Raw genomic sequence first — 72,089 nt, 5'->3', positions numbered from 1 at the left:
TGAAACAATTTGAAATGATATTTATTGAAGGAATAAAGCTTACACACCTACATAAATGAATTACACTGAACATGTATATTTAATCACAATTATCTTGGTTTTTTTGTGATTGATACTGGCTCCCATATTTATTTTCTATACAGAAAATTAAAGTTGAATTAATTATTTTTCACCAGAATTAGTTTTAAATAGATCTATTCATTATACATCATGGCCGATTTCCATACTATCGGGATACTCTAAAGGCATTTTTTAAAAAGTACCCCGGTATATGGGCTTTTGAAAAATCCGATGGCAATTTAGCCAAGTAATATTTTTCAGTATTGATTATTCTTTACTGACATGTTTATTTAAAAATTATTGTTTTATTTGTAAATTGTATTAGTGACCAGTATAGAATCCTAAGATTATGTTCAACATTAATTAATCTTGAAAGAAATTTATACACATTTCATCTATCTTTTTTATGTTTTACATTTTTTACATAGATTGAAATTAGGGTCATTGTTTATTGTGCAGCATGTTCAATGATGTGTAATACTGATACGTGAACCCAAATAACATGCATGATTGATTTTCTGCCCAAAGGCGATTGAAACCACAGGTGTTCATACACATTAATGGCCAGGTAAACAAAACAAAAAAGAAATAAATCACAATTCCAGGTATTACAGGTTTTCAACTGTTTATTAATTTTTTTTTTTAATTTACTCTTTTAATAACTTATTCATAAATTAAAAACTAATTCATCTGTAAATTCCCGTATATTTGTTCAAATTGCTTATGTTACGGAAGAATGGTGGCATAATTTTATTTCATGTCATAAAATAAATTGTTAGATTTTTATTTGAGGGTTGTATCTAATACCCTTTTAGCGTGGTGCTTGTAAAACGTGTAGCCTTTTCAATTAAAATATCTTATATCTAAATGTAATGATTTTTTAAATAGTGCCATATGAAAATTTTGAGTATTTAATTTCAGATTTAATAAGAAAAGAAATCTACATGTAGATATTTTTTCTTATGAGTAGTTTTATATACTTTAGAAATAAAAATCTCCTCCTGACTTCCTTATATATCAACTTTATTTTTTAAAATATTCTTTATTACATTTGTGTAAATATACAGTTCCTAAAACTATAAATTAACTATAAAACATGTAATCTCCAGTTATTAAAAGATTATAAGAAATCCTTGCGTATTAAACAGTTAAAACTCCTCTCTGCTGCAAGTAAACAAAACAATAGGGAGCCTGCAAATTCAGAATACACAAGGGGGCGGAGCTATCATGTCACTCAGAACCTTTGTCACACATCAGTGAACAAAGCAGTCCCAGAAAGCAGTCCCAGGGGCAGCTGGGACTGCTGGGACTGCTTTTCATAGCAGTCCCAGAGCAGTCCCATAGCGGTCCCAGAGCAGTCCCAGAGCAGTCCCAGGGACTGCTTTCTGGGACTGCTTTGGTGTCAGGTTGGGTCTGGTCGGTACTGTAGTAATGCATATAAAATTTCACATTTCGTGGTGGTCATAAATTCTTGGGTGTCCTCATACCTCAAAAACAACGAAAATTAACCCCCCACGAATATTTCACAGCATATCTTTTGTTTGATCTCCAGTTGTGTCAATCTTTTCATAGAATCATAATGGCTTTGTTGATTTTTTGGTTAATTTCTTTTCAGTGATTCAGTATGGCTTTGTGACAATTTTTGTGGCTGCTTTTCCTCTAGCACCTCTGTTTGCACTCATTAACAACATTATAGAGATCCGAGTGGATGCTTACAAGTTCACCACACAGTGGAAGAGACCCTTAGCTGAACGAGCTCAAGATATAGGTAAAGTCAGATTGAACGAGCTCAAGATATAGGTAATGTTGGAATGAATGAGCACAATAAAGATAGAGAAAGACTTGCATTTAGTTCTACATTGAAGTTATTTCTCATTAGGCTGAAGGAAATTGTAAGAAAAAAAATCATAATAATCGGATGTTAGATCCATCTTTGAAGTCAATATATGTTCTTTGATTAAGATTAAATGATACAATCAGTCATGTCATATATTCTCATTTGATAATTAATTGTTCGATAATGTATTTTTAGTTTTTGTGCAATATATTTTTTGTTGAAATACTCATCACTGAATTGTGATTACAATACCGTTCTATTAGAAATTTTAGCGAGGATTTAATTTTGGCATTATTAGCTAGGTTGCCGCGATCGCTAAAATTGAATATCGCTAAAAATTAATTGCATTTTATTTGTTATAGCTTCAGTCTTTAATGTGCATTTTAAAAACACTTAAATCACATCTCGATAAAAATAGATTACCAGTTTTTAAGGACAAATCGCTAAATTTGCGTCTCGCTAAAATTTCCACTTATATGGTATTACTATTAAAAACAAATTTCTTCATAATTCTTATCAATTTTTTTTAATTTTAAAATAAGTAAGTCATGTGATAATTAATTTAATCATGTGATGTAGGTATTATGTGATAATTAATTTAATCATGTGATGTAGGTATTTGGTTTGGAATCTTACGAGGAATCTCAGCTATAGCAGTGGTTTCTAATGTAAGTTACAATCTGTGTACAAATTATGTACGTTATCTATCATTTACTGAACAATGACATGTAAATTAATTTTTAGGATACAAGTATGATAAAGTTTAGAAAAACCCTGCAATTTGTAGATACACAAGTGTAGTTGTATTTTAAGAATAAAAAATATTTTTTTTGAAATTCTAAATTTTGTGTGAGTATGATTATTATTCCAACAAATAGAGAGTGATGAGATTTATTTAATTAAATATTCTCAATAATTCAACTTTATAGGTAATAGTTCTCTTTTTTCATAAAACAAAAATAATCAGAAATTTTGTGTGTGAGAGGGTGTGTGTGTGAGTATGTTGAATTTTTAAATAATAATACTTTTTTCCTTGTTTTTAGGCTGCGATCATTGCGTTTACATCGGAGTTTATCCCTAAGTTGGTCTATTATTATGGCTACAGTAATCAAACACTGTCAGGGTACACCAACTTCAGTCTGTCCGTGTTTAAGGTGCAGTACTTCCAGGACCAAAGTATCCCCGATGACAAGAAAATGGATGTGTTTGGCAACGTTACTGAATGCAGGTGAGTAACAGTGTTTGAATCTCACTGTAAAATTAGCCAGCATTACAGGGCTAATTGCTATAGTTTAAGTTTCTGTGTTCATTATATTTACTTTCATTTTTACTTAAAAGAATAATTACAAGAAATACCCTCAAACCACAAATTGCTCCTAGATAAAATGTTATACATTCCAGGTACCGAGGATTTTTTGCTGAAGACCCCGGCATGCCTGGAGACTATGACTTCACTATGGCGTATTGGCACATCATTGCAGCTAAACTGGCTTTTGTTGTTGTTTTTGAGGTAAGCCCTTGCTCTTTCCTAAAAGAAAAAAAAAACGTTAAGAATTTCCAATAATATTGTTGTACATTTATATATGCTGGTCATTGTGATATTTCTTGAAAATAGAAATGAAAATGAATAAAGCCTGGAATTTTTTTGGCATTCAGCCCCAAAAATATATGTATAACTGAGGAATCCAATGAACCTAAATAATTCCACAGTACATGTAATATTTGTCTTTTAATTCATTAAATCTTGGTCATTTTATATTAATTTTGTGACAGTAAAAATTTATCTGTAATACAAAATTTAGTTGTAATGGCTTCTTTGGTGACCTCTTTATATCTCGAAAATCGCTCTCTAAAAATTTAAAACCCATTTGTAAGCACAGTAAGGACAATTCGCTAAATTTGGGTCTTGCTAAAATTTCCACTTATATGGTATATATATCTTCAGTGATTTTGGCTTTATTATATTTTTTCAGAATTTAATAGTGTTTTGTACATAGCTTGCTATTTTTGTTTTCAGAATTTAGTGGTGTTTTGTACGTGGCTTGTGATGTACCTAATTCCCGACATGCCTTTCAAAGTTAAGTTACAGATGCTCAGAGAAAACTTTTTGGCCAAGGAGGCTTTGTATAATGCTGACACAATCCAGAAACAGAGAGAAGATCGTGCAAAGCAGGAGCATTGAAGTGGTGCAATTATACATTGAATATTTATATTTATGTTCTACTTAAAATCATATACATGTAGTTTATATTTAAGTCTATATTATATACCATGACCAAATTGTTCGAAAAAAAGCTGTATTCTCTGTGTAGGCATTTATAATGTAGCATTCTCATTGGGTTTTGATTTTTTTTAACAGTTTTTTTTTGTTTAATTTTTTTTTGCCTGAGACAAATTATTTTTGTCTATATTGAACAATTTCATGTTTTGAAAGAAACTTTATAACTACTGCTGGTCAATATTTTTGAAGTTGCTGAGCAAATGCAGATGAAACTATTTGATGTGTGATTTGAGGAAATTGAGGCTGAAATGAGAAGTTGATCTTTGAATAGCTAATTACAGTCTATTAACTTGTCTATTTCAAATGCTGTGAATTCCAACATCTTGTCTAATATGATGTAAATATCAAGTCCCTTAAGGTTATTTCATTTGTTTAAAATGTAATCTAATCTGGCCTGTTGCCAAATCCAGCTACATGTAATTTCTTTGGAACTAGGTATTACCGGATTTGGCAAATTTAGTGTTTGGCTTTTAGCATCCAAATCCAGAGATCTTCTATTATTCAAGATCAATCAATTTGTTATCATTCAAGTTTTTTTTAACGAATGAACTCAAGTATTTAATGCAATGTTTGTGTATTTATTCGTGAAACTTACAATTGAAAGAAGAGTTTCCCTGATGTTTATTGAACATTTTTATGAATAACATGTAAATTATGGCTGAGTAGCCTGCCGTTTATATACACTAAAATAAACAATATTGATGTCAAACTCTGCTCTTAAGAAGTGTGACTGAATACGCAATCTCTGGCATATTATGTTGTTGGCAAATTGTTTGTATTATTATTTTTCCTAATTATTTATTTCAACATTGTTAATTTTCAGGTTAGGAAATACAGTTTCTAATTTGATTTTTGTTTATTTTACTGTATTTAAATGTTGTACTTTTTAATGATAATATTGTATGTAATTGTTATTTAATCAGAAATAAGAGCATTATGACATAGAGCTAACTTAATTTCTCTCTTTTCCATTTCTCAAGTGGTAGACAATGCCATTTTTTAAAATAATTAATGAATACCACAAAGTTGCATGTATTGTGTGCAATGGTGTAAAAAAGCACATCTAAAATTAGGGTGAAAAACATTTAAAAAAAAAAAAACATGCAGGTCCTATGTAAAAAGTGTACCCCCAAAATATGCTCAAGTCATTGAAAAAACCCATCTGAAGAACGTTTAGTCCAGATTGAGAAATAACAGATCCATATAAACTTTTAAGATACATTGAGAAAATCTAAAAATGTCCTTTTTTGGGAAAGTAAGACCCAAGGCAGACTTTCACATAAAATATATAATGGTGTCCACAGCAGGGCTATGAATTTGTTTCAACATAGAAGCATCGATATACAGTGAATTGAAATTGTTTTAAAAACGTAGGCTTTATCACCATAGGTGTTTCATTTGTATGCATATAGGTTACATATGTTACATGTAGCAAAGAAGAAAAAGATGATACAAATACTTCTGCTGATATTTTATTGATTTTTTTTTTTCATGGACCATATTTGAAAAGAAAATGAACTTACATTGATATTTTCACTGGTCTTTTGCATTTACTTTGTGTAACATTTTGTGCCTTAATACAAGAATAATGTTAAATGTTACAACTCTTTATACATTTACTTTGAGCAAAATTATTTCTAAACTGATTTCATATTTGGTGCAATATTTTTTCGTAGGTAATTTACACTTACCAGAACTGCATTACCTGTAATAATGTAGCCTTTTCTGATACTTTTTTTTTTATTTCATATGTTCTTGAGCTCTTTCATTAGAAAAAAAAATATGGGAAGTGATACATTATTGCAGCTAGAACTATAAATGTGTGTATCTGTATATGTGGTGTATTTGTAACTTTTGTAATGAAGTACAATCTTTTTTGTATAAGTGTAATTGATATGTGTAATAATATGTAAATATAAATATTAAGATTTATGGTAATGTAATTGATACATTACTTATTCAATGTAGTTGACCATTTGTGTACTTTTGGTAATTCTTTACAATCAATATTATTTATATTTAGCTTGTAGAAGTTCATGATAGAATAATACAAGTTTCAAACAAAAATCATGTATTTGACATTGTTTATAGAATATAAACAATCTTTTTTCAGGGTTCTCCAGCGTTTGAAATTTAACTGTGTTGCAGAGTTTACGTAAAGCACTAAAATTTTTCGGTGTCTTCGCCATAAAAAAATTGCGACTGAATCATTATATATTCTGTATAATAAAAAAAATAACAAGCTAATTCAGAGAATTCCTGTCCCCGCTTAGGGAAAAAGTCAGACCCCCCTCACTGAATTTGTAGAATTATTAAATGTATACATGTATACTGAAGCAACTAAAATACATGTATGTCAATATGCATATAAAGATTTGATTGCTTTTTCTTTATTATGTGTATGGAAGATTCTTTTTATATGGAATATTTATCATACTGTAATAATGATTTTATGAGTTTGTACAAGCCAGACCACATATTTTTTTTTCATTTCACATGCTGAATACTATCATTCAGTTAAAAAAAAGTATTTGGAAAAAAAAGAAAATGGATCTTCCTGGATTCGAACCGGGGAACTCTCGCATGTGAAGTGAGAGACATAGCACTAGACCACGGAACTGTTTTATAGTTGCGAAAATTATATGCAAAGATGAAGTCACATACATGTATTTACATATTTACGTTCGGTATTGTCAAAATTTTACATAATGCATGGTGTCTAATTAAACCTTTATTAAACAATTCTAATGTAATAAGAATATAAAGTCCGCTGAGAACCTGTTTTATAAGTTATAACTCTCCTCATGCCCCTGTGCTAAAAATAGTGACATGTAATACAATAAATACTAATAAAACAAACAGGGCAGGACACTTTGAGAGGGGTGAGAGAGGTCCTAGGTAGTTTTGGTATAAAATTAAATTGCAAAAGCTCAAAATCCTCTTGAAATATCGCCCGGAAAGGATAGTGTTACACACAGATATAATGTATAAGTTTACGACCTTGAACTTTGACCTTTTGACCTCAAAATAAATAGGTTTATTCCTTAGGCCACATGGAGTTGTTATGTAAAATTTCATGGCAAAAGCTCAAAGGTTTTTTGAGGTATCGCGCGGAAACGAAAGTGTTATAAAAGAATTTGCGAATTTACGACCTTGACCTTTGGACCTCAAAATTAATATGGAGTTGATATGCAAACATTGCGAAAGCTCAAAGGGTTCTCGAGATATTGTGTGGAAACGAAAGTGTTACAGACAGTCAGACAGAATGACAGATGGACAGACGGACAGACCCAAATTAATATATCCCCCACTTTTCAAGCGGGGGGACAATTAAATATGCCAATATAGATACTAGTATGAAGATGTGATTGCTTATTCTTTTGAAATTATTATGTGTATAGAAGATTCTTTTTATATGGAATATTTATCACACTGTAATGATGATTTTATGAGTTTGTACAAGTCAGACCTCATATTTTTTTCATTTCACATGCTGAATACAATCATTTAGTAAAAAAAGTATTTCGTAAAAAGAGAACATGAATCGTTCGGGATTCGAACTCGAGACCTCTCACATGTGAAGCGAGAGACATATCACCAGACCACGGAGCTACTTTACATAGGCGAAAATTATATGCAAAGGTGAAGTCAGATACATGTAAATTTTCACGTTTGATATTGTCAGAATTTTACACAATGCATGGTGTCTAATTTAACCTTTATTAAACAGTTCTAAAAGATGTAATAAGAATATACAGTCCACCGAGAACCTGTTTTATACATATTTACTTTCCTCATGCCCCAGTGCTAAAAATAGCGATATGTAATACAATAAATACTAATTAAAGAAACAGGGGGCACTTTGAGAGGGTTGAGAGAAATCCTAGGGACGTTTGGTATAAAATTACATTGCAAAAGCTCAAAATCTTCGTGAGATATCGCCCGGAAAGGATAGTGTTTCATACAGAGAGAATGTATAAGTTTACGACCTTGAACTTTGACCTTTTGACCTCAAAATCTGTAGGGGTCTTCCTTATGCCACAGAAAGTTGTTATGTAAAATTTGATTGCAAAAGCTCAAAGGGTTCACGAGATATCGCGAGGAAACGAAAGCGTTACAGACAGACAGAAAGACGGACGGACGGAAAGACCCAAATTAATATCCCCTACTTTTCAAGCGGGGGACAACAAAAAAAATTATGCAAATACCAGTTTACCTGTGAAAACGAATTATTTGTCTTCGTTCCTTCATGCTTCAAGTCCGGCGAGGATTTAGGAGATAATTGAAAATGCAAAGTGAAGGTCTTATATACACTGATTAAGTGCTCATCCTTATTAGCTCTTCTGAGCCAAAGGCTCAAAGAGCTAATGCTATGGCCATTTGTGCGGTGTGCGTAAACTTTTTAGAATATGGGCCATAACTCAAGAACCCCTTGGCCAATCAGTACCAAATTTGTTACAGGGTATCCTTGGCCCAAGGGCTACCATTTATACAAAAATAAGGGTTGGGACCCTAAAACAAGGGGAGATACTCAGGAAAACAAAACCAAAAGTACTGGTTGCTAAAAAAATCTTCTCCATAACCACCAGGCAGATTTTCACCAAACTTACATACAAGAATCAGGATATGTCGAAGATTAAAATTTGCACGGGGAATTACCCTGGGGCAAAGGGCGTGGTCTCAAGGTCACTTCAAAGTTGACCTAAATTTACAATTAATAAAAATGTGTATATTTTGCTTACTATAAGGACTAGGATCATCAATTCTTGTAAGTTGATGCATCTTATGACTTCACATCATGTTAACTCAAAAGTAGGTCACGGTGACCTATTTTTTAAATTTTGCGGGGATTTCCTTTCAAATTGATTTGAAGGCATATTTTGGACACTTTAAGGCCTATGATCATCAAACTTTGTCAGTTGATGCATCTTGGGTCCTCGAACAACGTCAACTTAAAAGTAGGTCACTGTGACCTACTTTTTGAACTTTATGACTTATCCATTTAAAAACATTAAACCCCTTATTTCAGACACTGGGAGGTTTAGAATCATCAAATCTTGTACTTTGATGCATCTTGGGACCTTAAAACATACTTATGAAAAAGTAGGTCACTGTGACCTACTTTTTGAGTTGGCTCGCGTAGCGAGCTACTCCCTGTCGACATAACCGTTTCAGAGCTGTAAAATTTTTCACACATTCATCAAGGTGATCCATACGCCAAATATAATAGTTCTAGCAAAAAATGCTTTGGTTTGAGTGATTGTATAAACTTAAGAGGTAAAAACTGTATAAAATTTCATACTGTAACATTCTTTTTGCCTCATATGCTTTTAAAGAAATTTTTGATTAAATACCTGTATGATGTAAAATTACTGCGTATGAATATATGTTAAAGCATGTTAGGCGGATCTAATCTTCCCATCTGAAGTTTATTTATAATTGACCTAGAATACTCCCTAACACAAACACCTGCTGCTCTCATTAGCTGCAGCTAGTTGTTGTTGAAAATCTATTTTTAGAATCCAGATTTGCTGTGTGAATCTTTAACCTAATTATCCCATAACACTGACCACTTCAGCTAATGTGCTGAAATTCATTATAGAATCCAGTCAAAATAATACGGAAGCCCATTAGTGCCAACCTGTATAGATAAAGGAAAAGCAATATACACTTTATTTATGAACAGAACATGGATCAGACATATAATACCAGTATTCAATCCCTTAAGATGCAAAATAAACTGAATATATTGAGGTATGGTGCCCATATGTATGAAAAGACTCAATTGACTCGAGCGAGTCAACTCGCAGGCCCTTCAGGCCTTTGATTGAATTTGTTTTCAAATTGTTTAAAACGCATATTTTGATTACCTTCAGACCTACTATCATCAAACCTGGTCAGTATATGCATCTTGGGTCCTTGAAAAATTTCGACCTAAATGTAGGTCACGATGACCTACTTTCGACATTTTATGGCTATATTTAAGTATCTTTGGTATTTATTGGCTTAGAATCAAGAGTGACGACCAAAAAGTAGGTCACGGTGACCTACTTTTGACATTTTATGGCTTTATTTAAGTATCTCCGTTACTTATAGGCTTAGAAACATCAAACTTTGTGAGGTGATGTATCTTGGGTTTTCGGAAAGTGACGACCAAAAAGTAGGTCACAATGACCTACTTTTGAGATTTTATGACTATATTTAAGTATCTCAGGCACTTATTGGCTAAGAATCATCAAACTTTGTCGGTTTAGGCATCTTGGGTTTTCGGAGAATATCGACCAAAAAGTAGGTCACGGTGACCTACTTTTGAATATCTCAGGTACGTATTAGCTTAGAATCATCAAACTTTGTCAGTTTAGACACCTTGGGTTTTCGGAGAACGTTGACCAAAAAGTAGGTCACTGTGACCTACTTTTGACATTTTATGGCTATATTTAATTATATCTGGTACTTATTGGCTTGGAATCATCAAACTTTGTCAGTTGAGGCATCTTAGGGTTTCATTGAATGTCCAACAAGAAGTAGGTCACGGTGACCTACTTTTGAATATCTCAGGTACTTATTGGCTTAAAATCATCAAATTTTGTCAGTTTAGGCATCTTGGGTTATTGGATAACGTCGACCAAAAAGTAGGTCACCATGACCTACTTTTGACATTTGATGGCTATATTTCATTATCTCTGGTTTTAATTGGCTTAGAATAGTCAAACTTTGTCAGATGATGCATCTTGGGTTTTCAGAGAATGTTGATCTAAAAGTAGGTCATGTTGACCTACTTTTGAATATCTCAGGTACTTATTTAATTAGAATCATCAGTCTTTGTCAATTACTGTATCTTGAGTTCTCAGAAAATTTCAATCAAAAGGTAGGTCACTGTGACCTACTTATGGTATTTTTTAAATATATTATAATATCTTCAGTCTTAACGGGCTAAATATTATCAAACTTTGTAAGTTAATGCATTTTGGGTCTTATGATACTAATAGAGTTGGAGGCTTCTAATAGAAGTGATAGATTGTACAATATATCAGAAGAGCGATTCAAGGCCCTTGGGCCTCTTGTTTTCTAATTATAACCGATCTTACTGTGTCGGCAAAATTTTTACTGTGTCGCACGCAGAAAATTTTAATCGTTACTGTGTCGGAGAAAATCTTACTTCGTCGGGACCAACATAGTAAAACAGCTATTGGAGAACCGGTCCTGTTTTTTGTGCACCAAGACCACAAGCTTAGTTTAAAAGAATTGCACAGAGGTACGTCACCCAGAAACCCCGAAATCTACTCTATTGTGTTTTGTCATATGTTGAAATACGGATAGGTATAATATCTCTGTGTTGTATATTTGAGCAAGATTATTGACTTTTTAATCAGAGAGTTGACAAATGAAAACTTAAAGTTGATGTAAATGAACAGGAAGCAATATCATCAATATTAAGCAGAGGACAAGGCAAGAATGGGAATAAGTTGCATAGAAGGATTAAGCATCCCTTGTCGGCTGATGTGTCATATAGCCTTATATATAAATCAGGTGAACGAAATCTAGTATATTACTCTATAACCGCAATGCCAGTTTATTCACCAATCAAGGGCCCTCAGCGGGCATAAAAAAATTACAATATGATTAAACTGTTTACATTTGAATCGTATAGATGTATAATGTAATATGATTTAATATTTATACAAGTATGTCATGGAGAAGTGCAATACGACAAGTTAAATCATCATGAAAATGTAGGATTTGTCACATATATTCACAGTATAGTCTTACACTGGATCAAAGGTATAGAAAACACAGGATGATAAAAAAAAACAATAATAAATAAAAATTTAAACATTTTTGTAATATGGTAGTAATTATAATTTAAGAAAACGTTTTTTTAAAAAGCTCAAGTTAGAAATGCCAAAAATTAAAGTTGGAACTGTATCCAACTTCAGAGTTAAAAAAAATTCAAGTTGGAAAAGAAGTTAAAATAGGAATTACGAACTTTAATGTGGAAATTACCTTTCATAGAGTAGGACCAATATCAAAATGATCTATTCTTTTTTTTATACTGTAACATTGTAATTTTTTCCAACTTAAAAAAATATTAGTGGCACTTTTAAGCTTCCGTTAAAAGATGCTAGTTACATAAATTGATTAAAATCAATTCAGCTTTTAATGGGAAGTAGAAGGAGTTCAAACGTCTACAAACTACAGACAACGCACAACAACGGACAAAAATATAGCATCATGTCACTTAGTGACTCACATGATCTATAACATATACGAGGGGTGTTAGAAAAGTTCGCGGACAAGTTCAATTGTGAGCGCGCAATTTCCACGAAAACGGTCAAACTTTTCAGATAAAATCGTAACCTATTTTCCAATAAATATACAAAAATTTGGAGCTCTCTTGACTTCTTTATAGCCATTTATTAATGATCAACCCGTAAAAACATAACCAAAAATCGAAACGTCATTGAGCGTCATGGTGCACTGCACTACGTAAAAATTATATGTGCAGTGTTACAACGCACTTTGAAAAATTACACACTTTGAAAAAAATTTTCGAAGTGCGTTAAAATTTGGGATTAAGGTAACGCACTTTGAAAAGAATATTTTTTTTTCAAAGTGCGTTAATATCGACCATATTAACGCACTTTGAAAAAAATGTAAAGATTGATCAATATTCCTTCAAGTAATCGGTATGATAACTAGCAGATCCTGGTTTGATAACTTTTTTTATGATAAAGTCACTGTAGGACCTGAGATATTGACGTTTTAAATATTTCAGGTTTTGATAAAATAAAAGGGAAAATTAAAGGGTCTTGAAAAAAAAGAGTGACGATTTTTTAAGTTCATTAATTCGTTTCTTCTTTTTTTAATTCTAGTCTTTGATAAGTAGATGTAAAGGTGTATAGGGGGGAATAACAGAGGACAGCTTCAAGCAACTTAGCATTTATCATAATAACAAGATGTGTTTGTAAAACACTGATGCCCCCGTATGACAATATAGCAAAGATTAAGCTTTTCTTAAATGCTACTTTAATTAATTGGTACCAAACGTAGGGTATTCCCACTGGAAAACAATTGTGAAATTGAAAGTAAGCTAATGTTAAAGTTTTTTAATAAGTACAAAAATCTCCAAGGTCAAGGTCAAAAGGTCAATGTAATTAGTATCAAATGAAAGGCCTTGCCACATAAAATACTTATGTAGAGCATGAAAGCCCTAGCCCTAACCATTCAGAAGTTATGGTCAACATTTTTTTATAAAGTAGGTCAAACTCCAAGGTCAAGGTCAAAGGGTCAAAGTTATTGTTATCAAATGACAGATCTTGTCAAAAGAATCAAATATGAAAAAGTATGAAAGCACTAGCCCTTTAAAATTTATGGTCAAGGTTTGCTTTTTTATAGTAGGTCAATCTCAAAGGTCGAGGTCAAAGGGTCAAAGTTCTTGGTATCCAATGAAAGGTCTTCCCACAAGAATTACATATATGAAGTATGAAAGCCATATCACTTACCGTTCAAAAGTCATGACCAAGGTTAAAGTTTTTTCACAAGTACAAAAATCTACAAGGTCAAGGTCAAAGGGTCAAGAATGTTGGTATCCAATGAAAGGTCTTTTGACAAACATTTCATATGTGAAGTATAAATGTCCTGGTGTCTACTGTTCAAAAGATATGGCCAAAGTAAAATTTAAAAAAAAATCATGTAAAAGTGGGTCAAACTCCAAGGTCAAAGGGTCAAAGTTATTATTATGAAATGAAAGGTCTTATCATAAGAATCAAATATTTAAAGTATGAACGCACTAGCCCTAAGTTTTTAAAAGTTATGGCCAATGTTTGCTTTTTTAAAGTAGGTCAATCTCAACGGTCAAGGTCAATGGGTCAACGTTCTTGGTATTCAATAAAGGGTCCTCTTACAAGGATTAAATATATGAAGTATGAAAGCCCTATCCCTTACCGTTCAAAAGTTATGGCCAAGGTTAAAGTTTTTTTATAAGTATGGAAATCTACAAGGTCAAGGTCAAAGGGTCAAGGTTGTTGGTATCCAATGAAAGGTCTTTTGACAAACATTTCATATGTGAAATATAAATGTCCTGGTGTGTACTGTTCAAAATATATGGCCAAAGTAAAATTAAAATTTTCAAGTAAAAGTGGGTCAAACTCCACGGTCAAGGTCAAAAGGTCAAATTTGGTGGTGCCAAAGAAAGGTCTTGTCAAAAGGAATACACATATGAAATATGAAAGTCATATCTCTACTAAATCAAAAGTTATGGGCAAGGTTAAAGTTTTTGCGGACAAACAGACAAACACAGAGACAGTCAGACAGACAGACAGACAGACGGACACGACAAAAACTATATACCCCCGAAACTTCGTTTACGGGGGCATAAAAAGGGGTCAATTTGATTGTTCAAAACTATGAAAATTCTTTCTCTCTCATACGTTTTACTGTACTTAAAAATTTCTAGTTTACATCTGTTTTAATTAACTCACTATTATTATTGAAAGTTTTCCACGTCATACCAGTTAGGTAAATACATAATTATATGAATGCTTTGAGTATAGAATAGACATCGAGACTGGGCGAAGGGCCAGGGGAGGGGATGGGGGGCTAAGCCCCCCACTTATTTTAGAAAGATATACATCGTATAAGCATTGAAAATGCAGCTTACCCTTTCTAGGTTTATTGCTCCCCTCTCCCGTTTGTTACTGACACCTATGTATTGGAAAGATAAAGATTTGGACTGAGGGATCTTATACCCGTCTTCTCCTCTTTTCGACGGGAATAAATCAATTCATTTTTGAGGTTAGGGTTAGGCGTTGTTTTTTGAAAGATAAATAACAAACAAAATCTTTCCATGACTAAAATATGATTTTTTTCAAAGTGCTTTAAGTGTCTCCATGGTAAAATATATTGATGTAGACTCTTAACGCACTTTGAAAAAATTTTTCAAAGTGTGTTGAGCTGGTCCCAAATTTAACACACTTTGAAAATTTTTTTCAAAGTGCGTTGCCACAGTGCAGACTAAAAATATATTAAGATGTTCAAGATGCTACCGGGAATTTCCTACACATAGAAAGGACAAACGTTTTCAAATGGTTGTAGCTTTATAAGAATGGAAGGATTAACATTTTGAATGATTAACTCCATCGATACTTCACTACCCCCTTATTGCATGGACGTTGCCTGTATGGTTTTGCATAGTTTCCATACCTGATCGATTAACTGCATAGACTTTTTATAATTAAAGATCTCAATAATATCCGAATTATTACAATCCGAATCAATACACAAGACATCATAGTAGAAAAATAACATGTCTTGATATAGGTATTCAATTATAAAGTAGAAAAAAGATCAGAAAAACCTGAAAAATTGAAAGATTTAAGGAACTGAAACAAAGCTTTACGGGTTTAAAACAGGTTGTCACGTCGCCTTACGTCATGTGATTGCTCCGTGAATCCCATGACCTCATAGTAAAAATCGTTGTAAATTTTCAAGATTTTAGTAAATGGACATGATTTTTTACATGCTAATAAACTAAATGTAGGATTTTATTCGGTTTATTCCCACTTAGCCAAAATTCTGAATTTCTTATTCCCATCTAGCCAAAATTGGGATTTTCACACCTGTATAGTCTGTTTTAGGCTTATTACCTGTAATATTTACCTGTGGTGTAATGGTTCATTAATCAAATAAATATCATGAATATTTGTTTTAGATATAAGACTAATTAATAAAGTTCTACTTTGTATCAATTAAATATTTAAAAAGAACATAAAATAATATTTGTATTTTAAAGCACAAGTTATGGCAATAGCTATGAAAAGAGAATGGAGAATGTTAAGTATGATTTATTTAAATGAATTAATTAAAAAATGATTTAATAAATTGTTTTTCAACATTGATTTATTTTTTTAGTGTTTGTGGTACAATGCCATAGAAGTCTTTTTCTGATAAATTTGTTATCCGATAAAAATAAATATTGACAAAAAAAATCAAAACATTATAAAACACAACTCAGATAATCCTCTATAATTGTTGTAATATTGAATTTGTTTCAATGATCATGATACAACAGAAAAAGTGAAAAATGATTCAAATATGACCTTCCAAAACTCTACAATTAGAACTTGACTCGCGATATTTAGTAGTGGACATAGTGGCAAAACACAACCAACATTGTTTAGCCAACGTTGAGCCAATGCCCTCATGCTATCTAGGATGACGGTGCGCTTTTTTGTATTTAATAAAAATAAAACTTTTTAGTACTTTGTTTTTGTAAAAAAAAAAAACTTGCATATTAATAAAATGAAACATGTATAATTTAATAAAAATATTTTCATGTCGTATTTCATCAATGTTTGTCAGTAATTATCATGTTGTCCACGAACTTTACATACAACCCTCGTATTTATTTTGTACTATGTAGAGTTTATATGGCATAAAAAATTGTATTATTAACATTCTGAAAAAAAAATATTTATATTTTTTCTATTATGTTTCTTGAATCCCTTGTTTTTCCAATTAGCGCTCGAGTGCATTCAATTCATTCAAACCGGAATGTCATTTAAACTTCTGTCTTTAGTAACGGAACGGAGGGGTAGTATAATCACCTGAAAATAAATTGTAAAATATTGACCTACATTATGTTATCTATTTATTGTATGAAGCTGAACTGCTATTGATATTGCACATGCTGCATAATGAGGAAATTTGAAAGCACAACTAAATATTTAGTTGTGCTTTCAAATTTCCTCATTATGCAGCATGTGCAATATCAATAGCAGTTCAGTTATAAAAATAGATCAATGACCCAATACCTTTTTTAGTATTGCCTATTTTTATAAACATATCTGTAAATGCGAAGGTCACAAATGATTCCATGGATCACGTTCCTTCGATACGTCTTATATTAACTAGAGTTGAAAATATACTTTTAATGTTGACAAAGGATAATAACAGTGATGTTTTCAGAAAGGAAATGCCAACAATAAGAAATGTACTAGAGTAGTAGGTAAACTAATTTGTGATCAACTTTCGTTTTAAAATAATTCTATGTTTAATAATTTATGTTTCTTTATTGCCATGAAATTTGTGCATTACACATTGATTTTGCAATTAAAACATGGAGGAGGTCTTAAGTTCTAACAGAACAAATTTTATCAGAATTTTTTCAGCAAATATAATGAGGCATGCATGTACATATGTGAAGCCTGAAAAAAGATTGTCTCTACACGTTTCTATAGTACAGGGTGTTTCACAATATATGTCATGCACACATCTAAAGACAGATAAATTCAAACAAAAGCTAAATATACATTTTATATCTCATTTAATTCAGCAAAATATTATTTTTAAGACAGAACTATCCAACATTCTCCATTTTAGTTACTATGGCAACAAATCCTAGAATCTTATTCTCCAAGTGTTTTCCCAACATTGTCCTAAATAACTTAAGAGACTAATGCTTAGAAATTTCTGACCACAGTTTATAAGTTTCACAGGATACTTGAGACTTTACTTATTTTATATCTGACTTTTTAGAACCCTAAAAGTGAATATCTTTTAATTTTAATTTTAAAGTTGCTTTTAAATAAATGTGTCGTTTCAGAACTACTGGTAAGTGTTAATTGATGTCCACTTCTTTCGCTCTTCCTTTTAGTCAATCTTGCAAACTTTAACAGGCTCTGAACGTCAATTGGCTTTAATTGCTATAATCTTGTATGCAGACGTACCTAACTCTATGATTTTAAATACACTTGATACACTTACCAGCATTGTTACAATTCATTTCTATAAAATCAGATCTAAGTTTCATGACGTTTTCTCATTGATTGACTTCACTTGAATTTGTTCTCATTTTTTTTTTTATTTCTTCTCTTTTATTGGGGGGGGGCTTAACTGCCTTTCAACTTTACATTATAATTTAATTCAAACTCTCTAATTACATGTTTTCTTAATATACGAGAACTAGACAGCAATATCTGGTCTGGATATTTTTCATCACCACACCCTGTTTAAAGTATTTAGGAAATCGCCCTTGTAATTAAAGTTTTTGCTGCAGGTTGTACTCCATTTTGAGAAGAGCTGAAATTATGCCATCACTGATTATATCCTCACTTATTTCATGGTATATTATAATTTCTCCAATACATTGCAATATTATAATTTTAAATCAATATGCTTACTTACAGTGATTTCACGGATTTGGTATTTTTGGTATAATGCTCAATATTCAGTTCATGCCCATATAGATGTGTGAAATATATTCTGAAACACCCTGTATAATATATTTATGATATAGAAAAAGAAAGTTGATTTTGATCTTAGAAACTGCATATTATTGAGCCGCGTTATTAGCAGACCTGTTTTTGTATTCATATGAAGCAAAACGTGCTGTGGTCTTGATATCTTGATAAATCGACGACATACTGACAATAAACAATGATACCATATATCCTAGTGAGCTTGAGATGAAGGATACCAAAGAGTCTGACACATCTGTCTCCTATTTGGATATTTTACTTGAAAAGGACGTTATTGACAATCTATCTTACAACCGAACTCTATGAAAAACGTGATCAGACTTTAACTTTACTATCGACAGTTTTCCTTACTTATGCAGCAACATACCTTCATCGCCTGCATACGGATTTTATATATCTCATTTGATTCGATACGCAAGAGCATGCTCGGCATAGAAGAAAATTAATTATTGACAAACAAGTTGATAAAAGGGGAATATTTTGCAAGTTGTACGGTCGATACAATGACCTTGTCAGCAAAACAATTTATCATCAAGTCAAATGCTGACTGACGTTTAATTTTCATATCAATTGTTTGTCCATTATTTATACACTGAATTGACAACGGATTTTTCCGATATTTCCGATCATGTCAAGGAGCACACGGCGAGTGTGACCGGTCGGCAGGGGAAGCTCATTCCTCCATGACATCTGATAGCACCTCAGATGTTTTGGAGGACCGTGTTTGCTGTGCTCTTATTTTGTATTGTTTTTGACTTTTTATCTTGAACACTGTTCGTTATCACCATATGTTTCATTCAATTACCATTAATGATCAAGATGTACATAAACAAAACTCAAAAATCTTAAAACAGAATATTTTATAATCATATTATAATGAAAACATCTTTGTTTATGTATTTATAATAAAAAGTGTTATTAAGATGGAAGTGGGGTATGTTTACTTATTTATAAACAATTATTACATAAGGGAAATCTTCTTGAAGAATCTAAGAACAAATTTTAAAAAAATCAAATGAATCGATTTAATTCCAGAAATGGCTTACCGAGGGTTTGGTTACGTTGTGGACTCCTGTCCTACCAGTCAGACAGAGTTTATCACAGCTGCTATCAGACTGCACTGTGGAACTGACCAGTATGGACGTAATCAGTATACCTGTGTCCCTAACGAAGACTTATCAACTCTTGTAGAATTCTGCTACAGCAAAATTGTGGGGCTATATCAAAAGGGTAAGGAAAAGTGTAATAGGCACTAAAATATGTAGTAGAATGAACATGATTTTTTTTTTGCTTGACCATGTGTGTATAGTTAAAATAATCTGAGGTTTCTTCATTTTTTTCTTTGGAAACAACCAAGGCTGTAATTTTTTTTAAAAGTATTACAGTTAATCTGATTATGGCCTTTGAATAAATTCGAGGATCTACTAATAATTAATATAATTTATTGAGAGAGAGAGAGAGTTCTTAAGGGGGTCGACTGTTGTTTTCATTGCGCAATATTTCGCGCATCATAGTAAAATGTAGCATATTTACTGTTTGAAAGCAACTTTTCTAGCTTAATTAATGAAGTTAAACAAAATTAAGGAATAAGAGGATTCAAATTGTAATTAAAATTTTTATATAACTGTTTTTGTAACCGATTTTGCAATTTATAGATGGGTTGACGTCATTACAGTGTGTCTTTTGACGTTATGATAAAGTAAAGTTCTTCAAGACAGGGGAAATAAAAATTAAGAACAAGTAATAAACATACGCTATTGAAATTTAAAACGTAGAAATTCGAAAAATCTCCATTATTATTATTATATTTATTATGTTTTATATAAAAAATATAATAATAATTTTTCTATAAAAAAAAAAAAACAGAAAAAAATGCTAAGTTTTAATATTTTGAGATGCCCCCTCTGGTAAGAAAAGGGTAGAATTTTGTGTTCCTTGCATATAATGCACAATATAATATTACTCATAAAATATTATAGATTGGATAAAAAGGCTATTGTAGTATTTGTATAATTTGGTATAAATTGCTAAAATCGACATTTTCCTATATAAGATAAGATAAGATAAGATATTCTTTATTTACTCCAAATTAATGGAGAGTTTGTATGAACAGATAATTAACTAATAAACAACAAAAATTGCAAAAAAGAAAACATATATATATATATGTACAACTTTCTGCTAGGACATTACAGGGTTCGACAGTCTATGGCAAACATACTTTTGTTTTTATAAACTGTTGAGGCAACTATTATCATTATGCATTTTCATTTTGTGAATGATATGTTTTCAAAGCATGTGCCTTGAACACACCCCATTAAAGATAAAAACTGTAGTTCAGGATCTTGATCCTCAAACAAAACATACTCATTTACATCAAGTATATCTAAAATGTCCTCAAACATATTTTCTCTGTCGTTTAATAATGTAAAGCAACTTAACATCAAGTGCATATTATAGTTACTTGTTACCTTATTACAAAATTGACAAAATTTACAATTAATTTTCATCGATGAAACCTGAATAAAAAAGTTGATTAATAATCTTTTTGAGGGTTCTTTTCTAGCAATCTGCCACAATTTATTTGGGTTCAACATAGTATGTATTTTACTGAAAAAAGATAAATCAGGATTTACAGACAGAGCAGCACGCCATTGGTTTTCCTCTGCTGTCCATATTGTTTTGATAATCATTCTTGAAAATTCTTTTTTACTGTATATAATGCTACAATTGTTTTCAAACATATCTAAGAGATTGTATTTGCTAGCTGTTTGTAACATGTTTTTGGTTGCAAAAAATTTTTCAGATACATGAATATCAGAAATAAACATAGATCTGATAATGTACAGAGTTTTGTTCTGACCTATGGAGTCTACCAAGGAAAAGTAGGCAACATTTATCAATGTAGCCCTGTATGGTCCACAGTCCAATATTCGATATGCTTGAAAGCGATGGAGAAAACTTTGAGAATCCTTGAATAATCCTGGCGAAGTGTCTTTGAACATATTCAAGTTGTTGCATGTCTGTTAATGGTAATAACGGCCATATCTCGCAAGAGTAGAGGGCAGACGGTAGCACGACCCGTTTCCATATTTTTGCGGATACAACGGGATGAATGTCAGAGTTATTAACACCAACAGAATATAAAGAGTGGATTTTTGATCTCGCAGTTTTACACACTCGTTCTGTAAGTTTGTCACTTTTCATATTTGCCTGGAGAAGACAACCAGCATACACTGTACTTTCAGACGGAGGTATTTCACTGCCAAAAAGCGTAGCGCCACAAGATATGTAACATTTTTTGGTTTTTCTAAATACAATAAAAACACTTTTACTTAGATTATAATGGAGTCTCCAGGTAAATGCATAGTTTTCTACAAGGTTATGTAGACACTGTAATGATGTTGGTGAATTGCTCATTAAAGCAGTGTCATCTGCTAATAGAATACCTGGAATGTGTAAATCACCCAGTAAAAGGCCTTTGCCATTTTTGCATAGCTCATATAATAAATCATTAATATACACAAGAAACATAAAAGCACTAAGTACTCTTCCTTGTCCTACACCTTGTGAGATTTTAAACAAATTGGAGTTTACACCACAAAACGAAACAAAACACTTGCTGTCATTATACCAGTATTTTAAAATTTGCCAAAATCTGGGATCTAATCCAAGATTATACAACTTAAATAACAAACCATTGTGCCAGATTCTGTCAAAGGCTTTTTCATTGTCTAAAAATGCACAGAAAACTGGAGAATCTCTATTTACATAGTAACTAATAGCTTCTTTTAGAACATAACAAGCTGGAATTGCTCCGTAATCATTTCTAAACCCAAACTGTAAATCATGTGGAAATGATTTGCCACTTCTAACTAAATCATCCTCAATTTTTGACAAAAGTATTTTTTCGAATAATTTACTTACTACAGATGTCAATGTAATACCTCTGTAATTGGTAGGAATACCTTTATCTTTGTTTTTACCTTTTTAGATAGATATAATTTTTCCTACTTTAAAAATTTCAGGGACGTATTTTTCTCTAATTATAGCTTTAAAAAGTAAGCACAGTTCTGCTATAAAATGACCACTGAATATGAGGTGTTCGTTGGTGAGAAAATCTGGTCCAGGAGCTTTCCCTTTGGTAAGCTGATCAAATTGGTATTTGACTTCTTCGATGGATATTACGACTCCGTCCGTGAATAAGTTCTCGTTGTTCTGTAGATCATTGTCGATGTTCTGCACAGCTTCATCTATAAAGTGTTTAAAATTTTCATCAAATTTATCTGGGTGGTACTCTTCATTAGCGAGGTCAGAATAATATTCTTGCCATAAATTACACATGTCATTAATGTTCTCAGCGGTTTTTCCTTTATAACTAAGTTTGGATGGAAAAGATGAACCTGATCGTTTTTTATTTTTCCATGCTGTCCTATAGAAGGTTCCTATGTCAATTTCAGCAGCTTTGTCAATTTCGTCAAATATTGAATTGTGCCAATCTTTTTGTGCAAGTCTGTGTAGTTTTCTGAATTTACGTTTTGACTTTTTATAGTTTTCATAATATTCATTTTGTTTATCTCTAGGAGATCCCATAGATTTCCAAGTCCTTCTAGAACATCTCATTTCATTATGGGCGTTGTTTAGCTCGGATTTTTTCCAGTATGGTTTTAAATGCGGGTTAAATTTTCCATGTGGTATATGTTGGTCGGAGGATGCTAACAATGAAGCAGTAATATGGACAAGGAGAGTATCGATATTATCCTTATGTAGGGAACTTGTATTTGTTTGGTTAAAAAGATTAGAAAACGAATTTTTGAACGCTTCTAGTTTGGTGTTGTCAGCCAATTTCCATTTTGGAACGATTCTTGAATAGTCGGGAGGTAACTGATCGAAAACACTAGCTATGTTAATTTCACAAAGCAAGGGAAAATGGTCAGAAACTTTATAGGCAAAGTCTTGTTATACTTCTTTATATTTTACTTCTTGAGAAAGACATTCAGGAACAAAAATGTAATCTAAAAGTGACTTAATTTTCTTATCCTTTGTTTGAAATGTATGTTCAATTTGGTTACCAGTCGAAAATATACTGCAAAGGTTTCTGTCTAGCGTATTTTCCGTGAGCAGCTTTGATTTTGGACTGCCAGTTTTATTTTTAATATCTGTATTAAAATCACCACATAAAATTACAGGGCCAGTTTCACTAAGTTCATCAAACAAGTCGAATACATCCTGCATCACACGTTTATATTCCTCATAATGATGGTTTGTTGAGGGAAGGAGACATCCTATAATATATAATTGATTCGATCCGTAGGTAATTTCAATTCCCATTATTCTTTCATTCGTTGTCTGAACATCCTTTACAGAAAAGTCACTGTTATTTCGAATCAAAAATGCAGTTCCTCCTCTAGTGATGTTAATTTTGGTAGTTCCCGATGTTGCTATGCTTGTAATATTATCTGGCATTGATGTATGTAAACATGATAAACAGATTTTCGGTAGCCAATGTTCCGATATAAAAACGATATCTGCAAATTTTGTTAAATCAGATAGCTCTGATAGGCAGGTGAAAACGCCATGAACATTCCAGCAAGACAGGATCATGAGGATTATTATGAAAAGTGTCACTGTCATTATGGATCGTCTGTGTTTTCAGGGTCAGGTTCAGTGTTTCTCTCATTGCGAATTATCCATTCTCTGGCAAAAATAGTTTTTGGCCAGAAGTCTGGGTCCTGTGTTTTTTCGTAGTCATCTTCATCAATGCTTGCACGAATTACAAATGTGGGAAATCTTCTTTCTGAGTGATGTGCTAGAAGAAATATGCCCGACACTTTAACATCTCTTTCTTCACACCATTCACGAATATCTTTTTTGACCTCCTCGAACGTTGTTCCTCGTGCTTTTATGTTAGCTAACACAATTCGTTTAGTACGCTGTTTTCTGCGAACGAACCTGTAAAAATTGATTTTGGTTCCTTATTTTCATATTCATTTGCAGTTGATACCCACTCATTGTCTTTTTTTACAGATGTGAGGACGCTTGCAAAGGTTTTCGTTTTATTTATATTTTCTTTACTTTTTGCACCATCTACAATGTCCAGATCTTCTGAACAGCTCAAAATAGGCGAGGAATCTCGTACCCCAACTTTTTCGTTTGTTTCGTCTGTTTCATATGTCTGTGACACTGCAGGAATGTGAATCTCAGCATTTGTAATCACTGTATGATCACTCTTACTATCATTCTGGTTGTAAGGGCGGACTTCATCTTCATCACTCCTGCTTGTAGAAAAGATGCCTGTTGTTCTTGCATGGTCATGTTCTGGTTTTTCGAGTCGTGTATTTTTTTTACCAAAAGCTCTTGGTTTGGACTGCCTATTTGTATTTTGCTGCGATTTTTGAATCTTCTTTAGTTCTTTTAAGATTTCTCCATTCGAGTCATTCGCCTCTTCACAAGATTTTAGTTTTTGCCGTAAATGTTTTATTTCAGATTTAAGTTGTGTTGTAAAATCTGCTAGTCTGTTTTTTTCCTCTTCATGTGATGACATTTCCGTTTGAATACGGTTGTTCTCTGCGCGCAGTTGACGAATTTCATTGTTTTTTGATCGGATTTCACAGGCAAACACTGCCTTTAGTTCCGTCAGTGCTTCTCTTATAGGTTGTAGCTCATCCTGCAAGCATCCCTTTATGGTTTGCAGAGTTATCCCATTTAAAGCGTCTTCTTCACACAAGGTCCTGTTTACAATCTGCGACGAGTCTTGTGAAACTGAGTTCTTCATTTTATATTTACTCATAACTTCTCTTTGGAACTCAGCGGACGACACAATGCCTTCTGTAAAAGCACAAATATAGTATACATCAGTTGCATACTTTTCCGTTATTGACTTCCCGGAACCTCTTTGTCGCCGTTCTGTTAGGAAACCTGTGGGGAATTCTTCGTAGACGGATTTTGCATAATCATACACACTTTGTCTTATTTCATTTAAGGTCAGATGACACGTTCCTCAAAAATATATAATTTTCCCCAAGAATTTGTCATTGAAGTAAAGGTAATTAAACAAGTTTCCTCACAAAAAATTAGGGTACCTTACCAGGCATTTTGCCAAGATACCATAGGGTCATATTTCTTATATAACCCTTATGAGTAATCTTCTAAATGGCCTATATCACAATTTTTGGTGTACTTATTTTTAATAACATTTTAAAAACAATGTAGAAATCAATAGAGAATGACAAATATGAATAATTTTTATATAATAGACCAAGAGATACAAAACATTTATTTGAGGAACGTGTCGTCTGACCTTAACTGCTCTGGATTTTCCACGTACATTTCCACCATGTTCTCTATAAAAGTCTCCTTATCGTATTGACCAAACTGATCTTTAATTTCCTCATAAATTTCATTTTCGAGCTCTTCTGGATTTTGAGTGCAGTAGACATTATTTTCAATGTTACTGTCACTCTCGCAATCGTTTTTGTCATCTTTGTTATTACTCATATCCAAGAAAAGCGAAAGACAAACATGCTATCCTGAACTTTTGGGAACACCCTGTACTTGTCAGACAGTCGGTCCTCTTAAATCAAATTCCTCACTTTTAATTATTTTCATATGATGTTAGAAAAACCTCTAATTATATATATATATATATATATATATATATATATATATATATATATATATATATATATATATATATATATATATATATATATATATATATATATATATATATATATATATATCAGAAGTCCATGAATTCACAGTGGTCGGTATAGTAGTATAGTAAAAAATAATTAAAAAGAAAACACGAAGACAACAAAGTAAAGCATTAGCGCTTTCATTTAAAAATCTTCAGATGCTTTACAATCAAGTTTATATATATATATATATATATATATATATATATATATATATATATATATATATATATATATATATATATATATATATATATATATATATATATATATATGTGATAGTATTGATTTTATATTGATTTTAATTTATTGTATTTTTCTTTCAGATGCCATTGAAAGTTATAAAATAACTTTCAATAATAAACTTGATTTAAAATAAATATGTTTTATTTAAACATTAAACATGTAAATAAACTTGTAACAAATTACTCTAATTAAAGTCTAGAAATCTCTAGAGGCCTTAACTTAACTTTTAACCTTGAATAAATACATAAGTAAAAATAGCCATTGGTCAATATTTCCCGCCAAAACCCTTGACCCCCTTTGTCAAGTGTGTCCAGCTAATTACTAGCCAAGGAGCAGTCAATGTGTATAGTTGTGTTTTTGTATTTTTGGAGAAATCTTTAAGACCACTGACAGTAAGTTGACTTTTTGACATTCCTATTTCATATTAATATTTTCCTATTAATTACTGAATGAAAGAGGCATATGAGAGAATTTATTAAATTATTTAAGTTTGTCAAAAGCTGATAAACTAGTTGATTTTAAACTTTGTAATAAATGTATTTTATGACACAAAGAATATAATATATAGTGTATGGATGTTATTTATAAATTGTAGATATTGATAATCCATAAGCCATACACACAATCATGTATTAGAGAGGGATTCATACCCATAGTCTGGTATGTTGCTATATGTACATAAAGCAAGTATGTAATTGTAAATAGTCATTATATCCACTATTATGAAGTGAATAAGAGAAATGTCATTTGTATATTTAAAGTCAAGAGATATAACTCATTGATATGTGTCAATATTCATTATTTTATTACCTAATTAAATATATAGTAATTATCTGATTTTATTATGACAAAAGATTCTGCTGATATATGTGATTTCAAATTAAATAAATGTACTTTATATTGTTTTGTAGAATCTTCTATATGATTTGCTACTGTAATAAACATCATCACAGTGAATAAGCATCTTGTGTTACTTGCTGCTCCCGCTACAAAATTTGGCGCCCAACGTGGGGCCACTGATGTTGATGGCACCACCTACAGGAGCCACCTACAGCCCCTCATAGATATTACAGTCAGTGGTGGATCCAAGCCTTCACTCTGCATTTGAACAGCTGTTGTGTTTTGCCACAGACAATCAGCACTTAAGGTAACACACCTGTGTCGCACCTGACTGAGTTTTGTTCAGCAGAAACTACCTGTGTTACAAGCAATCCGGAAAATTATTTTCCGTGCGTCCAGATTTGTGCTAAAACTTTCCGGAAATTTCCTTTCCGTCCATCCAGACTTTAACGTTACCTGTGTGATTCCATATCCGGTTTGAGTCTGAACTTGTTTCACACGTGGACTTGTGAATTTCAAGACTTCTAGACTGATAAAAGCGTAAATTATTTGATAATTTTCTTATTTCTTATTTGGATATTGCTTGTGTGATGTAAGTCATGTAATTTATTTGTATTTTTGACTTTATTGAGTACTTCAGTGTTTCAAATACTGTTTGTTTACATACACAGTTTGTTGATCAGCTGTTTCACTTTCAGTGTTTGCTGTAGTGTTTACATTTTGAAATTTTTCTTTATTCATAAACCTTGAGGTAAATTTGAGTATATAGGCCTACAACTGCAACTACAATGTTTTGATTTTCCTATTCTGGTACCAACTTGTTGCTGAAGTTTATATTTTGAATTTTCAGAGGTAAATTGACACAATTTCATTTAAATTTTGAGTTGCTTACAAAATGTAATTCATAATTAATTGTAACAGCTTTGACAGTACATATTATTGAAAGAGATCTGGTGTGGATGGAGTGAAACATTTCTTTATTTACAGAATCTGCTTAATACTTATTCCCTTTCCTGTTGTTTACATTCTGACATTTTACAACTGACCCATTCAGTGAATGTGACATTTTGAAATAGAGTTTGTTTGTAGTAAGTTGGTAAGTGGTTGTTAGGATAAATTGTCCATTGTCCTTAGCCCTTCATCCTAAACTTAGATAACCATGTCTTAAATAGGTAAATTTAAAATTTGAAGATATTCAATACTGAGAGTAAATAGGCACCATATAAAGTGTGAGTATTAAACTATAAGGTTTTATTTAATCAAGGGTACAAATTATAAAGTTTAGATAAATAGAATTTTTATTTTCAGGAATTAAATCGCGCGTTTTCTTTGAATTATTTTCGTGCGTTTTCTTTCATATGTAATCGAGCGGTTTCTTCATACATTTCAAACATTTGTTTTATTTTTTTCTTTCTGCATTGATTTGCAGCAGCGTGCGTTAAAGCATTTATGCATTGCATTTATTGCGCAGCGTGCTTGAGCTTGCTTGCTTAAATTATTTTTTGCAGCCAGTGTTGTTTACACAACATTATCATTTGCTTGCATAAAATCATTTGTCTGAAACATATTGAATTCTTACAATGTCTGACAAAAAGACAAGTGATGAAGTTCTTGAACTTCAAGAAAATGTTGAAGAAGATATTCAAGAAAATGTTGAAGAAAATATTCCACAGACAACAGCTGGTGAGTTGTCAACAGCAGAAAAAGAAAAAAATCATTAAGTACCTTCAAGATCATGAGTACAAAGTCTTTACAAATGAAGCTTTTAACACTTTTGTTGAACATCATAAGACTGTGAAGAAAGAGATACCCAGTCCGTCTCCTTTCTATTTACCAACATTTACGGCACCCATTACTCCAACAAGTTATAAGGACCTTAAACTACCATCATTACAATCTTCAATGGCGACTCACATTCCAAAGGTATCGACATTTTCGGGAGATCCAGGCAGATCAAGTGATGTAATCAGAAACCAGATGAAAACACCACAACATGGGGATGTCGTCTTAAGGAATTTTTAAGTAGAGCAGTCGACAAAGGAAAATTTCAATATCAAGAATTTGATGAAATGTTGAAGACCAAATTCTGGTCCGGATTAATGCAGGATTTCAGAGACATATCAGGTTATCTGTATGATAAATATTTCACATTTGATGAACTCAGAAAAGAAATCAGACTTATTGAGAAAGAACACCCTACAGACAAGAAGAAACCAGACATGAATATCACAGCGAAATCACCCGACTCAACATCTTCCAGCGAAATATCAGAATTAAAAGCGATGATTAGGAAATTATCTTCAAAGGTCAACGCATTAGAAAATAAGAAAATTCCACAAGAGGATACCCATCAATTCTATCAAAAAAGAACTGATCAACCACCATCAACCTGGTTCAGCAGAGGAAGATCAAGTGTCAGATCATCTTATCCAAACAGAATAGGTATGAGAGGAATGGGTAGACAATCATCTTATCATGATGAGCCTATATGCAGAAGGTGTGTACAATCAGGACATTTAGCCTTTGGATGCCGAGTGAATCTACAAAGAACTGATTTAAACAACGGCAGGCCGGTGTTAGAGGGCAAACACTAGGCCTAAACCAATTCAGTTGCCCTATAAACAAGACATTAGCACTAATAGGAGAAGCAACAGAAGTGAACATCAATGCAGAGGAAATTGAATGTAAAGCGTTATTAGATACTGGTTCTACTGTATCTACAGTATGTGACTCTTTCTATAGAAACAATTTAAGTCACCTAGAATTACATCCAGTCACAAATATTCTTAATGTGGATTGCGCAGATGGTAAATGTTTACCTTATTCAGGATACATAGAAGTGAACATTACTTCCCTTGGCATACCTTCGCTTGAACAGCTATGCCCATGCCTACTTCTAGTGGTCCCAGAGAATAACTACAATCAAGAAGTTCCTATTCTTCTCGGTACAAATATTTTGCAGCATGTACTTAATGACTTGTAGGAAACATTTGGTAGTAGGTGCTTGCAAGAAACAGACTTATATTTACCATGGTACCTGACTTTAAGATCATTGCTACTCCGAGAAAAGGAATTACAGAGGAACAGTAACAGACTCGGCGTTGTGAAATCGGTACACAAGAACAGTGTTACTATTAAACCAAATTCTTCAGTCACGTTACAAGGTTATGTTGACAAAGTAGTACCTTATCATGCAACTTGTGCACTTTTACAAGCAACACCAAGGTCTAGAATTCCTGTGGACTTAGACATTGTACCATCTGTAGTTAACTACCAATATCCATGTGACAAACTGATTCCCACACAAATCGACAATATAACAACAAGAACAGTCACCATTTCTCCAAAGGCCATATTGTGTGAATTACATCCTGTCAACATAGAAGAAATCACACAATCTAAGGGGGACAACTCTAATGACAACTTGAAGTTACTTCACATAGATGAAAGCTCAACAACATTAGAGAGACAAGTCCTGACTGATCTTCTCCAGAAGTATCAAGATGTATTTTCATCATCAGACACAGACATCGGACATACCACGCTAGTCCAACATAAAATAGAATTAATTGACGAAACACCTTTCAAACAAAAATCCAGAAAAATTCCAGCAAATATGTACATGGAAGTCAAAAACCATCTTCAAGGTCTGATTGATAGGAAATCAAAATCACCTTGGTCGAGTAATGTTGTACTGTGTAGAAAGAAAGATAAGACTCTAAGAATGTGCATTGACTACAGAGAACTAAATAACAGAACTAAAAAGGATTCCTATGCCTTACCAAGGACTGATGAAATCTTAGAAGCTCTCTCTAATAACAAATTCTTCACAATACTAGATATGAAGAGTGGCTATCACCAGATAGAGGTCTTTGAGAAACACAAGGAGTGGACAGCGTTCACTGTTGGTCCCCTTGGCTTTTACGAGTTTAACCGGATGCCATTTGGTCTATGCTATGCTCCGGCAACTTACCAAAGACTCATGGAGGAAGCATTTGATGGACTACACCTCAAAATCTGCTATATCTATCTGGATGACATCATTATTTTTTCCAACACATTTGAAGAGCATCTTGAAAGACTAGAACAGATATTTCAGAGGTTAAGACAGATTAACTTGAAATTATCTCCTAAGAAATGTGAATTCTGCAAGAAAAAAGTCAAGTATGTAGGACATATCGTCTCAGAAAATGGAATTGAACCTGACCCAGAAAAGATCCAGAAAGTTAAAGACTGGCCAACACCTATTGATTCAGATCAAGTTCGACAATTTTTAGGTTTTGTTGGGTATTATAGGAAATTTATTAAAGATTTTTCAAAAATAGCTAAACCTCTCACCAATTTAATTCCAGATACCTCAAAGAAGATCAGGAGAAATTCCAAAGCTGCAAATACATCACCACCAAACTGGCACTGGGAAAAAGAACAAGACATTTCCTTTCAGAAATTAAAAGATTGTTTAATGCACTTTCCAATTTTAGGTTTTCCCATATATGGTCAACCATTTGAGATCCACACAGATGCATCCCAGAAAGGATTAGGCACCGTGTTGTACCAGCTGCAGAACGGACAGAAACGTGTCATTGCTTACGCAAGCAGAGGTCTTTCTGAATCTGAAAAAAATTATCCTATTCACAAACTTGAATTTTTAGCTCTTAAATGGTCAATTTCAGAAAAATTTTCAGATTACTTGTATGGAACAACATTTGATGTAATAACTGACAACAACCCATTGACATATGTCTTATCTACTGCAAAGTTGGATGCTACTTCTCAACGATGGATTGCTTCTTTAGCCACTTATGGCTTTAATATTTTTTACCGCCCTGGTAAAAGCAACGCAGATACCGATGGACTATCACGATTGCCTGAAATTTCAGATGTTCGTGACAGAGAACAAATTTCTGTTGAAACAATTAAAAGTATTTGTAATGTTCATCATGCCAATATTCCATTTATTGAATGTTTGTCTATTTCACCAGATATTACTGACAAATTAATAGTAAGCATTCACGTCATTACACGGTAGGTGGCGCTCGTGTATTATCGGTTATGCGCTGGAGCTAAGTATGGCGTCGCGGTCATATTTGACATGGAGCGTGCGTAAATTGAGGGCTGAACTGGCAACAAAAGGTGCAAGTGTTGGCGGAAGAAAAACAGAACTTATTGAAAGGTATTATATATTTCATAAAAGCAATTTTTCTGACACCGATATCATTGATAATGCCGAAGTTTAAGCATACGCATTATAAAACAAGATAGTTTTACTCGTTACTCACAATGCGTTTAGTATACCGCTGTTAATGAATTAAGGTAGTAAATAATGAGCATTATCTTCTAGAAAAGTAAACTCAAATTCTCTGTGTCATCTCCATAGGTGCTGGCCTCGTTATGCACAAGAAAATCACTAAAAGACTGTTGTTTTCAATAAATTAGGGGGCCCTATTGTACTGTATTTTAAATATGGGTCATGACCGAACTGTACACCTGTTTAATACCAAACTTGGATGAAACTGGTTTTATTCTTGAAATTAATGAAAATAGGAAAGAGTGGTTAAAGTGTCTGATTTATCTAAAATTTTGTAGATTGAAAGCATATGACAGAAACAGAGATTTTCAACCCCCTCCTCTAGAAAGTGTGCCTGCCTCTGTATCTGTGGGCTGGCCAGTGTCTGGCTACCAACAGCTCCAGAAAAGACATAAAGTTTTCCTACCGAAAATAACTACGGAGCAGATAAACCAATATTTTGTTAACAGAATAGCAGGTATGTATAATATATAATAATACTTCTTCAGATTCCAAACTACATGTATAAAGATTTAAAGTTTTAAAGAGTGCATTGTAATCAGTTATTGCAATCTAATTAATGACATATCTTAGCCTATTAATAATAATTGAAAACTTAATTTATAAACTGTTAAACCTTGTAGAAGTAACTGTATATTTTTTAATGTATAAAATACTTCCAGGAGATAAGCAGTTTACTAAAGACATTAAGGCAGTGTCCAAGGGTTCTGCAATGTTCCAAGGGAACAGAGTGCAGGCATGCTCTGTTGTCGTGAAAGAAAATGACATCTACTTTACGGGGATTGTTGGTGCTGCGATGAAAAATAAGGTATAGATCTTTAAATTAGGAAACTAATATTGAAGTCTGGTTGTGACAATAAGCAAGAATATAGTTTATGAATGAACATACAAAGTGAAATAATTAAGCAATTCTGTAATCTTAAGAAACTAGCCTTTTAAATGTTATATTACATTTAGGTTTCTTATAACTATAAACTGAAAAGGGACAAAAGGACAGGAGACGCCATAAATAGTGACTGCGAGTGTCCGGCAGGAAAAGGACCCCATGGGACCTGTAAGCACCTAGCTGCTGTCATGCTTATGCTGCAGCATTTTACAGAGACAGGGAATGTTGCTGTTGATAAAAGTTGTACTGAAAATCTGCAGCTTTTCTACAAACCAAAGGCAACTTACCATGGTAAGAGCAATTGGCAAAAAAAAGATGAACATTTTCAAAATTTCATTAAATGGAATTCAAAAAATTGTGTTTACAAATATAATTAGTTGTAGTAAATTCAACAATTATATCAAATTCAAAAATAATTTTTGACGGGCCCTTAGTACTCTTTTGTGGCGAGTATAGTTAATGAAGTGAAAATACATGTAATTGTTATATTTCCAAATGGTGATTTTTATAATTAGTTGTCCCAGTGGAGGCAGAAAGTATCCCATCAAAGAGAAAACTGTCTAACGAATCTTTGGAGGATCCACGGCCAGCAAAATTCAGAAAAATGCCAGGTTACCAAGATTATGTTCGGAGTCAGCTTATCAATTACTGCTCTATGACGTCACAAGATATTGCACTCAGATATCTCTCTTTAAAAAGACCAATATACAGGTGCCATTTTATATTGCATTAGTTTTATACTGCAGTGTATTTACACACATAAATCTCTAAACATTTATTCATTTCTCAGGTATTCACCTCATAAAATCAGATTTATTCAATAACCCATACACATGTTGGTTTTTTTTTATTTCAGGTTGCTGCTGTTGATCATCATTATACTAGTACACCTATTACAGAGTACTGGGTGGATGAAGCAAACAAGGTTTGGAAACACACTAATTACATGTATATCTTTTATCTTTATCAGTAAGAATATAATGTAAAATGGCTTAAAATTTGATTATCTGTTAAAAAAAACAACTTTCCATTAACTTATAAGAATAATTTTAAGAATAATCCTTGTAATTGTGCAGTATATATTGAAATGGAAATATAATTGGATAAAGGAAATAAATATGCACAGATGGAAAAATAATATTTAAGGTACACAGAAAATCCATTTATTGGTAATGCTTTTTTTTTTAAATCAATAGGCGACTGAAGAAGACATAACAAAGATTGAAAAAGAAACAAGACAACAAGCATCATGCAAACTATGGTTTCATCATAGATCCTGGCGTCTTACAGCTTCTCGATTTGGAGAACTCTGCAAGTTGACTTCAAGAAGAAATATCACCAAACTTTGTCAAAATCTGTTGTCTGTAAACAACTCTTTACAAAACAGTGCTATAGCACATGGTAAAAATTACAAGACAAAGGCATTGAAGTCATTTGAGTTAAAATATGACTGCAAAGCAAGACCCATTGGTTTCTGCATTTGTGAATCTAAACCTTTTCTAGGTGCCTGATGCTTTATTGTATGATGATTGTCTTGTTGAAATTAAATGTCCATATTCAGGAAGAAATGAAAAGATTCTTCCAGGCAAGCATTTTAGATTTTTGGAGTATAATGAAACAAATGAAATCATCTTAAAAAGAACAAGCAATTACTATTATCAAGTGCAAGGGCAACTTCACATATGTCAACAAAAGTTTGTTACTTTGTTGTATACACTTTCAAAGATTTGTTTGTTGAGAAAATCAAGTATGATGAAGAATATTGTATGGGGTCACTCATTCCAAAACTAGAAACATTCTACACCAAGTTTTTTAGACCTCTTATTGCCTCTACTCTTTGAAATATTTTACATTAATAAGAAAAAATATTTGTTTTGAGCATTGCAATTCACTTTAATATAATAGGTAATTTTAAAACTCACATCATTACATGTTCTCATAACATCATGATAAACTTTTCAATATAGAAGTACCTGATAAATTGTAGCATAATCTTTGATTGTAAATTATATTGGCTCACCTGAGCTTAAAGCCCAGTGTAAGCTTTTCTGATATTTTGTCTAGCATCCGTCTGTCTGTCCGTAAGTCTGTAAATTATTCACATTCTCGACCTCTTCTGAAGTACCACCTGGCATTTAAATTAATATTGTTTTAATTAAGATAAAACTTATAAGGATAAAATCTTTTATTATCTTTCATAGCCTTTAATAGTCAAAGAAATATTATTGAAGCATCCTTATTTATTGTAAATTTATGTTAGTCCAACTCATGCCCCCTCCCCCTTAATAGATTGAGACCTCATATCTTAAAACTTTTCAATACTGATTTGATCAAGTGAGCAATGTGGCCCATGGGCCTCTTGTTGATAAACTTACCTGATCCATTCACAGTCTAATTATAGTCATGTTAGTTTCACTACAGATACCAATGATTCTTACATTACACATGTAGTATTTAATTTGCTGTATGATACTCTGAAAGATGAAAGGTTACAAATACATTCATAGGAGTGTTTATAAGTAAAGAAAGTTTTGATAAATTAGTATACAAGTGTATTCTTACATGCCATGTTAAATTAAATTTACGATGCCACATAAACAACTGTTTTGTTATTCTTCAACTCACTTAGACTTGACAGTCAAATAGAAAACTGCACAAAATTAAGCATTTTTATCAACAATTGATTTCCTAAAATTGGACAATGCAAAGCATACATAAACAATTCTAGAACCAAGGTGCAATTTGCTTTGAGGTAGAGGATGCCACAATATTTTGAAACCCTTGCTTAGCCCTATAACACGCTCAATGTGAATTCGCTTTGACGCCACTCGTCTATCGCGGATAACTTCCTCAGGATCCAGTTGTGACTTCCCTTTCAACATTGTCGGGGTGCTGACATACACATCTTGGGAAGCAAACAGGTCTTGCACCATTATGCCACGATCAGCCATAATGCTATCTCCCTTTTCAAACATTTTCAGGTCTGGATTCAGAAGGTAAGAATTTTCAATTATCTGTCGATCGCTTGCTGATCCTCCATATGCTTTGAATATGAAACTTACCGCACCTCTTGGAGTACAACCTATCATGGTTTTCAACGTATTTTTGTGTTTGTATGCAGACCATGTTATACTCTGGGCATTCACATTTGATGGCTTATTAATCGGAAGCTCTGTAGCATCAAGAATGACTCGCGTGTTTGGAAATTTCTTCCCAAAATCAGATGGCATAAACTGTTGAATCACATCTCTTGATGGCCATATACTTAATTCTTTTAATTGAAAAAACATAAAATTTAGCCATGTGTTGAAGATACGGGATACTGAGGACTCAGAAATGCCAAAAAAAGAGCTAACTCGATATCTTCTTTGGCCTGTCGGAGCTTCATAAGAACCATAAAAAGCTGATCTTTAGGATCCATAAGAGCAGTGTTGCGAAAAAGTTCAAAAACACAAGGTCCAAGACAATTGGAAAAAAAAACATGAACTGCATAAAATCACAAAAACCAGTGTAATACTTTATCATTTTGGGATCATTTTCGAAGTTTAGAACAGAAAATTTACCAATCGTTTTCAGCTCACACTGTACTCCTTGATTCACCTGCACAGGTATACCATCATCCATTGCCTCAGTTGTAATTGAGGTTTGAATCTCAGGGGTATCGACCACTTCTATCGTATTTAGAACCTCCGTACAATCGTGTTGCTCATTTGTAGCTTCTTCTCGTTTCCTTTTCCTCTGACACCTTGGACTCTCATCATTTGTTAATGAAAGGGCAAAAGGGAAAATGGAAGGCACTGCTCCCTTCTTCAGTCAGTCTTGGACGTTCACCTGAATAACATTAAGCTGCTCAGAATGCTTTCTGTTTCAACAATATTTACATTCTTTTTAGTTATACATGTAATTTTACAATGAAAGAGATATACGATTCTCTCTTGTTAAGTTGCTTTTTTCTCCATTTACAGAAATAATATGATTTGAATGAGTATGTAATTTTGACCAATTACAAATATACATAATTGAATATCTATTCATTAACTCAAGAAAGAAAGTTTTAAAAAATCTGAACAAATTTTAATTTATCTTGGCTAGCTATGCCCAAGGTACAAAACCACCTATCCTTTTCATATATGCCCTGTTTTGTTGACTTTGGAACCAGCCCATTGTCACCAAAATTCTGTTATAAGAGGTCCTGAAAAATAAATACAAACCACAAAGCAAACAAAGTCAAAGCAACAAAACATAGAAATAAACAAACAAAAAAAAACTTCTGCAATATTACACACTTGGCACAACATTGTTTACAAAAGACAACCTCCAGTTCGAAATAACAATATAATCAATTTTTTTATAGTCCATTTATTATTATCATTACCATGATTTCCGCTTAGTTCTCTCTCTATATATATACCAAATTATGGTTATACTTATGTAAACAGAGTAAAAACTAGCTGGCCAAAGCTGTTCAACAGCTGATCAACAGCTAATAAAGATTTCTCGAACATATTTAAATGGATTTGATAAGTGACAATAAGTTAATGTTTATAAATATTAGAAAAAGGGAATGTGACTTTTCTAACCTAATAGTGTGATCTTGTAATGTGTGTCCATAAAGTGGGAGGAACAAACGACGTCGTGCTTCCCAGGTTGCCATAAACGTTTTATCCTTGTGTCCATTCTTCTTACGGCCACTCGCCATTTCTGTCTTATACTGGGGTCTTCTGGGAATCTATGACCTCCAAAGTTTGTACAATTCGGGACACAACAATATTGTGGCATTGGAATTATCAGTTATGGACAGAAATTAGATAGAGATTACACTGAACTCAAGCAATTTACTTTCGCTTCTTTTAATACGTCGTCCGAGGTATTCCGAAAGTATAACCTCTAGTACATGAGCGCCATCTATGCGCGGGAAATTTGATGGGTGAAAACCATTCATTCAGATCTTTCAAAATTTTCAGATTTCAACATCAAAAGAGAACAGTGTAAAGACCAAGATATTCGTTTTTGTTTTTCTCAGGTCAAAACAGGAATACCTCCAAGAAAAGATAACCTCCCCAGCAGCAACATTCCATTTCATTTAGCTATGCTCAGAAATTTTGATAAATTTTATATTAATGATGGAATTCTTTTCAGGAAAACAAGAAATGGCAAATCCATGAGACATCAACTTGTTTTACCACTCTCTTGTAGGAAACTAGTTTTCAAATTTTTACATACAGATATGGGACATCCTGGTAGAGAGAAAACAACAGCCATTATTCAAGATAGATTCTACTGGCATGGAATGCATGGGACATCGAACGTTACATCAAGTCATGCAACAGATGTGTCTTACGAAAAGCTCAAACAGAGAAAGCTCCATTGATAAATATTACAACTTCCCAACCCCTTGAGCTACTGTGCATAGATTATTTGACATTAGAATCTTCCAAGGGCAATTTTCAAAACATCCTAGTAATGACAGATCACTTCTCCAAGTATGCCAAAGCAATTCCTACCAAGAACCAAACTGCTAAGACCACCGCAGATGTATTATTTAACCAGTTCATCGTTCATAACGGAATTCCGCAGAAAATCCATAGCGATCAAGGAGCCCAGTTTGAAGGAAAAGTGATTGAAGAACTATGTAATATCATGAACATCCAGATGTCTAGAACTACACATTACCACCCGATGGGTAATGGACTCTGTGAAAGGTTCAACAGGACACTTCTTCAGATGTTAGGGACTTTGAACAATCACCAGAAGAAAGATTGGAAATCCCACATTGGACCATTAGTTCATGCCTACAACTGCATGAAGCAAGAATCAACTCAACATTCACCATTTTTCTTAATGTTTGGCAGACAATCAATACTACCAATAGATATTGCTTTCAACATACCAACATTTTCTTCAGAAATGCCAATTCCAAAATATGTTGAATCATTAAAGTCCAGATTAAGAGAAGCTTACCAATTAGCCACAGCAGCAAACCAAAAAGCTCAAGAAAGACAGAAGCTGAACTATGATTTGAAAGTTAGATCAGCTATTCTAGAAAAAGGTGACAGAGTTTTGGTAAAGATTACAAGCTTTGATGGAAAGCATAAACTAGCTGACAAGTGGGAATCAACACCATACAATATCATAGATCAACCAAATTCCACTATTCCAGTTTATGTAGTTAGAGAAGAAGGTTCTGGCAGACAGAGAACAGTACATAGAAACCTTCTCTTGCCTATTCGAAATTTGGGTTTCCAACCAACAGAACCAAGAGTTATAAGACCAACTCCTAGACCCAGAAAGAGATTACCAAGAAAGACGAAGAGAAACACGCCGGATACAGAAGACAAAAGCGACAGTGACAGCAGTGACGAAGAAGTTATATGGACCGGTCCACGTCCACCAAACCATGTTGAAGGAAACAGTACTCCTTTAAGTGTTGGTACAGATCAGACTGACGACGGTCAGATCCCAGCTGGCTGGACAGAACCAACAGATGAAGACACAGATGTGGGAGAGGACGCTCTCACTCTTGAAGAAAAGAGCAACACATCTGATGCTTCCCAGAATTGTGAGCCAGAGACTGAAAGTCTTTCTCTGCAAGATGAGGATTCACATGTTGAAGAAGCAGTCGAAGAAGTTGAAGTTGTTGCAGAACAACAGGCTGATGATGAAAATGTAGAAGCTGCCACTCAAGAAGAAACTGAAACTGAAAATCAAGCTGCAGGTATCCAGACAGCAGATTTGCCCAAAGAACCTGAAAAGCCAACAAGACAAGTAAGAGCGAGGACTAAACCTGCTTGGATGAAGACAGGAGAATACTCCATGTCCGTACAACCTGCTCAAGATCCAGATTGGATATTAAAATGTAATTATTTAAAATATCTTGTTTCAGATAAGCATCTCTCCGGTGTAGACCAGAAGCAGCTGTCCTCTACTTTCCTTGAAATCCTGTTGCAGAAATGATTTTTTTGTGACTGATAATTCACTTTGATTTTATTTTAATTTCCAGATTATTCGTTCACACTTCTATAGAGATGAGATGACGAGGACGTCATTTAAAAGGAGGGGAAGTGTGTGATAGTATTGATTTTATATTGATTTTAATTTATTGTATTTTTCTTTCAGATGCCATTGATAGTTATAAAATAACTTTCAATAATAAACTTGATTTAAAATAAATATGTTTTATTTAAACATTAAACATGTAAATAAACTTGTAACAAATTACCCTAATTAAAGTCTAGAAATCTCTAGAGCCCTAAACTTAAAACTTAACTTTTAACCTTGAATAAATACATACATGTAAGTAAAAATAGCCATTGGTCAATATTTCCCGCCAAAGCCTTTGACCCCCTTTGTCCAGTGTGTCCAGCTAATTACTAGCCAAGGAGCAGTCAATGTGTATAGTTGTGTTTTTGTATTTTTGGAGAAATCTTTAAGACCACTGACAGTAAGTTGACTTTTTGACATTCCTATTTCATATTAATATTTTCCTATTAATTACTGAATGAAAGAGGCATATGAGAGAATTTATTAAATTATATAAGTTTGTCAAAAGCTGATCATGATAAACTAGTTGATTTTAAACTTTGTAATAAATGTATTTTATGACACAAAGAATATAATATATAGTGTATAAATGTTATTTATAAATTGTAGATATTGATAATCCATAAGCCATACACACAATCATGTATTATAGAGGGATTCATACCCATAGTCTGGTATGTTGCTATATGTACATAAGTCAAGTATGTAATTGTAAATAGTCATTATATCCACTATTATGAAGTGAATAAGAGAAATGTCATTTGTATATTTAAAGTCAAAAGATATAACTCATTGATATGTGTCAATATTCATTATTTTATTACCTAATTAGATATATAGTAATTATCTGATTTTATTATGACAAAGATTCTGCTGATATATGTGATTTCAAATTAAATAAATGTACTTTATATTGTTTTGTACAATCTTCTATATGATATGCTACTGTAATAAACATCATCACAGTGAATAAGCATCTTGTGTTACTTGCTGCTCCCGCTACATATATATATATATATATATATATATATATATATATATATATATATATATATATATATATATATATATATATATATATATATATATATATCCAAATTTGAAATCTTCAGTGTCCAGCTTTCATTACATCTTCAGACGTTTTTCAAATGCATACTTTATCCTGACTGCAATGTCTTACAAAACTATTAATACTTTAAAATCATTATCTATAATTGAATCTGACAGCAAGCAATTAACTGCTTGCAGTTTGTTCACATCTTTGAAACCAAATCCGACATGTGTTTATACTCTTATATAGCCGGAGAACATCGAAAGGTTACACTCTGTGTGAAAGTTTTGTCAGAAATCAAATTAAGGATTTCCATCCCTAATGGGACCAAATTCTCTACCCTTAAATGACCGTCAAGTACATAATACACTGGTATTATATTAAAGCATTTTATAGTGGAAAAGGATTGCCCGCGAGAAATTTTCAAAAATTTCATTTATTAAGCAGTAGTTAATTAACAAAAATTGCATTAAAGTCTATGGGTAATAGTGTTTTTTTTCAAAATAAGAATTCAAATAATTTGAATATCAATAAATCCTGCGGTGGAAAGATGCATTGAAACATTAAAAATAGAATGGCAATTGAAAACAATTTTTTTACCGGCTAAAGTTTTTTTATTGATTTTTTTTAATTCATTAAAAAAGGGGAGATAACTCTTACCAAAAGTCAAGGTCATGAAATAGGAGACATCCCACCATACACACTTATAGTAATAAATGGAAAGTATGTCTAAATGAATTCAGTTTTCAATGCCTACATATCTTTTACGTTTTCAATTTCATTGAATTTGATCCTATTAGTGAATGGAGACCTTAAATCAAACTGTTAAGACTTGAATTAAATTTTTGAATGACGTATTTCTCTTTTTCTCTTCTTTCAGTTATATTGTCTTGAAAAAGTTTATAAAAAGGGAACACTTTAAATTGTCCTTGTCTGCATCTATCAATGTGTTCGCCGAGTTTAATCTTACGATACTCAGGAACTTGAAAATGCTAATTATGCACGCGAATTCTGGCTCTCAATGTGATCCACGTTTCACCGATGTAGAATTGGTTGCATCCTCCGCAAGTAATAACATATATTAAATTTTTGGACTCACATGTCATGTCTGAATTAATAAAGAAATATCTTCCTTTAAAATCAAATAATGTTTCTTCTCTTAAAACAGAACATGTGCCACATCGCCGATCTTTACACTTTGTCACGGATTTTGTAGATTTTGTTATTTTGGAAGGACAGAGTATTCTTCTGAGGTTTTTGGGCTGCCTTTCGCTGTTTATAAACTTGAATTTTGAAAGAAAATTTGACATTTCTTCATCCGTTTTGAGAATTTCGTTCAGATTTTGAATGATAGGTGTAATATTTTGGTTTTTAGGATTGTAAGTTGTGACTAGTGGTAATATTTTAATATTTTCCTCATCATTAGGAGTTGGATTAATTAATTCTTCTCTGTCTAATTTCTTTGCTTTTCTGATGTCGTCGTTGATTAAGCTTAAAGGATAATGTTGGTCTGTGAGATATATTTCAATTCATCCAGACGTTGATTTCTGGTGTCCTCCTCACTTACTATTGTGCATAATTTATTCGTCGGGCTAGGTTGTAAGGTATTGCTCTTTTAATGTGTCATGGGTGGGAAGATTCAAAATGCAAATAAAGATGAGTGTCAGTACTTTATAAATATATCTGTTGCAATTTTGTTGTTTTCCTTACAGATTAATACATCTGTAAGGAAAAAATTCACTTTTAGATGGATACTCACTTCCGCCCCAGCCTGGGGTTGAACTCTCGACCTTCGGAATCTGTCTCCTAGCAGTGCAGGAACAGCGCGCTAGACCGCTCGGCTATCTAAGCATGTCAAAAAACTTGCTTTCGATGCCGATGGAATTCTCGCGGCGCTGCCCTGCACTTCACGGTCATTGAGAATAGAAGTGAGATACAGTTATTTTGACATTAGTTTAAACAGAGGATTGTAATCAATACATGTTGTAATGAAATTAAGTATTAATTATGAAGCACATTTTACAACAACTCTTAAGGTAGTTCTATACTCGGCACTAAATGGGCTCAATCTTTAAAAATCTGCTTTTATAAGATAGACATACATCCCAGCAATGGATAGATACAAGAAAAATTATATGTCACCATGTTCACTTTTCCGCTATAGGCTATGGAGTATATACCCCGAAATGTAAAATACTGAAATTTTACGTATCATAGATTTTGTTGTATAAAAATTAATATAAGTCTAAATATTCAACTTTAATACCCATAATAGAGTAGAAACATGTTAGTAAACAATATAATATCATTGTTTTGCATGAATTATTATAAATAGATGCACTTTGTTAGGCTATTGTATCAAAATTTAATGTGAGAAAATATGCTTCACAGGACAATCTCGGTCATTAAAAAAAATTACGGACTCAAACTTCGTATATTTGCATTATTTTTACTAAATTAAATTTAAGAAAATAATAAGCTTAAAAAATTATATGTTGACGCATTACTTTTCGTGGTATGAGCTCTACACTAAAGGGACCCCCCCTATTTTCTTTCTTCCAGAAGTAATATATTGCCACATATTTCTGTAATACTATTTATGTTTGATTGTATACTTGTATTAACAAGGTTGTACATAATTTAAAGCAATAATTATACATGTACACACCCAAAACCAAATGTCACTAAAATATATATTATTTTACTCAAAAAAAAAATAAATATCAAAAACACACTTGTCTTTAAATTGGAGACGATGAAAATGAAAGTAATTCATTGATTCTCACAAACTGGATTATTTTGCTACAGAAAGAAACGAAGTGTGCTGCAAGTGAATCAACTTTTGTCAAATACTTATTCAAAAGATAATTTTGCATTGGGATTCGTGGGTAAGCAGGTTTGGGTAAGGAGTATGCGTTTTTATTATGCAATAATTATTATTCATTATTCAAAGTAAATTTTGTAATGTTTGATTAGTAAAATCCATAAATTGTCTAAGTCAAATCGTAGACATTACTTTTCTTCCGAATTATCACTATTAGCTTCAACTTGGCCGCCGACAATAGTCGCCTCGATAGTTTGATACATGTTCTGATGTAGCATGTATTGTATATGGTCCGTGTTTTCGGCGCAGCATATAAAACATGCATCATTCACAGAAATATATCGTTTTATTACCTAATTATTTCTGTCAACCGAAAGTTGTTCCCAGCCATCTCTTTTTAATTAATTTATCCTTAAACTGTAGAATATGTGTTTGTTGACCCGACCGACTTCGAGCAAAATCGTTACCGGATATTTAAAACGCTAAGTAAAAGTCAAACCAATATAGTTAAAAAATCTCATCTCGAAAAAAAGAAGCCCGGTTCCGGTTTTACTATTCGTAAATGACGTAGCGCGAGTATAGACCTACTTTAAACTAACATAAAGTCGAGAGTTCAACCCCGGACTGGGTATCCATGTAAAAGTGAATTTCTTTGTGCTTTCTATATTGATATTTCTTCGCTTAGGGCATTTATGTTAGTAAGATATATATTAGTTTTGGTAAAAATTATTTAAGTTTTGTTTTGTTTTTTGTTTTTTTTTATATAAATTTTATTCAATGAAAACATGATAACAAAGTAATTTTGGGGCAAAAACATCCGCAGATGTCCCCCTATAATAACCCTCACTAGGGGTGCCAGGGGCTCCCTAGATTGGATAGCAAAAATTATGTATATGATAAATGTAACAATTGAGTATATAATCATGTTGTATATTAACAAAATACTTATACAGATACTTATACAGATTGATTTTGTACCTTTATGTTGCTAGGGGAACACACAAAACACTGTCCAACACACCCCTGAGCAACTTGTATAGAGGGCCAGGTCACCCTCATATACTTCATATATCGATTGTATCATAAGTTACATATATATACATATATAATTTCAATGATTACATATTTAATGCCTCTTTGAGAAAATATTAAATATTTTAAGGAAAAAAAAAACATTTTAAGACTTACAAATTCTGTATAATTAAAGAAAATGTAGTGGTATTTTACAATATTATATCAGTTTGCAACATATTTCTGTAATAGTTTTAATTATAACATCTTGAAGGGAGGTAAGCCTTTCATCATCTCAGAGTCCCTTATTTTACCCCCCTTCTTGCGTTCGTCCTGAGGGCCTGGTCCCCCTCAAAGACATATTAAACAATTACATTTTTTTCAATAGATTTTGAAAAAAAGAAGAGTATTTTGAATCTCCCATAGTATGTAATATTTCAGAATAATTCAAAATACAAGATTTTAAATAAAATAATATCCCTGCATCTGTTTCATCAATATTTTCTAATCGACAATACATTTTATATTTGTATATCTTAAAAGCTACAAATGACAACAGTAAATTATACATGACAGTGGTTTCATTTCTATCAATATAAAAACCAAAAATTATATGTTTCCATTTTACATCAAAACCTAAGAAATTGCTGACTATAGCCCAGATTTCTCGTACATTTGTACAATCAAAAATGAGATGCTTTGAATTTTCTTCATCTTCGACACATATTTTACATGAGTAATTAGAGTTTTTATTTAATTTACTTGCAAAATAATTGTTAGACAAAATATTATTTAATAACTTATAGTTGAATTCTGCAACTTGTTTATCTTTTAATAACTCTATTTTATTTATATAATTTTTTTCCCAGTCTCTCTTAGGTATATTAAATTCTTTAGAATACCTTGCTTGCAAAAGCGGAGCTTGAAATTTTCTTTTTAAAAATTCATTATAAAAGAATTTTGTTGAATTTTTATTAAAACATAAAGTATTTAATGACACTTCCTTTAGATGTTTGTACAGAGAGAAATCATATCTTTTTTCATACTTTTTAAAGATCGAGTGTATGATTTTATATTCACATAACCAATTACTCTTATTTATCAAAATCTCTGTCATTTCATCGGGTGATTTGAGACCATTCTCGGAAAATAGATCTTTAACAAACAATATACTGCTTTTGAGCCAATTTTTAAAGTAAATCGTTTTTCCTTCATATGAGTATCTTAAATTTGACCATATCGGTTGTTTAAGAAAAAGTTCAACACTGAGGTTATCGTGCAATTGTTTGCATGCATTAAAGCATGTAAATACTTGTTTATAGAAAAGAGGCATCTTTCGTATCATTTCAAAATTTTCTATTTTATTTTCCGTGGTGTTAATCACATAGTCGATATTAATATTTATTGGAATACAATAACTATTTATGTAGCTATTAATACAGTGATCTGTTTCTCTCAATCTACATACCCATGAGGCTTTAAGCGCTCTAAACTTAGACTCAATATCAATTATCCCTAACCCACCGTCCTTAATATGACCAACCATTGTGTTTCTTTTAATACGATCTGTTTTATTCCTTATGAAATTGAATATTAGTTTATTAATATTTTTAATATAATTTTCATTGGGTGTTTCTAAAACATTTGCTAGATAAATTAGTTTTGAAAGCGCTTAAGAGTTTATTACGGTACATTTCCCAAATAATGTCAGTTTTCTTCTTTTCCATGATTCGAATAGAGTCTCTATTTCATGATAGACTTTCATCCAATTCTTATTATAGCATTCTAGTTTATCATGACCTATATAAATGCCTAGACACTTTACTGCCTCATTTGTAATCATAATGCCCCCTATTTCTCTGAAGAGATTTTTTAAAGGACCAAGAAGAATACATTCAGTTTTATTAATGTTTACTTTAGAACCTGCATGAAGACAAAAATGTTTATAGTTTCCAAAACTTGATTCAGAGATTCAATATTTTTTAATGCCAGTGTCATGTCATCTGCATGTTGTAAATTTTTTACTTCTTTCTCCATATAATCTACTTTAAAGCCTTCTATATTCTTGTTTTCTTTAATCTTTATGGACAAAATTTCCGCTACAAAAAGATAAAGAATTGCTGATATTGGACAGCCTTGCCTGATCCCTCTTTTCATTTTACATGTTTTTGAAATCCATCCATTATTATTTAGTCTAAATATCGGGTTATGATATAAGGTTTTTATCCACTTTAAAAAGTTCGGACCGAAATTAAATTTTCTAAAGTTTTGAATAAAAAACTCCATTCAACTGAATCGAAGGCCTTTTCAAAATCTAAAAATAGTAAAATGCCTTCTTTGTTATAATTTTCACAATAATCAAAGATATCTAGTATAAAGCGGGCATTCATTCCTATATATCGGCCTTTTATATATGCTGTTTGTTCAAAACCTATTTGCTTGTGGATCATACTCTGTAATCTACGTGCAAAAATAAAGGCTATAATTTTATAATCCGTATTGGTAAGACTGATTGGTCTATAGTTTTTTAGAAGATTTTTTTCTCCTTTTTTGTGTATAAGAGAAATAACAGCGAGTCTTTGAGAAAAGGTCATTTCTTCATTCAAAAAGATTTCTTTTAACATTTCATAAAATAAAGGGGATAAATGATCCCAAAAACATTGGTAAAATTCACTTGGTATTCCGTCCAGACCAGGGGCTTTATTTAATTTCATATTCATAACTGTTTCCTTACATTCAAATATTGAGGGGAAGACATCACAACTATCTCTATCCTTATCAGAAAGTTTATTTACATTACATCCGTTTAAATATAGGTCAATATCATCATTCGGCACTAACTTTGAAGTATAAAGATTTTCATAGAAGTCGCACATTGCACCTAGTATATCGTCATCATCGCTAAGCACATCTTTGTCTTTTAAAATTTCATGTATGATATTTTTTGTTTGATGTCTTTTCTCTAAACTTAGAAAATATTTTGTATTTTTTTCACCATCACTAACCCATTTTGCCCTAGATCGGATTTGTGCCCCTCTAGCTTTTTTATCGTATAAATTACTTAATTGATTTTCAAGAATGCGTTTTTTATTCATGTCTATTAAATTATGAGGCGAACTTTCAATTTCATTAATTTTTTTTTCAATTCGAGATATTAATTGTTTATAAGTTTTTTGTCGTTTTATAGAAAAAGCTATTGAAAAACCCTTGATCGTCCGTTTTAGGAACTCCCATTTTTCAATTGACGTGCCTTCTTTTTTACTTATATCTTTTATCAAATTGTTAATTTGGGATTTATATTCTTTACTCTCTAGAAGTGAAGTATTAAGTTTCCAGTATCCCTTTCCCCGCTCATTATTATGTATTAAAAAATCAAATTTTAATATTCTATGGTCTGACATTCTAATGCCGTTATTATGTGTACCGGGGATTCTACGTATACAAAGTTGTCTTATTTTCGTTTAAAGAGTTGAACTAATAAAAATGAAATCAATGCGACTCTTTGGGATGTTATTTGCATCACACCATGTATATCCATTAAGGTTTACATATTTTTCTTTCCATAGATCTGTCAATTCTATATTTCTTAGGATTTCTATCAAAAGCTTTGAACTCTTATCATTATTGATACCGTCTATATGGCAATTAAAGTCTCCACATAAAATTATATTACTTAAATTGGCTGAATTGTTCATAATAAATCTTTTCATTCCTTTAAAAAAGTCAATCCTAGATGTTTCCTTGTTTGGCGCATAAATGTTAATCAAACTATAAGTATCATCGCCTATTTTTATATTAGCTATTAATTTTCTGCCATCATTACTCTTATGTATACTTATCACATCTATTTCTAACCCTTTTCTAAATAGAATAGACACCCCTCTGCTAAAAGAAGAGTCGGAGAAACAATGTATAGACTTTCCATTCCAAGTACAATCATATTGAAAGACATTTTTTTTTCAAAAAAATTATTTAAGTTGTTTATTGCTAGAAACCTGGATGATACTCAAATGAAATCCCTCATTGCGATGATCGAAATTCTGTATAATTTACTTTGATTTTATAATATTTATTTAAATAAGGACATTGCTTGGTGACGACTGGGAATGGAGCCTTAGATCAAATCAGTTGTCATCAATTTAAAACTGGTTGTCCAGTAGAAAATTTCAGAGGAACTGACCTATACAAATGTATGTATTTCAATTTTTTTTTTGCACCAAATTTCGAATGGTATCTTGTTCATTCGGGATTATGATTTCCTCTTTTTTTGTTTAGTTTCAGATTGCAGTAGAATCAACACAGAAAAGCAATGTTTTTATGCTGATCCATCATGTCAAAACACGTAAGCTTTAATTTGGATTTCTTTTCTTTTTTGGTCATTATTGTTTCCAAAACTTTTTTGAGACAATATTTTTTTATTGTCAAATTATTACTTCTTCAATTTTCTCTTAATAAGGAATATTGATATATGAATATGTTAAATATATCGAGATAAAGAACAATATTGATAATCAAATATCCATTAAACAATACAAATCAGAACAAGGCAAATACAGACCTCAAAACATCAGAGGCGAGATCAGGTGCCCTAAACCTGTGAGCATCCCCGACCAGTTACAACTGTCGCGTGCTCCTTGACAATGCAGTATGTTAATACTAGTAATGACCTAACAATTACTTTGAAGAACGTCAGTCATCATTCAACTTGATGATGAATTGTATTTGCTGACAAGGTCACTATATCGACCATAGAACTTAAGAAATGATGACTTAACAAGACTGCTGATATTCTTGTTTTGTCATCTTGTTTTTCAATAAACTTAGTTTTAGAGAGAGTTTATGCGTAGATCATGCTCTTGTGTATCGAATCAACTAAGAAATATAAACCCGAATGCAGGGTAATTTAAAGGTTATACCTTGAACATGGAAATGTGTACTGTAGATATTTCTTTTAACTTTGTGGGTACATTGCAATCACTTAAATAATATTCTTGAAAATAAATCAACAAAAATGTTTTTAAAAATTTACGAAGAGTTGGCATCTTTCTTAACACAGTTAACAGTTGTTTGTTAGTAGTGGTCTTTTTAAGATCAGACGACACGTTCCTTTAAAATATTTTTTGTATCTCTTTTGCGAAATAAGGCGGAAGTTTTGCATTATTACGCGAATTTCATATTCAATCTACGAAAATGAGCTCAATGGGCTTTCGTGCGATTTGAATTTTACGCATGCGAAACAGTAAAAATTTTGCCGACGCAGTATAATCCAAAAATATAAAATCTCTGTAACTGAAACTTTAGTCAAACAATTCTACCGTCTTTCAATTCAAAGGTAGAGCACTTTTATTACTAAGGCTCTACCTTGCATAATCTAGTATGTCCTAGACCCTTGCTGGACTTGACGCATGAAGAAACAAAGACAAATAATTTGTTTTCACACTTCCATGTAACGGTTAATTGGTAGTTGCATTAAAATAGATTGTATTATTTAAAAAAAATATAATAAATATATCTTTTCTAGATATAAAGCAACGGCTCTATAATTATATGCTAGCAGTGTAAGTCAAACATAACATCGCATCGAAATTATTTAAAGTAATATACGCCGTATGGATGCCGATTTGTATGTGAAACAAAATGATTAAATGATTTGAAACACATAAAGTGTAATGAAAAAATAATATTTCCACAAAATTTAACTATAAAACTCGTTGTAATATCAGAACAATAAAGCAATATCTGCAATCAAGAATTCAGTCTTTTCATGAATATTGAAAAAGGAAGTGCGTAAACAGTAGGTCTAAATATAGACACGTATGTCCACGGGAATTTATAGACAACAACGCACGTTGCATTTTGAAAGCAATTATTAATGAAAGGTTAATATGCCTCAAAACAGAGTATAGATGGTTGATACTGATCACATTTAAAGATAAGTTATATTAATAGTAACACGCCATCCATGTCAAATGTGAGTTGTATCTCAAAGGGCTTACCTCGTTTTCTTGACGCCGTGTTTGTTTATTAATCTAAAAGTAGCGACGGCGTCACGTGGTGGATTTACTTAAAAATAGACATTATTCTCCTTGCAGGATAATAAATAATTATAATTTGATAACTTTATACGGAATTTTATTTAAATGGTGTAATTTACAGCATTTTTATAACTTTTATAACAAAATATATAAATTTCCAGCCGTATTTTAAAATGGCGCACGTTATAGGGTATATTACTTTAATTGATGTAAATAAATTGCTTAAAATTTTCAACATGTTCAACTCTTAAAAGAATTTTACCATTCGGAATTTTTTTTTTATAATTTGGTAATTTGTTCAAGAAAACTGACAAATAATCACGGCAAATTTTCTCTCAAAAATGTTAAGTAGTTCAACTGTATCGACGAGAATTTCCTCTGCCTTTCATAAGAAAACATATGTTTTACTTTTATCAATGTGTACGGCCATACCATTTGTGTAAAGAATTAGCGATCATCTAAAAAAAAACATGTATTCATATATTATTTTGTAATTATAAGGAATAGTGATTCATTTGCGAATTTTATAGCGAAAACACTGCAAAATAATAGTGCTTTGCATAAACTCTGAAACACAGTAACATTTTAGACGATTGGGAACCACTGATATCTGAATCAATTTGTATTTTTTCGATCTGCTTTTTTGTCTAACGTAGCAAGAAATAAATCATAATATTCGCTTGGAAGATCACATGCAGGTCAATATAGGCTGATTTTTTCAACAATGCTACATCTTGGCCAATCAGATATCTAAGAGTTACTATCATATAAATAAACACTTTTGTCGAATTATTTGAAAAACTTTCTGACATGTTTTGTTTTTAGCTAACCTGAGCCAAAGGCTCAAGTGAGCTTTTCTGATCAAAATTTGTCCGTTGTTTGTCGTTGTCGTCGTTGGCGTAGTTGTCGTCGTTGTCGTTGTTGTAAACTTTTTACATTTTCATCTTCTTCTCAAGAACCACCGGGCCGGTTTCAACCAAACTTGCTACAAAGTATCCTTGGGTAGAGGGAATTTAAGTTTGTTCAAATGAAGGGCCACGCCCTTTTCTAAGGGGAGATAATTATGAATTAGAGAAAAATTAATGGCATTTTTCAAAAAAAATCTTCATCTCAAGAACCACTGAGCCAGGAAAGATGATTTTTATTTGGAATCATCCTAAGGTAGTGTAGATTAAAATTTGTTTAAATCATGACCCCTAGTGGTAGGGTTGGGCCAAAATGGCTGATCAAAGTTTACAATGGAATATATAGGAAAAATCTTTAAAAAATCTTCTCCTCAAGAACCACTAGACTAGGAAAGATGAAACTCATATGGAATCATCTTCAGGTAGTGTTGATTCAAGTTTCTTTGAATCATGACTCCCTGGGGTAGGGTGGGGCTTAAATGGCCGATCAAAGTTTTACATAGGAATTTATAGGAAAAATCTTCTACTCAAGAACCATTGAGACAGGAAAGATGAAACTCATGTAGAATCATCCTAAGGTAGTGTAGATTCAAGTTTGTTCAAATCATGAACCCCAGGGGTAGGGTGGGGCCAAATGGCCGATAAAAGTTTTACATAGGAATATCTAGGGAAACCTTTTAAAATCTTCTTTTCAAGTACTTTAAAGCCATGCTCAGTGAAATTTTTAGGGAATCATCCGCTGGTAGTGTAGACTGGTTCAAGTTAGTGCAAATCATGACCCCCTGGGGTTGAAAATTCAAGCCCCTCCCCCTCAGTAAACTTTCAGTTCTGATCTGATGTGTGATTTTTCCTAGCCAATTGCTCAGGTGAACGATGTGGCCCCTGGGCCTCTTGTTAAACATATATGCAAATGTGAAACTAAACTTATTTGCTAATTTTATCAGTATATCCCGATTCCATCAGTAGAAAAAAAAAGTTGAAACCGTTATATAAATGCATTGATTTTTTCAACAATGCTACATGTTGGCCAATCAGAGAGCAAAGAGTTTTATCATATCAATAAACACTTTTGTAGACTGATTTGAGAAAACTTTCGGACATGTTTTGTTTTTAAACATTTATGCAAATGTGAAACAAAACTTAGTTGATTATTTTATCAGTATATCCCGATTCCATCAGTAGAAAAAAAAAAAGCTGAAACCGTTATATAAATACTGTGGTTTCAACAATATTCGTTGAGCACCAATTTTCGTGGATTTCGTTGTTGAGCAGATCCATGATTTCAAATGTTCATTGAATAACGAAATATTTGTATAGGCAGTGCTTTTGTCCACGAAATTACGTATCCTCGAAAACGTCTGTTTTTCAAAATCCACGAAAATTGATGCCAACGATAATCGATGAAACCACAGTAAACATTTTTTAAATATTTCTGTTCAAATCAATATCCTAAACAACTTTTGTAATAATACAGAATTTCAGTTTAAAGTGTTTAATGAAATAATTGAATTTATTGACATATTGACAACACAAAGTATATTTAATGATTGTCTTAAAAGGTTTTTGCATGTCCTTTAGCATTGCAATGATATATATATATCTCACTATATGTATTTATACTTTGACTTGATCATGTTTTTGAAGTAACGATGTCAAATACAAAAGTTGGAAATATCTAAAATGAAATGATTTCTAGATAACCTTTCGTTTTTTTTAGCTCACCTGAGCTGAAGGCTCCAGTGAGCTTTTCTGATCAAAATTTGTCCGTCGTCCGTCTGTCTGTCTGTCCGTCTGTTAACTTTTCACATTTTCGACCTCTTCTTAAGAACCACTGGGCCAATTTTGACCAAACTTGGCACAAAGCATTCTTATGTAGAGGGAAAATAAAATTGTAAAAATGAAGGGGCCAAGTCCCCTCACAAGGGGAGATAATCAAGAAAAGACAAAAATAAGATGGGGTCATTAAAAAAATCTTCTTCTCAAGAACCACTGGTCCAGAAAAGCTGAAACTTATGTGGAAGCATTTAGTAAAGCAGAAAGTGTAGATTCTAAATTGTTCAAATCATGACCCCCGGGGGTAGGGCGGGGCCACAATGGGGAATCAAATTTTTATGCGTGAAAAGAAGAAAATACTTGCTTTGGCCGTCAACTCGACATTTAGATATATCGACGACGATTGTCAATAAATAATTATAATTTCCATTCGTACGTCGATACGATATATCCTGGTGAGCTTGAGATAAAACATACCACAGAGTCCGACACTTCTGTTTCATACTTGGATATTTTACTTGAAAAAGACACTAATGGTAATCTAACAACCAAGCTATATGATAAACGTGATGACTTTAACTTTTCTATCGTCAACTTCCCTTACTTATGCAGCAATATACCTTCCTCACCTGCATACGGAATATATATATATCAGTTGATTCGATACGCAAGAGCGTGCTCTACGTATGAACAATTTCTTAAACGAGGTAAATTATTGACAAGCAAGTTGATGAAACAAGAATATCAACAGTCTCGTTTAAAGTCATCATTTCGTAAATTCTATGGTCGATACAATGACCTTGTCAGCAAATACAATTTATCATTGAGTCAAATGCTGACTGACGTTTTTCATACCAATTGTTAGTCCATTATTTATACACTGAATTGACGACGGATTTTTTTTCGTTATTTCCTGATCATGACAACAAGTACACGGCTGGTGTGACCGGTCGGCAGGGGATGCTCACTCCTCCATGGTACCTGATCCCACCTCTGATGTTTCGGAGGTCCGTGTTTACTCTGCTCTTATTTTGTATATTGTTTAATGAACGTTGAGATTGAATACTGTTTGTTATCTCCATATTCTTCTTTACATAGAAATACGAAGGTCATTCAAAAAGTTCGTAGACATTTGTCCTAACTTTTTTATTTAACGTCATGTTATATCCAAATTTGGTACAAATGTTTTAACAACAGATTCAAAGAATTTGAGTAAAAAAATTAGAATGTATCTTCATATTTATTAAAATTACAAAGGATTTAGAACAGCAAAAATGGGGACATGGAGCACCATCAAAAAGGAGTAATTTTCTAATTTTCACTTTTTAGTATTTACATCTATACCTTAAATAATTGGAGCTGAAACGAAATAAAATTTACATGTTTAAATAAAGTAAAGTCGAATGCCTTCTCAGAAGATTTGATCACATACCGACCCACTTCAATTCCCATTGAATTTTATAAACTTGTTATTTATTACTTATATATACATTTGAGACAAACAATTGAATATTTCCGAATTTAATTATTGCACTATAATCGGCTTGCATGGCGGTTACGCTTCGAATTCATTAGGTTAAGGAATCTTTTTCGAAGGGAATATTTTGTGATAGGCTACTTGTGAACAGTAATAGTGAACGGATTGTTGTCTGGGAATATTTTTATTCGTGAAAATTGATAATCGATGCTGAAAAGACACAAGAAACACGTCCGAAGTTTGATGTTAAAAAGTTGGTGGAATTTCGGTCACCGGAAAGGGATGGATGGATCCAATGGATTAAGACACTTGTCCGAGCCAGTTTATTTGCAGTTTAATCAAAAACATTATACGATTTTAGTAACTAAAGGCATACTTATCGTAAAACACTGATAAACACGGAGACAGCTTTACATGCATTGAACTACGAAAACGCCGAGGTGTTCATGGCATGATTGCAATAGTATTTTCCAACAAATCGTGAGTAGGAATTAAAGATAAAATAATAGTTTATCATGAAAATTTAACGAAAGATCTCTACCCCCAAAATAAGGATGAACTTTAGAGACTGTGCAGCTGACAAAAGTGAAAAATAATGTAAAGAAACGCTGGGTTTTTTTTTAGCTATGTACACAGATTGAATCCATAGCCAATAAACTGTTTAAATACTTATTTACAATGTAAATGAAGTAATCATATAACTTGCTTATTTTGTTCATTTTTATACATGAAAAGCAAGAAGAGCCAAGTCATTTTGTACCGGTAGAGATCATTGCGCCGTGTGATTAGGTCGCGTATTGACCTCTGACCTCTGACAAACTTCATACAGAATTGAAGATATTTCTTCTCTGTATGTTTATATAATGGAGAGATACCACAAATGTATATATTATGTATTACAAGGGGGGAATCTTGTAAAGAACAAAATGGTCAAAGCTTCTCAGGTGAGCAATGTGGCCCATGGGTCTCTTGTTATCCTATAAAGTAAATCTTAATGTGATGACTCTGTCTTTCTCAATGTTAAAATTTAAAACGTTTGATTGATTGTATGTTGTGTAACGTCCCTCTAGAGAAGTTAGTAAGGATGGTCACATGTTCGAATATTTGATGTAAATGACAGAGAATGGCCAGCATTCCTTCCCCTTCTTCACACAATTAAACTTTTTTGTGTGTGTAATGTAGGTGTGGACTGGGGAGGTTGGAGAGTCTATTACTAACGATTAATACTAATATATAAGAATTACATTTTTCGAGAAACAATTCAATGAATAAAAGGAAAAAAATTATGTGTTACTTTTTAGAATTTTTTTTAATTGCTTTTTTATATGAAGATAACACACTGAGAAGACGGGTGATCAAACGTGTCTGTGAAATATTTTTAAGCTTTTGACTAACTGGTAATTTTTCAGTTGACCTTCGTGATATATAGATACTGACCTGTGAGCCTTTCCTCATTACAAAGTGTTAAACGGTGTCATGTTTGCTGTTTTTTTTACTTTAATACTTATATATTTTTTATTTTCTACTTCAAAATTTATATTTTGTAAATTGCATATTAAAAGATAAATAAGTAACGTCAGGTGCCTGTGGGATAACTTTCACTTTCATAGTTTATTGCGTAAATCACAAGAGGCTCAGCTCTCATCAGTTTGTTAAATTAAACGTCACTACTTAAACATAATTAAATCCAAGTTGTTAATAAGAGATGGAACTGCATGTTGTACTGTAGGAAGTATATCATTTTATTTCAAGTTGAATCATATGCTATATCCGTTTTCTCGTTTTTTCTCTTAATAAGTCATTTCAATGACTTGCATTGCATTGTAATTTTACACCTGAAAAGTATACTTTTATTCATATATATTCTCAAATTTAACGTGTATACAGAGTGTTTCAAAATATATATCACACATCTAAAGACAGATAGATAAATAACAACAAAAGCTACATATACATTTTATATATCATTTTAATCAGAATATATTCAAAATTATTTTTTTCAGTCAGAACTATCCAACATTCTCCATTTCCGTTACATGTGTACTATGGCAACAAATCCTAAAATGTTATTCTTCAAGTGTTTTGCCAACATATTGTCCTAAATAATTAAGAAACTTAAGCTTAGACTTTTAATGTTGCATTTAAATAAATGTGTCGTTTCAGAACTACCAGTATGTGTCGAAGTTAGTGTCCTCTTCTTTCGCTCTTCCTTTCGGTCAATCTTAACTTTTAGGTGGCTCATTACATCCACAGTTGAATTTACTACTTTCATTTCGTTAAAACATTTTTCTTTCAATTTACTGTGTTTGTGTTAATTTATACATTTGCTTATTGATTTATATATATATATATTATGGAAGTTTAAAGCTTTATTTTGAAATTTAGATGTAATGTTCAAACGTTCCTTTGTGTTTTGAGTCTTGGGTTATTAGGAAAGATAACTCTTGAAAAAGGACTTTTTATACCAAATATTTTCGAAATTGGAATTTTCATTTCGTTTAAACATTTTTCTTTCAAATTGTCACAAGCAATTCATTAAAATACATTCCGTGTCTCTTCAGAACTCATTTTAAAAATATTTTATGCGCAGATCATAAAGATAATGACATTTATTGTTTTTTAGAAGAAGAAAACTATTTTTCCTAATAAAATTAATATTAGGCATTATGAAGTATTTTCATTGCGTGTACTTGTCTAAAGAAGATGTCCATCATTTGACACTGAAAGTTCTGAAATTCTGGAAATAATAAACTTGAAATACAACATTTCACTAAAATAAAAAGAAAGTTAAAAAATTCTCTAAAAAATATTTACGATATCTATATCTACGTTTGGATATTTGGCATCTACATGATAAGTGGTGCTGTCATGAAATCTAAAATAAACTGTGGATGTAATGAGCCACCTTAATTGCATATTATTTTTAAAAGAAATATTTGACTACTCCTTTATATGCACATTTCATTTATACTTCAGTTTTTATCCCCCGCTTGAAAAGTGGGGGATATTAATTTGGGTTTGTCCGTCCGTCCGTCAGTCTTTCTGTCTGTCTGTAACGCTTTCGTTTCCACACGATATCTCGAGAACCTTTTGAGCTTTTGCAATGAAATTTAGCATAGCAACTCCCTATGGAATAAAGAAGACCCCTATCGATTTTGAGGTCAAAAGGTCAAAGGTCAAGGTCATACATTAGCAAATTCTGTCTGTTAAAACACTTTCGTTTCCACACGAAATCTCTAGAACCATTTGAGCTATAGCAATGAAATTTTATATAACAACTCCCTGTGGCCTATTGAAGACCCCTATTGATTTTGAGGTCAAAAGGTCAAAGTTCAAGGTCGTAAATTTATACATTCTATCTGTGTGTAATACTATTATTTCCGGGCGATATTTCAAGAAGATTTTGAGCTTATGCAACGTAATTTTATATCAAAACTCCCTAGGACGTCTCTCGCCCCTCTCAAAGTGCCCCGCCCCGTTTGTTTTATTAGTATTTTTAGTATTTCATATCGCTATTTTTAGCGCAGGGGCATGAGGAGAGTTATTGCGTATAAAACAGGTTCTCGGCGGACTTTATGTTCTTATTACATCTATTAGAACTGTTCAATAAATGCTAAATAAATCAAACACCATGGATTGTGAAAAATTTTGAGAATACCGAACATTAAAACATGAATATATATATGTATGTGACTTCTCTTCTGTATATACTTCATACAACGTAAAGCGATTCCGTGGTCTAGTGGTTATGTCTCTCGATTCAGATGTGGAAGGTCCCGGGATCGAATCTCGGTCGAACCTTTCTTTTTTTTTAAGTACTTTTTTTTTTACTAAATGATAGTATTCAGCATGAAAAATTTATGAGGTTTTAAAATCATCATTACAGTGTGATAAAAATTCCATATAAAAAAAATCTTCTATACACATAATAAAGAATAAGCAATCAAATCTTTATATGCATATAAACATACATGTATTTTATTTGCTTCAGTATACATGTATACATTTAATAATTCTACAAATTCAGTCAGGGGGAGCCGACTTTTTTCCTAAGCGGGGAACACGAATTCTCTGAATTAGCTGAACCTGTTATATAGTAAAAAAAGTGTAATCAAACATTCCATCTTTTCTTGTTACTCGTCAAGATTACGGCATGTTACGGAATATTTCAAATTTTACGAACAGTCGGAATTGGTCAGTCTGGGAATTTTATTAATGAACTTTGTGGGACATCATCACAGGACATTACAGATGATTCATACAAATTAGCAGAAAAAGCTATCCAACCAAAACGATAAAATAAGCAAAAAATACTAACGCCAGTCGTTTACAGTGTTACAAGTTACGCAATTTAGAACCCCAATACTATGTGCGACGTCTCAGTTACTTAATGGTATATTAAAATTTTCCCGAGACTTTGTAATATCATAATTTTAGATCAATATGCTTACCTATAATCTTTTTTGTATCTTTTTTTTTATCATATTAAATATTCACATTATGTCTATTTAGATGTTTGGCATATTTTAATTGTGAAACACCCTATACATCTAATCTTATGCCCTGTGCAGACGACGACTTTAATTCGCAGTAAATTAATGCAAAGTAAACAAATGCGAATCAAATTAATGTAAATTAAATTGCGTTAACACGTTGATTTGGTTTGATTTGGTTTTGTTATTAAAAGAATTATTTCAAAAGTTATATTGATTAGACATTTTAAATTAAGGTAAGTCACTCGTCAAATTTGTTAAGGTGTCTCATTACATCCACAGTTTATTTTAGATTTCAGTACAGCACCACTTATAATGTAGATGTGAAATATCCAGAGGGGGGTATTAATATCATAAATATTTTTTTATATTTTTTTTAGTTTTTGTCTAATTTAAGTGAAATGTTTCATTTCAAGTTTATTATTAACAGATCTAGAATTTAAGAACTTTCAGAGTCAAATAATGGGCATCTTCTTAAGACAAGTACACACAGTGAAAATACATCATAATACCTAAAATAATTTTATTAAAAAAATTAATTATATCCCAAAAAACAATGTCATTATCTTTTTAATCTATGCATAAACATTAAGAAAATGAATTCTGAAGAGACAAGGAGTCTATTTCAATGAATTACATGTTGCAAATTGAATGAAGAATGTTTAAACGAAATGAAAAATCCATTTTAAAAAATATTGGGTATAAAAGGTCCACTTTCAATAGTTATCTTTCCTAATTACCCAAGACTCAAAAACAAAGGAACGTTTGACAGTACATCTAAAATTCAGAACAAAGCTTTAAATTGCCAGAGTATACACTTAAATCAATAAAGCAAATATATAAATTAACACCAACACAGTAAATAGTGCAACTAAATTATATTTTTAATTTAATTTCAACAAGGTTGTAGATTTTAACTCGAATTTCCTCCATACAAACATGTCATTGATTGATAGAACTCACTGCATGCATCGCTATGAAATTGATATTACTTGTTTGGCGAAGATTTGACTGTTGTTTTCTTTTGTTTCTGCTTAAAAGCAATTCTTCTTGGTGTATGCATAATGAATCCGTTACTTTGTATTCAATGTTTATAACACGTACCTCATGTTTCATCTATTTCTAAAGCGTTTTAAAGGTCAGGGTCATATTATTGAGGTACCTGTACATTTCGTCCCCAGAGCGAACCGGTCGACACAATGGAGGTTTATTTTTTTTTGTGTAGTACGTCATCAAAAAGTGGTATAATGAGCCTCCTTAAATCAAGGATTTTTGGAAAGTATATTTTGGATAAGTACTCATATAGTATGACTCAAAATCGCAGAAAAAATAGGGGGTGAGTGTGCATCTTACTGATCTATGGTACAATTAAGGTCAAGATCTAGTAAATACAGTACAGGCCACGAGTTTTCCGCAACGCTCGGTGGAAAAAACACCGTGTGAAACGCTCTGTGTTACACCGTGTACACGGTTTAGCACGGTGTGTGTGGATTTGAAATATACAGGTAGGCACGCCGTGCCGCACCGTGTCTAGAAAAATCTCAGCTAGTGCCCTCCGTGTCGCACCGTGTCCAGTAAATTTCGTTCTGTTGCATGTCCAGAAAATTCTCCTCCAAGCTGCACCGTGTAAATAGTATTACAGATAAAATAGTTTGTTTCTGATGAACAATTTGATTATAAATTTTGATGACAATTTATAACTTTGGTTATGTATATATAAAAATCGCTTTTATTCTTCCAGATATTGGACTTCGAATGCCACGCATGATATTGAGATTAGATATCGGTAAAAAAAAAATTAAATGATTTTCATTTGAATTAACTATGTGTCTAGAAATTTATATTTTAGTAAAATTATTCATCCACGTCACAAAATAAAAATTATGAATTTTATTTTAAATGAATAATTTAATCTCATGTGTTCACGTAACAAAGGAAGACGAAATGGCGTCGAGCTGCATTCGTGTCACATACACTGTGTACATAGTACAGTATAAAATTAAATCGGAGCTGTATTTATGTTCATGGTTTTAACATGTACAGTACTAGTGTACGATCCAAGCATTACAATGTATATTCCTTATTAAAATACATTTATTTTGTTCATCTTGAATTAATCTGAATGTGAATGCGAAAATCGTCATCAGAAACACGAAATTAATGCAATAATTTCAAAGCGTATTTCTCGTAACAGCAAACATTATTTTCATAGAGTAGTATTCTCTACGTTATGTTTTTAAGGAGGCTCATTACACCACTTTTTGATGACGTACTACACAAAAAATTGCACCTCCATTGTGTCGACCGAATTGCTCAGGGGAAAATTTGTATAGATACCTCTATAATATGACCCTGACCTTTAAAACGCTTTAAAAATAGATGAAACATGCGGTGTTGTAAACAGTGAAAACAAAGTAACGGATTCATTATGCATAGACCAAGAAGAATTGCTTTAAGGCAGAAACAAAAGAAAACAACAGTCAAATCTTCGCCAAACAAGTAATATCAATTTCATAGCGATGCGTGCAGTGAACTCTATCAATCACTAACATGTATGTATGGAGGAAATTCGAGTTAAAATCTACAACCTTGTTGAAATTAGAATTTTATTTTATTGCGCTATTTACTGTGTTGGTGTTAATTAATATATTTATTTTATTGATTTAAATGTATACTCTGACAATTTAAAGCTTTATTCTGAATTTTAGATGTAATGTCAAACGTTACATTGTGTTTTGAGTCTTGGCTAATTAGGAAAGATAACTCTTGAAAGTGGACTTTTTGTACCAAATATTTTTTAAATTGGATTTTTCATTTCATTTAAACTTTCTTCATTCAATATTTGACATATGTAATTCATTAAAATACATTCCTTTTCTCTTCAGAACACATTTTTTAAATGTTTTATGCATAGATTAAAAAGATAATGACATTAAATGTTTTCTAGGAGAAAATTATTTTTTCTAATAAAATTATTATTAGGTATTATGAGGTATTTTCACTGTGTGTACTTGTCTTAAGAAGATGCCCATCATCTGACACTGAAAGTTCTGAAATTCTGTGAATAATAAACCTGAAATAAAACATTTCACTAAATTAAAACAAAAACTAAAAAAATCTTTAAAAAATATTTATGATATCAATACCCCCATCTGGATATTTGACATCTACATTATAAGTGGTGCTGTATTGAAATCTAAAATAAACTGTGGATGTAATGAGCCACCTTAAACTCCTTTCAGTGTAAGTACTTCTTTTAATTTGTTTGTCTTTTCTTGTAAAGTGTATAAAAAGCTATACCAGAGAGAGAGAGAGAGAGAGAGAGAGAGAGAGAGAGAGAGAGAGAGAGAGAGAGAAAGAGAGTCTCATGCAACCCCTTGCAATATATAGTCTGTAATTTTTTTTGAATTCTTCGTTTTATTTAAGTTACGGATGTCACAATTCATCATTCTATAATTCTATTTAATTGCCACAACTTTTGTTTATATTCAACCCATTTAATGCAATTAATTCGTTCTCTGTATATGCTGTACGCACAAAATTCTCGTGCATCACCTGCCAATCAAAATCCCATGAAGCTAGGCGACCTTGAAAGTCTGTTTACGCAGAAAGAATTTCTCTTGTGATTTGAAACAATCTTTTGGTCAGTTCCGAGTTTACACCTGTTCAAAAATATATTGGGTCTCTGCCGGTGGGCCAGGGGCGTCGTATGTTTATCATACCTTTCAAATTCTTTAGCTCTGACCACAGCAAGTGTATACATGTAACACACTCAACTGATATGCGAAATTCATCTTCCAGGTTTCACTACAACAACAATTATAAACTTACATGTATTTGTTAATTTATTTATCCTTTTTCAGACACAAATAAGAATGTATCCCGTAGAATAAGATTAAAAAAAAAAAAACATAACATAAATTTGCAGACTTCTGATAAAGTTTTAACTAGCTGATTCGTATCGCTTTTTTAGAAGGGGGGGGGGGGGGGTTAAAATCGCTAAATATCTAGTATATGTTTTCTCAAACCGTTTTTTTTTTCATTTCACACAAAATATTTCAGAATGAAGTAATATTCATACTGAAGTTAGCACATTTCGTTTGCCAAAAATTCAGCTGTGAATTTTGTATTCAACGTGTTTACTAAGTTTATCACTATTTTAATTAATGAAATTATTCAGATTATTATCTCTGCCTGTTCAGTGGATTTTCGAGTTTACCGCATTTAATATTTATCTTCATATTTTACATGATTACAGATTTTTAGTGTTAGTCTACCTGCAATAATCCTCATCTGAACCCGTCCAATGATTCGCCGAGTATCGGTATTAAAGAGCAGAATTAATGTGGGAGTCTGATTTCTTTTTTTAAAAATTTAATCTACACACAGTAAATGTACATTTTGATTTCTTACAAAATAATTAATTCACTTAGTATAATCACGCATCTGATATGTAATACGTAGGGAAAACGATCTTGTATCAACGATTTAATTGAACACAGTTACCAGGTAATTAAAATCAAAATCGAAAGTAGAGACAATCAAGTAATTCATTTATGAAAGCGTGTTCCCCCTTAATGGCCTATTGAACTTTTTATGAATTATATTATTAGTATTTAACTTGAAACGTGACTGTATATTTTTTTTGCCGGACACGAGTACGTTGTTATTAAGTTTTAAGGCATCTTATTAGTTTAATTATCTGTATGCGATAAATTACCAATACTGATTTATGGAAAAAGTACAACAAATATTTCGAAAGAAAGTTGATTTAATTTTATTAAATAAAGGCAATGAGAATGTTCAAAATATTTATCATCAGAACTGTGACACACCGTGTTACACGGTGGACAGAAACGCTGACTTCAAAGACGCCGACAAGGTTCGAGCTCCTCGCTAAAGCGTGGACTTGCGGTCCACGGGGCCCCGTGTTTTTTGCGGAAAACTCGTGGCCTGTACTGTAGCTTGAGACTAATTTTTTGGTGCTAAATCCATTATGACGTCATAATCAATTTTAACTTTCTTTTCCCCGTATTTTACGGCTTTAGCAGAATTATGTAGAAAATAGGATATTTTCATGTCATTTATTTTGAAATGAAATCAAAAGGAAACCGGATACCTATATTAAATTTGATATTGATTTAAAGAAGAGGCCATGAGCATACTAATTACCGTTTTCTGAGAGACTGTAGGCAATCTGGATACATTTCCTTTGCCGTATACGAAAAAAACTCTCATATTCATAACTGATTTTCTTAATTTTTCATTGAAAATGATAGTTTAAAGTACAGTTTTCCATCTTGTTTACCTACAAATTATGCCCCGAAACACCTTATTTGACCAAACCAAATTTGTAAAGCATCAATAAAGAAATTTATTTCTCAAGTTTGATAAATTTGTAGGCACCTTTCATTTACTAGATCTTGACCCTAGGTTGACCTTTTTGCACACTAATTTTAACTCTTTGATTTATTACTTTATCTCTAATTTTTTTTTAATCAGATGTTATTACGTTAATAAATTTAATCTAATTTTACATAAAATAGTTTGAATAATATTTATCATTGAACAAATCTTGCAAATTAATGCGCGTTTATTATTGTGTGACCTTTTTGCACTAGAAATAACATATTTGCGGGTATTAAAACACTAATTAGGCAATAAAATATTTTCTTATATCAAGCTTTTGAGGAGTTAAGTGCTGATCAATCACAAGTATCGAGTATTTTAAAATAATGAAAAAAAGTATGGGTCTGTGATGTTCATTTTGAAACATTGGTCAAAATATGTGATTTTCAGGCAAAAAATGATGTAAATTTTTATCTTGACTTTTTTAATAGATCTTCATTTCTTGGCAAAGTTTGTTGAGGAAAGGTGTAAAACTTGTTCTAAAAATATAAATTAAGACCTATATTAAATATTCCTGCAAAATCATAACGGAAAATATTCTCCGAGTAAAAGTATGTGAGGCTAAAGTTTCAAGGCATTAAATTTAATAAATGTGCAGATTTGCAGAAACTTCTGGTGAATATCCTTCCACCACAAGAAATAGTCCCTCATTAATTTTGCTTTTTTGCAGTTTTTTTGATGAATATTAAAAGAATATACATTGTTAAATATAAATATTTTATAAAAATTGAATTTTAATGAATATTTTTTAAGTAAAAGGTTCTGCGTGAACTTTTCTAAAAAGCTGACGAGTGACTTACCTTAACGGCGTTAGATCCTGCCGACAAAGTAGGTTCCAGTAAATGTTCAACCAAGCCTCTTTCGTTACTCCTCACTAAGATACTGACAGTGGTGAAGGAAAAACTTCAAGAGTACCGTGCAACTATACATTTAAGAAGTGGTGTGAATCAGATGTGGAAACCTAAAAATTCTAAAGAACTTTTGGACAATTTTAAAACACAAGACTTTACAAAAATCAACAGCTTAAAAAACTTACGACTTTTAAACTTTATACACAACAATTCCCCACGACAAATTAAAATCCAGGCTTTTTGATATCATTGACAGCTGCTTCTTCAATGAAAATGGAACTAGTAAATTTACTTTCCTCGTCATTGGTCATTTGCAAAATTATTTTGTTAAAACAAATTCTGATTGCACACATAAGTTCTCTGAAGTTGACATCAAGAAGATGTTTGAGTTTCTGATTGACAATATCTATGTGGTTTTCGGAGACCAGGTTATTACATGATCTATTGGAATTCTCATGGGTACAAATTGCGCACCATTATTAGCAGACTTATTTTTATATTCATATGAAGCAGAATTTATGCAAAATTTTATGGGTGAAAAGAAGAAAACACTTGCTGTGGCCTTCAACTTGACATTTAGATACATTGACGACGTATTGTCAGTTAACGACGTTCGATCCTGATAATTAAAATCTTCAACTTTTTTTGCCAAGTATATTTTTAGTTTTACATACATAGCTTAATTAAAATTCAAATCAAAAAATGGGGGTCAATATGCTTCTTTTAGCGCTACAGCATATTTAATATGACATTTCTGCACTGAAATTTGTGTCTTAATTAAAAATTACATCTTCAACATGTTCCCTCCAATATTTTTATCGAATTAAAGCATGAAACAAAATGAACTCTAAGTCTGTTTAAAAAGAGATACTTAAAAATTATGACTAAGAAAAAATTTCCAATTGCTTTGCATAATCAATTATTTGACCTTTCTGCACTAATAAAATGTTATTTTTCTGGCATTGAAAATATAATAAGCAAGAAAATCATTTTAAAGTCTTAAACTTTTTCTGATTTTAAGCAAATAGGTCGAAGTTATGTTGAATATCTAGAAAAGAACATCAAAAGTGGGGGTATATGATGTACATTTTCAGATATTACTAAAAAAGTGTGAATTTTGCGTTAAAACTGGCTCAATTTTTTCCCGGATTTTCAGAATATATTTACTATATTTGTCACACTTTGTTGATAGAATTCATAAGAAATAATTTAAAAGATATTTCAGAACCAGCATAACATATTTCACTGCAAAAAACAGCTTTGTGTGCAACCAGCATGGAAAAATAGCCATCCAAAATTAATAGTACTGTTATAGTTCAAATGGAAAAAAGTGACCATTTTCGTCTAAAAAACCTTCCGCCACAAAATATAGTCCGTAGCTTAATTCTACTTGAATGGAATTTAATCGCGGTTTTTTCATTGAATATAGTTTAATTTACATTTTAGAATTCAGTTTTATTGTTAGAACCTAAAAATGATGCTTAATTTAATGAATAAAGGACCTGCGCGAAATACGCTCAAAATATCAGGATCGAACGTCCTTAATAATGATAATTTCCATTCCTACGTCGATATGATATATCCCGGTGAGCTTGAGATAAAAGATACCACAGACTCCGACACTTCTGCTTCATATTTGGATATTTTACTTAAGAAAGACACTAATGGTACTCTAAGAACCAAGCTATATGATAAACATGATGACCTTAACTTTTTCTATCGTCAACTTCCCTTACTTCTGCAGCAATATACCTTCCCCACCAGCATACGGAGTATATATATCTCAGTTGATTCGATACGCAAGAGCGTGCTCTACGTATGAACAATTTCTTAAACGAGGTAAATTATTGACAAGCAAGTTAATGAAACAAGAATATCAACAGTCTCGTTTAAAGCCATCATTTCGTAAGTTCTATGGTCGATACAATGACCTTGTCAGCAAATACAATTTATCATTGAGTCAAATGCTGACTGACGTTTTTCATACCAATTGTTAGTCCATTATTTATACACTGAATTGACGACGGATTTTTTTTCGTTATTTCCTGATCATGACAACGAGCACACGGCCGGTGTGACCGGTTTGCAGGTGATGCTCACTCCTCCATGGCACCTGATCCCACCTCTTATGTTTCGGAGGTCCGTGTTTGCTCTGCTCTGATTTTGTATATTGTTTAATGGACTTTGAGATTGAATACTTTTCGTTATCTCCATATCCATCCTGATATTTTAAGTCTTAAACCCTTTTTACCGAGTATATTTTTAGTTTCTACATACGGAGCTTAATTCAAATTCAAATAAAAAATGGGGGGGGGGGGGGGGGGGGTCAATATGCTTCTTTTGGTACATTTAAAAGTACTTGAAGTCAATTTTTTCTCTATATGCAGCACTGTTAAGGCTTACTATGAGAAATCAACGGAAAATAGAAATGCAAAAACGGGTTTATTTTTTAAAACAATTTATTTTTATTCAGCTGTTTTATTATCACAGAACTTAAATACTTATGGAAATAGCATAGTATAACCTACTCTGTACTGTTTTAAGTTTGGTCCCATCGATGGACAGTCACGTGATGAGTGCATAGTACGTGTACTGAATGAAGGTCATTAACAAATTTCTACAGCGCAAGGGCATACCATAAATCTGGAAATTTTTGCTTTAGATAAATTTTTAGCAAATTTGCGAGTTCATTGCATTCGCAAAAATATTTATCATAAAAATAATTCAACAGTAAGAAAACGTAAACAAAATAATGGTCATTCGCAAAATTTTGAAACGTAACAATTAATCAAATGCATTTTGACCCAAATTCGCAAAATAAAATCAACGTAAAAATGTCCAGATTTAAGGTATCCTATTTGAAATTAAAAATTCAAGCTATTAATTGTTTCTGTATACTTTGTACTTCCTGGAAAGTGCTGCTGCTTTCAATAGAATTCGCGTTTGAATAGTTAAAATTTCAAGTAAATATGCCCATATCGAAATATCTTTGACTTTTATCAATTATTTTGTGTACTTATATAGGCACCCTCTCGATTTAAAGAAAGCAGAAGCTTAACATGGTAAAGATTTATTAAGTGTATACCCTTGCGAAAGAACGATTTAATGAGGCACCTCGATGAAAAATATACCTAACCTGAACATAAAAACACGGCAAAACTATGTAAATACATTCTCTCGATAGTTAATGAATAATCTCACTGAACAAAGGATATACATTGGTATTAATAGCCTATTTAACACCTGTAAATAACATTCTATTTTATAATAAAAGGCAGTCCTCATTTTTAAAAAAAATTCCTCAATCTGCCTCTCACAGCACATGAAATACGTTATTTTTACCAAATTGACGTCATGATTGACAAGTTCATCGAGATCAGTGATCTTTTTATAACCAGCTGTATGGGATTTAACTAGCAACTTTTTTAAATGCATTGATAAGTTTTATTGTTGTTTATTATGCTAATGCAGTTTAGAGTTGCAAATTATTTCATTTTCTGGTATTATGAGGAATACATAAAAGTCATATTTAGTGTGACGTCACAGTAGACTTTTCCCGTATAATTTAGGCCCTGCCTCCTTATATCAGCCCTAACAATGCTTTGAAAAATTACGATTAATTTTTTTTAATAGCATTTCACTTAAAAAGAAACAAAAAATCTTATTTCATTTAAACTTTATTAAAACTTCAATTATTTAGCATGTTTGAATGAATCATCCTTGCACTTTCACAAATTTTAACCTTATTCTTAATCCTTAGGAAAAGTGGCAATCTTGTTGTGTATTAATGAAAAATTTTAAAACTTTTATCCAGCAAAATAATTTATTCAGAGTAGAAATGTTAGAAAGCAAAACTCCTTCACAAGTATCGTCATTTCGAACTAAGAGTTGCGTACAGAGTTTAGCAAATCGATCACACTCGTGTTATGTACACAGTTTTTGTTAACAAGGCACGAGTTCTGTTATTGTTATTGTCGATGTTTATAATTCACCGGGCGCGTTCAATCGTCACAGTCTGCTTACTACAACTGCACGGACAATGCATTGCGTGTTTCGAACATGTCTACTCTGAATTTTCTGGATTATAGTATTACTATTTTTTATTTATACACAAAGAGATTGCCACTTTCCCTAAGGATTAAGAATAAAATTAATATGTGAAAGTGCAATAATGTGTCAATCAAAACCGCCAAAAATTTGAAGTTTTTAGATCTTTTATCTGCAATAAGATTTTTGATTAGTTTTTGTGTGAAATGCCATTAAATATATAAGTCGTAATATTATAGAGAAAAAAAATAACTTCAAATCTGTGTCCAAGTACCTTTAATATGGCCTGTTTGCATTGCAATTTGTGTCTTAATTAAAATTACATCTTCGTCCAAAATTTTTATACAATGAAAGCATGACACAATATGAGCTTTAAGTCTATTTAAAAAAATACATTTTAAAATTAGGACTAAATAAGTTTTCAGTTTGACCTTTCTGCACTTATTAAATGTAATTTTTCTGGCATTGAAAATTTAATTAGCAAGAAAATGATTTTAAGTCTTAAACTTTTTCTAACTTTAAGCGATTAGGTCAAAGTCATCTTTAATATTTAGAAAATAACATCGAAGTTGGGGATATATGGTGTAAATTTTCAGAAACTTCTTTAAAAAAAATTTACGTAAAAATTGGCTCAATTTTTTTCTCGGATTTTCAGAATATTTTTACTAGATTTGTCCCAATTTGTAGAAAAAATTCATAAGAAATAAATTGATATTTCAGAACCCACATAACACATTTCACTGCAAAAACAGCTTTGTGTGCAACCAGCATAAAAAAAATCTAAAATTAACAGAACTGTTATAATTCAAAAAGGGAAAAAATATATCATTCTCTTTTAAAAAACATTCCGCCATAAAATGTAGTTCCTAGTTAATTCTACTAGAGTGGAATTTAATTTTTTTTTTCATTTAATAAATTTTAATTTTCATTGTAAAACTTAACAATGATGCAGAACTTTATATTTAAAGAACAGGGCCAAAATCCGTTCAAAAGCTCAGGATCAAACGTCCTTTTTAAAAGACTATTCTCAGAATATGGTTTTGGTGCCTGATTTACACCACTTTTTAAATGTAATGTTGTACAGTACTCCGAAAGTTCTCCTAGCACTACTGCTTAAGTGAGGAGAAAAAAATAGGCTTGGAAGAACGATTAATGGAACCCGCTATGTATATCTGTTTATATAAGGATTTTTATGAATAAAGGTTTGAAATCCAATATAAATGCAATTATAGTCAAAAATCAAGCGATGATGGAGTGGTCATTGATTTTACCTTTACGATAAAATATATTTAGTGATACCTATACAAGGGTTGATCAAAAAGTTATCAAACTAATTGAATAACTTCCATAAAAGAAACAATATTTGGTTTCACTGTTGATAATAATTTAAATTAGTCCTTTTCAATTTTAATGCACACCAGCCACCTTTCTGTGCATGCACGAATCACGTGATATTGGCGGTACGAAACCCTCTCTGTAGCGTTCTGTCACAAAAGCTGAAACATTTTTATGAGTTTTATATTTCTTTCCATGTAAGTTAATTTCTATAGCAAGAACAGTTCATTTGTTAGTAATTGTCAAATCTCGGCAACAGAATGGATGAATATGAATATTCTTTCCAAAAATTAGCATGGCGAACATTAAAACACAAATCTTCTGTCTCGGGAGAGACGGTTATTCAATGTGGAAAGAGAACGGGTGTCTCCTTTTCGTCATATTTAATTGTTTAAAATCTAAAATAAATGATATCTTAGGTATT

General features: G+C 32.1%; 1 protein-coding gene and 1 long non-coding RNA gene across 2 annotated transcripts in view; both read left to right on the top strand.

The window, feature by feature from the left end:
• Positions 1-4,381, top strand: part of LOC134256244 (anoctamin-4-like) — a gene marked incomplete at its 5' end in the record, with an annotated part of 9,048 nt that extends 4,667 nt beyond the window's left edge. Inside the window, 5 exons of the mRNA XM_062738904.1 lie at positions 1,676-1,828; positions 2,513-2,565; positions 2,941-3,125; positions 3,299-3,407; positions 3,915-4,381. Coding sequence (XP_062594888.1) covers positions 1,676-1,828; positions 2,513-2,565; positions 2,941-3,125; positions 3,299-3,407; positions 3,915-4,079 — 665 coding nt within the window. The remainder of the gene's footprint in view (positions 1-1,675; positions 1,829-2,512; positions 2,566-2,940; positions 3,126-3,298; positions 3,408-3,914) is intronic.
• A 15,147-nt stretch (positions 4,382-19,528) lies between these two features.
• On the top strand, positions 19,529-49,683 carry LOC134256245 (uncharacterized). The gene is made up of 3 exons (XR_009989681.1): positions 19,529-19,666; positions 49,423-49,530; positions 49,616-49,683. It is a non-coding gene; the product is annotated as an uncharacterized LOC134256245 (long non-coding RNA).
• The last annotated feature ends 22,406 nt before the right edge of the window (positions 49,684-72,089 follow it).

This window comes from Saccostrea cucullata, unplaced genomic scaffold (genome assembly GCF_032062105.1).
Source record: "Saccostrea cucullata isolate Sc308-1 unplaced genomic scaffold, CSIRO_AGI_Scuc_v1 ctg1184, whole genome shotgun sequence".
Classification (NCBI taxonomy): Eukaryota; Metazoa; Mollusca; class Bivalvia; order Ostreida; family Ostreidae; genus Saccostrea; species Saccostrea cuccullata.
The sequence above is the reverse complement of the archived record's forward strand: the minus strand, read 5'-3'. Positions and strand labels throughout refer to the sequence as shown.